General features: G+C 42.2%; 1 protein-coding gene across 3 annotated transcripts; it reads right to left on the bottom strand.

Moving 5' to 3' along the window:
* Positions 1 to 13065: 13065 nt before the first annotated feature.
* On the bottom strand, positions 13066 to 37729 carry flt3lg (fms related receptor tyrosine kinase 3 ligand). 3 transcript variants are annotated; one of them, XM_062984459.1, is made up of 9 exons: positions 37581 to 37729; positions 26132 to 26229; positions 22418 to 22528; positions 19513 to 19566; positions 18659 to 18802; positions 16624 to 16777; positions 16039 to 16205; positions 14026 to 14094; positions 13066 to 13357 (listed from the first exon to the last, which is right to left on the bottom strand). In XM_062984459.1, the coding sequence occupies exons 2-8, from the start codon at positions 26165 to 26167 to the stop codon at positions 14041 to 14043; spliced, it is 720 nt and encodes a 239-aa protein (XP_062840529.1). In that variant the 5' UTR covers positions 26168 to 26229; positions 37581 to 37729; the 3' UTR covers positions 13066 to 13357; positions 14026 to 14040. The 3 variants fall into 3 exon arrangements, with proteins under 3 accessions (XP_062840529.1, XP_062840530.1, XP_062840531.1); XM_062984460.1 differs by having other exon boundaries at positions 16039 to 16187; XM_062984461.1 differs by lacking the exons at positions 13066 to 13357; positions 14026 to 14094 and having other exon boundaries at positions 16063 to 16228.
* Between the last annotated feature and the right edge of the window lie 22775 nt (positions 37730 to 60504).

The raw sequence follows: 60504 nt of genomic DNA, 5'->3' as shown, positions 1-60504 counted from the left end.
ATCTCTCTAGAAGCCAAGATGACTAAACTAAGACTGTCATACTTTGGCCATATCATGGAAAGGGATGACTCACTAGAACAGTAAATGGTGCTTGACAAGATTGAAGGCAGTAGGAAAAAATAAAGACTGCAATGCAAATGGATAGGCTCACTCAAGAGAGCCATGGCTTCCCTGAGTCTGCAAGACTCTGAGATTTTTCCTTGGAATCATAGACCTGGAAGAAACCACATGGGCCACCTAGTCCAACCCCTTGGCATGCAGGAAAAGCACAAATAAAGAACCCGTGACAGATAACCATCCAGCCTCTGTTTAAAAGTCTCCAAAGAAGGAGTTTCCACCACATTCCAAGACAGAGAGTTCCATGGTGAACAGCTCTCACAGTCAGGAAGTTCCTCCTAATGTTCAGATGGAATCTCCTTTCCTGTAATTTGAACCCAATCAAGGGGAAATGAGGGCATTTTCCCTTATCACTTACTTAGGAAGGCTGGGATAAGGATATAACCTACTTGCTTCAAGCCAGAAGGTGGATACAAGGCTGAATGGAGGGTGGGCTCTAGTTGTACCAAAATGCTTGGGAGTGGAAAAGGGAGCTAAGAAAACGTATAGACTCTACTGGTGAGTTTTTGAAAGTTGCATCAAGAAATCAATGGCTGAGCAGGAGATATGTACACAGCCCTTTCCACTTTGTAGGGCATGGCCCTTCCAAAGCTGGAGAATTTGCACTCTAGTCTCTTGTCTGGTCCCCCAAAACAGGTGACCAGATCAACCAACCTTATACACATCCACCCTATTGGTAGGCAAACCAACTATACTAACCATCTTCATCTGGGAATATGCTGCAATATGTTGGACCGCAGTTCCCATTATGACGGGAGTTATAGTTCAGAATGGAGAAAACGTCATTGCACAATGGAGAAGAGACACATGCTTCTCTATATGCACAATCCTTACAGGTCAGTCATCGTGTGATGATGGGAAACAATTTGGTTTATTTGTCTTTTATCACTTCCTCAAAATCTTATTCCCAGAGCAGCTATTCTTCTTCCAGATTGAATAAATCATTAAATACTAAGTTGTTGTGAAGTATGGGCTGGAGGGAAATCTGTTTTTGAAAATAATCAGGAAATTGCTGAAATTGGCCATCAATCAAAACAAAGAATTAACAATAAATATGAGGTACAGTAGGGATGCCTCTACACTGTATAATGAATGCAGATTTACATCACTTTAACTGCTATGGCTCAGTGTAATGGAATCTTGGGATTTTGTATTTTGGTAATGCACCAACATTTGTTAGCAGAAAAGGCTAAAAGCTTTGTTAAACTACAACTCCCACGTTAAAGCGGTGTCACTCCAGGACCCCAGTTCCCAATTTTGGCCCTGGCTGAGGAGCAATGTGGATGAACCTTTTTGAGGAACAAGTTAATCAGCTAAACGAAGGATAATCAAATGTAAGTACTGGATTTTTGGTGACTCTACATCTGACTCATGAAACCCTGTCCAATTAAGCTGGAGAGTGTTATCTGCCCAAATACAGATTTAAACTGATTTATGCATTTTATTGCCTGTTAGGAGTTACAAGAGTCATGCCCTCCTTTAACCCAAGCCCTGTCATTCAGATTTCTTTCCCATTAGATTTGCCAGAATATCCGGAACACAATCTCCCTTGTAAAAGGTGTGGGAATGATTTTTTTTTATCATGTCAGAAGCGACTGAAAAACACAGTGCAAGTCGCTTCTGGTGTGAGACGTTGCCCAGAGGATGCCTGGATGCGTTACCATCCTCCTAGGAAGCTTCTCTCATGTGCCCGCAAGCTAGAGCTGACAGGCCAGAGCTCACCCCGTCTCATGGATTCAAACCGGCAACATGCAGGTCAGCAACCTGCAGTTCAGCTGGCACAAAGGTTCAACCCATTGCGTCACCAAGGCTCCTGTGGGAATGATATTCAGATAAAATTGATGTGCTGAGCATGAAATGCAAAACATAACCATAACTTGATGGAGCTGGAGTGCCAGGGACCAGAGCCCCATGGTACGTCAGCTATGGGGATGAAGTTCCCTAACCTGGAAGACACAGGGTAATCATGAAATATATTCCTTCTTTGATGCACCATACAAAATATAGATTGACAGTGCATACCTTCCAAAATCTCATAGATGTAAACTGAAGTATGTGTGGTCAAGCACCAATATGGTTGAGATATCAAACTGTATTGATGTGGAAGAACTGACAGGCTAAAAGAGCCTGCAGCAGTTTGCTTTTGCCTGGTCCTACTGGGAAGAGTAAGATATCATTGCCTCCTCTCTTGACCCAGTTGAGTTAACAGAATACAAACTACTTTTGAACCTTGAGTTTGGTTTGCACCAAATTGAAGTAAATCCAGAACAAAGGCAGAGAGGAGAGAAGCTTGGAAATTTTAAACACAGCTGGGTTGCTGTGAGCTTTCCGGGCTGTAAGGCCATATTCCAGAAGCATTTTCTCCTGACATTTTGTTGGCATCTATGGGAGGCATTCTCAGAGGTTGTGAGGTCTGTTGGAAACTAGGCAAGTGGGGTTTATATGTCTGTGGAAAGTCCAGGTTGGTAGAAACAATGGATTCCCTTAGGCCATTGAAATCCACAAGCATGTGGACAATTTCAACAGAAAGGAGGAAACCATAAAAATGAACGAACAAAATTACCAGTATTTAAAAACTCTAAAACCAGGACAGTAAATAAAGAACAAAACTAAAAAAAGAGGGGAATTCCAGACAGCAAACAATCAGGGCCATCTAACACCTCCCAACAAAGGATCTCCCCCAGGCAGGAAGCAGCCAGGTTTTGAAGCTGCAAGGCCATTCAATGCTAATCAAGGAGGCCATTGCAACATTCCCACTTGCCTCAAACAGACAAGAGTTCTTTCTCCCATCCTGGACATTCCACAAATATATAAACTCCAATCGTCTAGTTTCCAACAGTCCTCACAACCTCTGAGGATGCCTACCATAGATGAAACATCAGGAGAGAATGCTTCTGGACCATGGCCACACAGCCTGGAAAACTCACAGCAACACAGTGATTCCGGCCATGGAAGCCTTCGACAACACATTAAACACAGCTGCTTTGCAGAAAGGTCCACCTTAATCTACGTTTCCTCTAGATGTGTTGGGAGTACTATTCAGTATTGGCTTTGGCCTGGGGGTGATGGAATTTGTAGTCCAACATATCTATAGGACAACCAGGTTGCAGAATGCTGAATCATATATGATAAAATAAATAGTAGTCAAACATTTGGAAAATTGCATTGTCCTGTAACACATTATCAAACCGCAAAAATATGACATAACAGGCAAAAGGGGGAAAATGCCATCTCTACTGCAGGGAATCCCCTAAATTTTGCTATACAAGTTAGAACACCACATAGTATATTGGAGGAAGTTTTTGGAGGAGAAAATCTCTGAAGGACTTCAGTCACTCCTTGACAGTAAAATTAATCATGATTCTCATCGTATTTTCGTATGCTTTGTAAATATAACCACCAATTTCCAGGGAATTCAGCAACAGCTGCCTATCGACATGGTCTGGCCGGACCTTATGCCAAAGCCTGACCTTCTGACCTTCGGCAGCCGGTCAGTCAACCCTCCAGCCTTCATTCTCATATACGACATGCTTAGAGCTGAGAGAGATGTATCAATCTTAGTAAGACATGTTTGAAGGTAACTGTGCTTCCGGTATTTCCAGACAGGTAGACCTTGTTGGGAGCTGCCTTTAAGCCTGATAAAGTTTTTGAAAGGCAATTACTTATCTTCATCCAAGACAACTCCCTACAAATGCTTTTTGAGAATGGTTTAGGGCAGGCATGGGCAAACTTCGGCCCTCCAGGTGTTTTGGACTTCAGCTCCCACAATTCCTAACAGCCTACTGGGCGTTGAAGTCCTAACACCTGGAGGGTCGAAGTTTGCCCATGCCTGGTTTAGGGTCTGTCTGGTGAGAAGGAAAAAGTAAACTATAATTTGCTATATTTTTAATTATTTTTTTGCATGTTAGAGTACATGTATGTGCCTTTAAGTTACCTGTCAGCATATGGCGACTCCATATATTTCACGGAATATTTTTAGGAAAGGAACCCTCAGAGGGTGCATCTACACTGCAGAATTAATGCAGTTTGAACTCACTTTGACTGTCATGATGTTGGGGAGTTGCAGCTTGGTGATGCACTGGCAGAGAAGGCTAAAAACCTTATAAAACTATAACTCCCAGGACTCTGTACCATTGAGCCATGGAAGTTAAAGTGGGGCCAAACTGCATCAATTATGCAGTGTAGATGCACTCAGATATAAGTTTTGTCAATTCTTTCCTCTACAACAGGGGTGTCAAGCTCATTTTCATTGAGGGCCACATCAGCTTTATGGACGCCTTCAAAGGGCTGTTGAATCCATGGACGGAGAATTCATGGATACAGAAGGCCAATTATTCTGTTTTATATAGTAGTTGGCACTCATTTTACGCAGTTTGGGTCCCCTAATGCTACTGAATGGCAACTCCCATCACTTTTGATTACCCACCATTGGGGATAATGGGAATTGCAACCCAACAGCACTCTTGGGAAGGTTAAAGAACATTTTAATGCCAGACATCATATCCACGAGCCTTGTATTTAAATCCAAACCCTATTTGACTAAACAGAACAAACTGCAGCCTTCCCGATGTTACTGTATCCCAATTCCCATCAGCTGTAGTCATGATGTCTAATCATTTGGAGGGCCACAGAAAATGACATTGTGGGCCAGATTTGACCCGCAGGCCTTGACTTGGACACATGTGTTCTACAATATAGCCCACTGCATCAACCAGGTTTCAAACTGGGACAGGCTTCTTTATTTTGAATGGCCATGTAGAAGGTGCTTTTCATGTAACCAGGTAATCTATCTACAGTATCCATCCATCCATCCACATAATAAAAGTGAAAATCTGTATGTGTAAATATGTGGCTAGGTTGTCCACACATACTGGAAGGGGTTGGGAGAGGATTAACCCACCCACATGGGAGTTGTAGTTCACTCTACGCCCAAAAAGCATTCTGATGCCCCCAGTGGTGGATCTGGAAGTCATGTGGCACACAGAACCCAGATGGCCAACAGAACATACTGGAGGAATTGGGAAGGAAATGATCCACCTGTGTGGGAGTTGTAGTTCACCCTGTATACAGAGCACTCTGAACCCCATCAATAACGGATCTGGACCCAACATGCCCAACTGTGAATATAGGTGGAGTTTGGGGGTGATTACCCTCGGAATCTGGGAGTTCACCTGCATCCAGAGAATCTGTGGCTCCCACCGACAATGGACCAGAACCAAACTTGGCACAGAGAAGCCCCATGACCAACTGAACATACTACAGGGATTTGAGGCAATTGACCTTGATTTTGGGAGTTGTCGTTCCCCTGCATCCAAAGCGCACTGAACCCAGGCGATGTCGGATCTGGACCAAACTTGGCACAAAGATCCAACATGGCCAACTGTGTATACAGGCAGGGTTTGGAGGAGATTGGTCCACAATTCTGGGAACTGTAGTTCACCCACATCATTATGTATTTTCTAATGGGAGCATTCATAAAAAACGAAAGCAAAGACACTTTTTTCTTTTAAATAGTGTTGCTAATTAACTAAATGATATTACATAACACCCCAAAACAGACAATTCCATTCTAAAATAACCCTGGCACCACTAGGTACCCAAGCTAGTAAGCAGTATCTATCAAAATTCCTCCTTCTACATAACCATTAAAGGTACAGGTGCCTTCTCCACTTTTTACTTTGGCAGCCCTGTAAGTAGTATGATGCAATGGATGTTTATTTATACATATTTCTAAGGGTGCATCGGAATTTATGAAGTTCGATACCACTTTAACTACTATAGCCCAATGCTATAGAGTCCTGGGATTTGTAGTTTTTACAGCTGTGCCTCTAAGGAGAATTAATGTGTTTTGACACCACTTTAACTGCCATTGCTTAATACTATGAAATCCTGGGATTTGTAATTTGGTGAGGCACTAGCAGAGAAGTCTAAAACTTTATAAAACTACAACTCCCATGATCCTGTAGCATAGTGCTATGACAGATAAAGTGGTATCCAACTGCATTAATTCTACAGCAGGCATGGGCAAACTTTGGTCCAGAATTCCCAATAGCCTGTTAGGAATTGTGGGAGCTGAAGTCCAAAACACCTGGAGGGCCAAAGTTTACCCATGCCTGCTCTACAGCATAGATGCACCCTAAGTCTCTTAAAAGTTAGGAGACAAAGCAGGTAAAATTACACCTTTTTTCTTGGACCAATAAGTATACAAACTTTTAAGTTCCACCAGTCCCACTGAAATTGCAAATAAAGCACGAAATCTGCATACTCTTTCACGTAACAAAGATGCCTAAAGTCAAGCTATTTTATCATACTTATCTCTGGCCCTAAATCTAGTTTTGACCAACAAGGATTAGAAGCTGAAGGAATGACATGTGTGGGAATATCACCCCTAAAAAGTGCAGAATAAGACGGCTGAAAACAAAATCGGATCACTTGCCTTTTCCTATTTTGATCCAAATCTGATTGCACTTTAAAGAAGGGGGAAATCAAGTTTTAAAAATAAATGTCTCAGCTGTCTCCTTGTCGTAAAGGAGCCTGTTACTTAATAGGGAATCAAAGACAAAGAAGGTGGGTATTTCCTCTTTTGTCCCTTTTCTATATTTATTCTAAAACCATCCCGAGTTTCCAAATCCTGCAAATTAATGTGGATTAGAAGAGGCAATGTTTGGACTGAGCAGCTGGTTGATAAGGAGGAAAACAAACAAACAGACATGAGAACTTTAGGCACAATGATAGAAATGTCTTCCCTTTTCTTGTGTGTCCATCTAGTGCAGGCATTGGCAAACTTCGGCCTTCCTCCAGGTGTTTTGGACTTCAACTCCCACATTTCCTAACAGCCTACCGGCTGTTAGGAATTGTAGGAGTTGAAGTCCAAAACATCTGGGGGAAGGCCGAAGTTTGCCCATGCCTGATCTAGTCCTTAATCTAGTGGATTGTTATCATATTATATGGGGTTCATCCAAGCTCTGTTAAATAGCCCAGGTTCTTTTTGTATATAGGGTTATATCCTAATCCCAGCCACATCTTGCAAATTTATAATTCAATTCTTAGCATTTTGAGAGCCAACATGTTGTCATAGCCAACACTTCAAAAATATACAGTGCAAATATAACAAAGGATGCATCTGCAGTTTGATATCACTCATACTGTTATTGCTCAATGTTATAGAATCATGGGAGTTGTAGTTTTAAAGGTCTTTAGCCTCAGAGGAGTGCCAGTGCCTCACCAAACTATTTACCCTAAGATTTCATAATATTAGGCAGTGCCAGTTACAGTGGTGTAAAAATGCATTAATTATCCAGTGTAAAGGGTGGTGTAGCGGGTTAAACCGCTAAACTGTGGAACTTGCTGACTGGAAGGTCAGCAGTTCGAATCTGCGGGATGGGGTGAGCTCCCATTGTTAGCCCCAGCTTCTGCCAACCTAGTAGTTCAAAAACATGCAAATGTGAGTAGATCAATAGGTACTGCTCCAACCTAGGAGGCATCTACAGACAATGCCAGCTCTTCGGCTTAGAAATGGAGATGAGCACCAAAGGAAAACCTTTACCTTTTATCCAATGTAGATGCACTCATGCACTTCTATACTACTATATAAAATCCAGATTATCCGCTTTGACCTGGATTATATGGCAGTGTAGACTCATATAATCCAGTTCAAAGCGGATAATCTGGATTTTATACGGCAGTACAGATGGAGCTTTAGAAACACAGCCAACCCTAAATAGTAAAATATTTCTTCTTTGCCTATAGAACAGGTATAATCGTTTCTCCACATTTATGGTGTTGTCTTTAATAAAATTCACAGATTTCATCAAACATGTTCTCTCTAGGAATTTCTAGGTTCGCCAATGTGATTCTTTGGTCAACTTTCTCCAGTTATCCTGGAGAACCTAGAGATTACTAGAGAGAATTCATTTCCAAGAAACTCTAGGTCCTCCAATGCAATTTTATGGTCAGCTTCAAATGGAATTTTATCATAGGGAATTTTATCATGGAATGGAATTTATCATAGGGTCGTGTTGGAGGACCTAGATTAAAAATAAAGGAAATTTCTTTATTCATGGTTTTTCACTTTCATGGGAGAGCCGTGCTTTGCTACTCTGCTGCTGAATGCACATGCCCAGTGTGGAATACATCTCACCACGTTAAAACAGTGGATGAGGCTCTTAATAAGACATGCCACATTATCACGTGAAGTCTATGCTACACCACTGGAGAAATTATATTATTTAGCCAGTATTGCACCACCTGACATCCGTCGGGAAGTAGCAGTCAATAACAAAAGGACAAAGTTATTGACATCTCCGGCCCATCCCCTGCTCAGATATCAGCCTGCATGCAACACTATAAGATCTACGGAGATACTCGCAGGAAGACCTCAGCAAGTGAGAGTCCAAAAGTGGCAGGTTAAAACCCGGAATCCCAAGCCATGGTTACCAGATGACAGACTCCTCCACAACATGCGAGTGTGGAGAAGAGCAAACTACAGACCACTTACTACAATGCAACCTGAGCCCTGCCACATGCACAATGGAAGGCCTTCTCACAGCAACACCAGAGGCAGTCCAAGTGGCCAGCTTCTGGTCAAAGGAAATTTATTATAATACCAAGTTTTAAACTTTGTTTGTGGTTTTTCTGTATTTGTTGTTGTTTATTTGTTCAGTCGCTTCCGACTTTTTGTGACCTCATGGACCAGCCCACGCCAGAGCTCCCTGTCGGCCGTCGCCACCCCCAGCTTCTTTAAGGACAAGCCGGTCACTTCAAAGATACCATCCATCCATCTTGTTCTTGTTCGGCCCCTCTTCCTTTTTCCTTCCATTTTCCCCAGCATCATGACCTTCTCCAAGCTTTCCTGTCTTCTCATTATATGGCCAAAGTACTTCATCTTTGCTTTGCATATCCTTCCCTCCAGTGAGCATTATAACTGTATTCTCAATTCGCTTTTGACACGATAAATAAATAAATAAATAAATAAATAACCAAATAACCAAATAAATAAATAAAGTAAATAAATAAACTGCATTCTTTAACATGTCTGATTAAAGTTGCAAGGAAAATCTGCATAGGATAAATTTTTAAATTAAAAAAAAACATACCAGGCAATAGTTTAAGAAGAGGCAACCGAATGAAGAGATACTACTCTAAGAAATACAAAAACATAGACACAGAACGCATCAAGAGTAAAGCATGCATGATACGTCAACTCCGTTACAAAGACAGACACAGAATGCATCAAGAGTAAAGCATGCATGATACGTCAACTCCGTTACAAAGACATAGACACAGAACGCATCAAGAGTAAAGCATGCATGATACATCAACTCCGTTACAAAGACAGACACAGAATGCATCAAGAGTAAAGCATGCATGATACGTCAACTCCGTTACAAAGACATAGACACAGAACGCATCAAGAGTAAAGCATGCATGATACGTCAACTCCGTTACAAAGACAGACACAGAATGCATCAAGAGTAAAGCATGCATGATACGACAACCCCGTTACAAAGACATAGACACAGAACGCATCAAGAGTAAAGCATGCATGATATGTCAACTCCGTTACAAAGTCATAGACACAGAACGCATCAAGAGTAAAGCATGCATGATACGTCAACTCCGTTACAAAGACAGACACAGAATGCATCAAGAGTAAAGCATGCATGATACGTCAACTCCGTTACAAAGACATAGACACAGAACGCATCAAGAGTAAAGCATGCATGATATGTCAACTCCGTTACAAAGTCATAGACACAGAACACATCAAGAGTAAAGCATGCATGATACGTCAACTCCGTTACAAAGTCATAGACACAGAACACATCAAGACTAAAGCATGCATGATACGTCAACTCCGTATCACAAGTCTCCATCCCCAGAGATCCTGAAGCAAAGCCTCCATCCCAAACCAAGAACACCCATCACCCCCTTTTCTCTCTAGGCACAGTTTTGTCCTGTAAATGAGGCGGCACCCTCTAGAGGAGAAGTGTACCCATAACCTCTCTACGCCAACCAAGACATCCTGGGTCCGCAAGGGTCAGCTCTTGAAAGGACCAGGCTGTGAGTTGGGTCAGGCAGTGTCCAAACCTGCATCCTATCTTGCATTAAGGGTATATCCCTCCCATCCATGTCTCCTTACCCCAAGTAGGGAGGGGGGCCGGTGTGTCTCGGCCGGAGGTGAAAGGGGATCTGAAGAAGGCCAGCCGCAAAGGGGGAGACTCCAGCGGCTTAGTGTCCCTGTCACTGGACGACGTCAAAGGACAAGTGTGGTTGCAAGAGGGGTGGAGGGAGAGAGAGAGAGAGAGAGAGAGAGAGAGAGGAAAACGCAGGAGGTAAAGGAAGATTATGGACCAGGAAAAGGAGCAGAAGCATGCAGCATTCAGGATAAATGAGCGTGAAGATAATGCCCCTAACTTAGGGCACAGCAGACGGCTGCGTTTAATCAGCGGGCACAGGGTGAGATATCCAAACAAGAGGAATAAAGTCATCAGAGGTGGCAGTTCAGAGCAGGCCCCATGACGAAGGAGACCTGGCCCTTCTGAGGTTTCACATGCAAGGCTGGCGGGGAAATCTTAGCGCAAAATGCCATCTGTCCAAAGAGATTTACTACCATTCAAAAAATGTCAGCATTTGTTGTTTTACCCTTCCATAAGTACAAAAACTGCAGATTTTTTAACCTCCTTCCAAGTCTGACTATACACGAGGTATGGGCAAACTTCAGCCCTCCAGGTGTTTTGCACTTCAACTCTCACAATTGTGGGAATTGAAGTCCAAAACACCTGGAGGGCCGAAGTTTGTCCATGCCTGTTATACACCAACAAAAGTTGCTACTGGCACCATCTAACACTGTCATATAATGCATCCATTATTATATGTTCAGCGCACACTTATATAAAGTAGTTCAGTGGAGTTAAACTGCATTATATGAATCTACACTTAACTATATAACCGCAATTAAAGACCTGGCTTTTCCGACAAGCCTTTGATCATGTTTAGACTCTCTTATAACAGATATGAGGACCGTTGACTCTGTTTTAGCACTTTACAATTCTGAGATCGAATACTGCTGTTTTATCTACAGCAATTGCTGTATTTTATTGTTTTTACCAGGGGGTATTGTGAATTTATGATGTTGTATTGACTGTTTATTACCTAGGTTTTGTTCTGCACTTGTTGTATTTTGTGTCACACCTTGAGTGTTTTGTGAGCCGACCCGAGTCCCTCTGGCAGATGGTGGCGGGATATAAATAAATAAATAAATAAATTATTATTATTATTATTATTATGCAGCTCCAAACTGCATTATATGGCAGTGTAAATAGGGCCCTTCATTAAAGTGGCAGAAGTTCACGTATAGGAAGAGAGGTTAAGTTGGCAAATATGACCAATACAAACATGAGTAAGCTTCAGTGTTGCACAGAACTCTGTGCTCAACAGAAAGATAACTACTTTACAGTTCAAAAGACTAAGAGGCAAAGAGGGAAAATATATAGCCCCCCATCCACACTTACCATTTAATGCAGTTCAATGCTAGCTTCAGTTGTAGCAACCAGACAACACCCACAAAGGCATGCAAAAGAAAGTTCTTAATACACATAAGTGCTCTCTGGTTTACGTTTGGGCCTCAAACTGGTTCTAGAATTTCCTATAAAATGTGCCCAAAGAACATTTTAATAAGTGCATTAAAATGTTCTTGAGGGGTGTCTACACCATGGCTAAGCTCAATGTGTGGATCCCAAAAAAATTGGCAACTGTAAAAAGGTTTCCGTATTACATAGTGAATATTTTTAGGCATTTACACAAATCTGTTGTGTAATGTTTACAGTAGAATCTGCAGAAGATCCTTCATCCATATTTCAGAAAAAAGAAAATCAGTTGCAAACCTTGCAGTTGCTGATTTGTTATCAGTAAATGTTTGATTTTTACACCTATTTCATATACCTATATCACCGGGGTCACTATGTTTATATTATTCTACGTAAAATATTTCTTGGGCCAACAGGGTCACAGGTGGAAAAGTTTAAGATCCCCTGGTCTACACCAACAAAATAATCCAGCTGCAATTCATAGTATGCTGCCCCGAACACTTAGTGCCCTGGCAACTTGTAATACAATACATTGACACTTTCTTGGTGGTCACACATTTCTCTTTCCCAGATTCAGATCAGGACTTTTTCCCATCTTCAGGGCTGCTACCTTCTTTAATGCATAAAATCACATTGTTGGAAGAGAGCCCAAGAACTATCCAGTTCAACCCTGTGCCATACAGGAAAATACAATCAAAGCCCTCCCAACAGATGGCCACCCAGCCTCTGCCTAAAAACCTCAAGAGAAGAAGACTCCACCGCATTCATAGGCAGCATATTCCACTGCCAAATAGCTCTTACACAGAACACAGAAATGCTGGACCACTCTAACAACCACCATGTCAGACCACACAGAGAAGCCACTGAAATCAATTTCAACAGAAAGGGGGAAACCATAAAAATGAACAAAATAAGTCTTTTAAAAAACTCTAAAATCAGGACAGTAAATAAAGAACAACACTCAGAAAACAGAGAAATTCTAGACAAGAAACAATCAGGGCCAGCTAATCACCTCCCAACAAAGGATTCTCCCAGGCAGGAAGCAGCCAGGCTTTGAAGATCAAGGTAGCCAATTGCAACATTCACACTTGCCTCAAACAGACAAGAGTTCTTTCTCCCACCATGGACATTCCACAGGTATATAAACCCCACTTGCCTAGTTTCCAACAGACGTCACAACCTCTGAGGATGCCTGCCATAGATGTGGGTGAAACATCAGGAGAGAATGCTTCTGGAATATGGCCATACGGCCTGGAAAACTAACAGCAACCCAGCTCTTCCACTGCATCTACATTAGGACCGACACATTTTGGCACAACTTTTAATTTCCCTTTTGTGTAATGCCACTTTCACACAATAATTACTAAAGATTTCTTTTTTATTTATACAAAATAATATATATATATTTATATATAATATGTACATTTATATATTACAAATTTCTCATAGAGATATACAATATAAAAATGGAGGCACAGTGTCTCCTAGTGGCGGGATGTAGAACAGAAATCCTTGGATCCCTAGAATATACTCTGTATTAGTCTTTCCCCCAACTCTGGTGTAGGGAGGCCTTTGTGTTCTGCAGGTTCAGACTTTGTTGCTGGTTGTGATTGTGACATTGCTGGCAGATTTTTGCCTCTGAAGATGACATTCTAAAAAAGAAAAGAAAAGAAAAACTGCTAAGACAGGATTGGTTGGTCAGGGAGAGGAAGAGAACAGAGAAGTAAGGATGTTGCACAAAATACATACAGTTAGCCTTCCACATTTCCTGGAGTTAGGGACAGAAGTCCCCTGAAAAGGTGAAGGGGAGATCACAAATAAAAAGACTATTTTTAAAATCTTGCTAGGAATCCCATGGGCAAACTTCAGCTCTCCCGGTGTTTTGGACTTCAACTCCCACAATTCCTAACAGCCTCAGGCCCCCTCCTTTCCCCCTTCAACCAATTCAACATAGTTTGTAGCAGCCACACAAACGAAGGTTCTGGAGTATAACAACAACTTTCAAAGTAAGGACTGTTGGAAATAACAACCTCCCAAGCCTTTCATTATTTGTTTGTTAATGTACTTGTTGCTAATCTGTATCCTATGTGTATGTTGATTTGCCAGTTTGACTGCACCTTTTTGGTGTGGGAGGGGTTACAGACTTGTGACTGTACTAAGCATGTGCAGACTCAGGACTCAATTTTGTATTCAGTATCTGTCTGGACTTCAATGCAGAAGTGTATGTTTGATCTTCAATGAAAGCAGATGTATGTGGTCCAGACCTCAGTGCAGGTGGATGCATAAAAGCTTAGAGATTTCAATATATGGCAAGACTTACCACAGCAGCATCAGTTCATGTTTGGAGCTCTACAAGCTCAAGTTCTCTCTCCTCATACCTCTGAGATCTCTGGGGAAAGAAATAATGGAGACAAAATTATTTTAGCTGAAACGACAGATAAAAAGCTGTTTTACTCTATATTCAGTCCAACACAATGGTTGGTATTAGGAGCACAGGACCTCAGCAAAAGTTAAGCACCACCATTAAAGGTATTTCCCTTTTTTTACTTGAGAGAACCGCAATCTAAGTCCTCCAGCATATTATAAATGTTTTCTCAATTCGCTTCTGACACGATAAATAAATAGATAGATAGATAGATAGATAGATAAGATAGAAAGATTGTATGGCTAACTGTGTTGCTGTGTGTCTTTCGGGCTGTATGGCCATGTTCCAGAAACATTCTCTCCTGACGTTTTGCCCACATCTGTGGCAGGCATCCTCAGAGGTTGTGAGGTATATTTAAGTTCCAGGGTGGGAGAAAGAGCTCTTGTCTGCTGGAGGCAAGTGTAGATGTTGTAATTAATCACCTTGATTACCATTTGATGGCCCTGTGGCCTCAAGGCCTGGCTTCTTTCTGTCTGGGAGAATCCTTCCTTTGTCAGGAAAGCTTCTGGAACATGGCTATACAGCCCAAAAGACTCACAGCAACACAGTCATTCCAGCCATGAAAGTCTTAAGACCGGGGTCCCCAAACTTTTTAAACTGGCGGCCAGTTCACGATCCCTCAGACTGTGGGAGGGGCGGACTATAGTTGTTAATAATAATATTTTTATTAACAAAAATAAAAACAATAAAAAGACGGTTGGAAGAGAATCCTTGGGCCATTTAGTCCAACCCACTTCTGCCTTTGTGCACCAAAAGCACAAGCAAAGCACTCCTGATAGATGGCCTCCCAGCCTCCATGATAATATTAATAATAATAAAAAAGAGGGTTGGACGAGGACCCTTGGGCCATTTAGTCCAACCGCCTCCTGCCTTTGTGCATCAAAAGCACAAGCAAAGCACTGCTAATAAATGGCTTCCCAGCCTCAATGTTAATAATTATAAATAATAATAATAATAAAAGAGAGTTGGAAGAGACCCCTTGGGCCATTTAGTCCAACCCCCTTCTGCCTTTGTGCCATGGGGCCGGATAAACGGCTTTGATGGGCCGCATGTGGCCCGCGGGCCGTAGTTTGGGGACCCCTGTCTTAGACAATACATTGTATGGCCAACGTTTGGCAGACGCTTACCATGGAGTTACTTAGTCATAGAAATAACATTTTAATCACATTTTGAATAATCAAATCTGCAAAAGTGAAACGCACAGATATGGAGGGCTGACTGTACACAATTTAACAGCTATGACTACATCCCATGGCTTTCTGGGATTTGCAGTTTAGGGAGGGTGCTTGGAATTCTCAGTCAGAAATCTCTAGTGCTTCACAAGACGACATTATTGAAGTGGGGTCAAAGTATTGTATTGCAGGAGTTTAGCTAAACTGATTGAGTTGGCCAGTCTTTTCCATAGATATTGGAAGCTGCTTTGCATGGTACTTGGAAAAGTTACTTTTTTATGGCAACTTTCACAATCCTCCTGTCATATTGGCTGGAGGATACTGGGACATATAGACCCAAAGACAATGTTCCCAAACTCTTGCTTAAACAGAGTCAAAACAATGGTCCCTCTGTCTAATCCAGGCATGGGCAAACTTTGGCCCTCCAGGTTTTTTAGACTTCAACTCCCACAACTCCTGGCCTCAGGCTCCTTCCTTTTCCCCCTCAGCCGCTTAAGCGGCTGAGGGGGAAAAGGAAAGAGCCTGAGGCTAGGAATTGTGGGAGTTGAAGTCCAAAACATCTGGAGGGCCAAAGTTTGCCCATGCCTAGTCTAACTCATTATTTTTACTCTGTCCTTTGTGAGAAAGGTCTTTCCCTGACCTCTGAAATTAGTTCCTTTCATTCAAGATATTTCTGCATATAGATTGCATGCTTTATGATATTTTTTTTGCTATTGTTGCTTTTTATGCTGCTTACCTGCCATGGTCTTTTATGCAGAAGCATCCAAATCACGAAAACAACAAGCATGAGAACTGCAATTACAAGCAGCACCCAATAGGATTTTCCGCGGGTGTCGTGTTGGGAGTTGCGATCCGGCGTTTGCTTTGATGCCGTGACTTGGAGGGCTGGAGGGGGAGACAGCTCTGTAGTACAGAGAAAGACTGACCTATAGGAGCAGATTGAACACTTTCTAGTAGCAAGGAGATGGGATGGAAAGCAGAGGATATTGAAAAAATGAATACACACAATGAGATGCTTTAGATAGCCGGGGTAGGGATGCAGAGCTTTGGTAGTTGCGGAAAAGGATGCATTGTATTCAAATCAGACCTCGGCCACATATTCACTAACTAAACTTAGATAAGTCACTCTTCTCTTGGTCTCTGTCCTCTTTGTGGGCCAGTGTGGTCCCTGAATCCCCCCATTGTCCACCCTTGATAGAAGACCATAGGACCACTGCCTGCTTGCTATGACGAACTCCTGCTCAAAAAACAAATTCAGGTCCTCTCTAACACATGCAAACACATTTACACACAGAACGCATCACCTGGGCATGAGAGTTACCTGGCTGGCAATGAATAACAGTACAATTGCTGAAGTTCGCAGGGACGTCATGAGCTTCAAATTCCTCCATCTTTTTTCTCAGGTCACTGAGGTAGGAGGGGATGGGCTCAAGGAACTCAGAGATGTTGGTCGTGATGAATTTAACACAACTGTCCTGGTATATCACAAACATAGGAATTATATTTATTATTTATTTACAGTATTTATATTCCGCCCTTCTCACCCCGAAGGGGACTGAGGGCGGATCACATTGCACACATATAAGGCAAACATTCAATGCCATAACATAGAACAGAGACAGAGACAGACGCAGGCATGGACAGACGCAGGCACGGACTGGGCTCGAACTCATGACCTCTTGGTCAGAGTGATTTGTTGCAGATGGCTGCTATCAAGCCTGTGCCACAGCCCGGCCTCATGAACTTATATCACAAACATAGGAATTAGAGAAGAGGATCAGACCCGAGTGATATCTAGTCCAGTTATCTTTAAGAAACCCACACACAGGACAAGAGTGAAACGGTGCCTGTTGCGGATATTGCTATGTGCCTTCAGGTCATCTTTGACTCATAGTGATCTTAAATGCCAACTTTAAAGAGTTTTTTGGGGTTTATCATTGCCCTCTTCTAAGACTGAGAGGGAGGACTTTGTCCAATGTCAGCCACTGAGTTTTTATCATCAAGGAGGGATTCGAATCCTGGTTTCTCAGAATCTCACAAACCATGCTGACTCACATTCTCTATTATTACAATCCTCCAAACCCACCTGCCAGAGCCATTTGGAGTGAGGCTGTACTACATTGGTACGGCAGAGTATCATAGAACCATACTTTGGAATCATGGGATTTGTAGTTTGGTGGGATACCTAGGTTTCTCTGCATTCATGCTCTACTGCTGTATTTTAGAGAAATGGAGTAAAAGGTGCCGAGCAGGAAATTCTGTTGGGGAATATGAGCCATTAGGTACAAAAACAATTCTCAGTTGGGGCAATTCCACCAAAATATAGTAGAGTACTAAGAATAAACTCCATAACCAGTAGAAACTTATGTGTGGTGAGCAAGAAAAGGCTTTTTTCTTTTCCTTAGGATGGCTCAGGATTGCAATCAGAACTCTGGTTCAAAATATTTATTGAAGTAAAAGGAATACTTCAATACTGTAACTGTACAGTATTGGAACTGTGTGTGCATTTGAACTGAACTGTTTTTAATTTTTGTTATGATGTTGTTTTATTATGTTTGCTATGTTCAAGTTGTTGTATGATTTTTCTGACAATTGACTGTTTTTGCAAACATGCTGGAAACCGCCCTGAGTCCTTTCGAGGAGATAGAGGTATATAAATAATAATAACAACAACAACAACAACAACAATAACCCTTTTGCCAACTGCAAAAGGCCACCCTACTGGGATCTGCACGCATCATCCGAAAATACATCACACAGTCCTAGACACTTGGGAAGTGTTCGACTTGTGATTTTGTGATACGAAATCCAGCATATCTATCTTGTTTGCTGTGTCATAATAAAATAATAATAATAATAATAATAATAATAATAATAATAATAATTCTTATATCCCACCCCATCTCCCCGAAGGGACCTGGGGCGGCTTACATGGGGACCAAGCCCAGTAATACAGCAATAAAATCTATCAACATAAAATACATTTCAATTACAATTAACCCATAAAACATGTAAGATGTCATAAAATATAACTCAGTAACAATCAATAACCGATAGTGTCTGAGCATGTCCTGAATTTAGGAAGCTGTTTTCCACAATTTCCACAGAAGGAACCTCAGTTCTTTCCTACAAAAGAGCATTTCTTGTGGGTTGAAATTTTCTGAATGTTGGCAGCTAAACTTAGTTAAATTGTTAAATTGTAGGCTATTTCAGAGGAAGGAACTGGCAAAACCACCTCTGAGCATTCCTTGCCCAAGAAAACCCTACAGAATTCATGGGGTGGATATAAATCAACATATGCACATGAACACACACACTTATATGTGAATACAACTGTATCCCCTTAAAAAACTTACATTAATGTCACACATCTCAACAAATGTTGTATGAATCATTAGCTTTCTGATGCTTTTTTCCAATTCACTCCCAGATACGTTGATCATGCGGTTGAGATTTCGGTGGATGAGATGAACATGCCATAACTCCTTGCAAAATTCGTCCTGGGGAAAATGGGGGCAAGAAAGAAGATCTACATCAATAACTGTATGAAAAAAAAAAAACCAACGAGACTTATTTTCTGTACCGGGTCCTAGAGAAGTGCAGAGCTTTTTCTATTTCTGCCCCTGCCTTATGGAATGCCTTGCCGCCCTACATGAGAGCCATGCGTGAGTTAGGGCCTTTTACCCTAGCACTCAAGACCTGGCTCTTTACTAGAGCTTTTAATCTATGTTAATTTTATCAATATTTGTATGTCTTGCAGCGTTTTAATGTTTGTATACTTTTTATCATGTTTTAATTGTTTTGTTTTATAGTATACTTGTTGCTGGCCCTCGTGGCAGAATGTAAGCCGCTCTGAGTCCCCTCGGGGAGAAGGGCGGGGTATAAATGCATGTAATAAATAAATAAATAAATAAATGTATTTTTATCCTTTACAATTTTATCTTGTAAATCGCCTAGAGCATCGTGGATGGAGGGCGATTAATAAGTAATTAAATGATGATGATGATGATGATGATGATGATGATGATGAACTGGATACTAGACATTTTGGTAAGAGTGTAAACAAAGGACACTGGACTGTACTTAAGACTCTGGAGAATCAATTGCCTTTTTAAATTATTTGTAATGCCTTGCAGGTGTGCTGGACAACAAGGGCATAATAAATCCCATTATGTTATTCATTATTAGGCTCTCCTTAAAAAGACTTTACCTGTTTCAGGTTGACTGGCACTGGTACTGGATAATCCAAGAGCAGTAATTTCTTCTGGGAAAGGAGAGGAAAAAAAACAGGCCTGGTTTTAACATGAGAAGACAAAACACGAGAAAGATATTGGTCTCAAGAATGGTTCAACTGAGGGCCCTTCCACACAGCCATATAACCCAGAATATCAAAGCAGAAAATCCCACAATATCTGCTTTGAACTGGGTTATCTGAGTCCACACTGCCATATATTTCAATTGGAAGCAGATAATGTTGGATTTTATTCAGCTGTGTGGAAGGGGCCTGAGGGACAGACATGTTGAAAGGAGATCCACTGAATTCAACAACCTCTTGCTCTGAATATGAGCACAGGCTCCTTCAGACAGAACAAATATGTCAGTACAGTAGAGTCTCACTTATCCAACATTCACTTATCCAACATTCTGGATTATCCAACACATTTTTGTAGTCAATGTTTTCAATACATCGTGATATTTTGGTGCTAAATTCGTAAATACAGTAATTACTACTTAACATTACTGCATATTGAACTACTTTTTCTGCCAAATTTGTTGTATAACATGATGTTTTGGTGCATAACTTGTAAAATCGTAACCTAATTTGATGTTTAATAGGTTTCTCCTTAATTTCTCCTTATTATCCAACATATTCGCTTATCCAATGTTCTGCCGGCCCGTTTATGTTGGATAAGCGAGACTCTACTGTACTTGCTGCTTTATATGTTCCAAATAAAAAACTCCACGTAATTTTTCAAGCAATTGTGAATGTTGCCAATTGAAGTTGCTGTGTGCCTTCAAGCAATTTCCGACTTAACCCTATTAAGTCTGTGCCAGGACACAAAGGGATCTTGTAGCTCTTTTTGAGACTTTTCAGTGAGTCTCACGCCCCTTCTACACAGATGTATAAAATCCAGATTATCTGCGTTGATCTGGATTACATGGCAGTGTAGACGAGGCCTCAAAGGCACTACAAGATCCCTTTGTTTAGCCAAATTTGACTTAAGGGGCTGGGCTTAGCTCAGCGGGCTACACATCTAAGCTACTGTCCAGAAATTCCTGTGATCAAAAGGTTGGCAGTTCAAGCCCGGGTCGGGGTGAGCCCCTGCCATCAGCCCCAGCTCCCCGCCCTCCTAGCAGATTGAAAGCAGAAATGCGAGTAGATTAATAGGTACCATTTTTAAAAAGCGGGGAAGTTATAAAAGGCACCCATAAGGCAATTCAACCCTGAGGTCATCTAAGGATGACAAAGCTCCTCGGCATGGAAGATGGAGCGACAGCACCCCTTCTCCCCAGCTGCTGAACTTGCCGACACAAAGGTTGGCTGTTCGAATGTGGGGAGTGGGGTGAGCTCCTGATGTTAGCCCCAGGTTCTGTCAACTTAGAAGTTCGAAAACATACATATGTGAGTAAATCAATAGATACTGCTCCGGCAGGAAGGTAACGGCCCTCCATGCAATCATGCCGGCCACATGACCTTGGAGGTGTCTGCAGACAACGCCGGCTTTTCAGCTTAGAAATGGAGATGAGCACCAACTCCCAGAGTCAGACATGACTAGACTTAATGTGAAGGGAAAACCTTTACCTTTACCTTAAATTTGCAAAATTAGAATGAGGGTAACATCATTGAAAAATTGCCTCTACTTAAATTCTGAGTTTGGCTAGTGTGGGTGTTAGAGTACTAAGGAGGACACTTAAAACAGCTCTATTCCTGTTTGTTTCTCTGCAGAAAGCAAACCATAGAACCACCCTGGAGAATATACTAATCTAATCCATGAATAATTCAACCTGGCAGAAGTTAAATCTACACATTTGTACTTGGCTTTAAGTACCATTTCCTCTAGCTTTTTGGATCCTTTAATATTTTGTCCAGCGAGGATGAAATAATCAAGGATTATAATCCCTAAGAAATGGTACCTAAATCTAGGTAATGCTATGGCTCAAGTGGCCGAAAATCCCAGAAATTTATCTCCCCATCCCTAGTCAATAGAGAAACCAAGCAGCAATGATAAAATATAAATATTGTTCTTTTCACTCCAAACCTACAGCCTGAGATAGCTAATTTGTTTGGCCTAATGGCAGGGCCCCTGAACTCTAGCCTATGGAGCCTATCTTGAGATAAATATGCATGTACAAATTCCAGTCTGCACCTAAATTCCAAGAGATCAAAGCTGGCAGGCAAAACAGAGCAAAGACCTAACCAAAGGGCAAACAATTAGTATCATTGTATAATAAGTGAAAAAGTATTTCTTACAAGGCGCAGTATTTTTTTTTAAAAATACTTGCTATGGCTAAACTGTTGTAAGCGTGAAATAATGGCCTGACTTCCTGCGTTCGACGAATCATGGAGTTGGAAGGGATCCCAAAGGCCACCCAGTCCAACCTCATCATGCAAAAATACATAATCAAAGCACTCCCAACAGATGGCCATCCAGTATCTGTGTAACAAACCTCTAGGGAAGGTGACTCCACCACATTCCCAGGCAGCATATATTCCATTGCCGAACAATTCTTACCAATAGGAATTTTTTCCTAATGTTTAGATGGAATCTCTTTTCCTGCAACTTGAATCCAACTCTCTGCGTCTTAGTCTTTGGAGCAGCAGAAACAAGCTCGCCCCCTCCTCAATATGAAATCCTTTCAAATATTTAAACATGGTTAATGTGTCTCCTCTCAACCTTCTCTTTTTCACACTAAAGATACCCAGCTTCTTAAGCCGCTCCTCATAGGGCTAGGCATCGACCTTTTACCATGTTGGTTGTGCTTCTCTGGACATATTCCAGTTTGTCAATATCCTCCTTGGATTTTAGTGCCCAGAGCTATAAGGACTGACCAAAGCTGAAGGACTTTGTCTACTGTCTCTCTGTCCCCACTCTCAGCACAGAGCACATACTTACCAGATTCTTGACTATGCTTGGAAAGTCACTCGTATCGATAGGAACGCTCCCAAAGATGCAACCCTTACTTGGCTCAGATGATGTGGAAAATGATAGCAGCAAAAGGAAGACCTGGGAGGATAAGGAGAAAAGAAAAGCAAGTCAAAACTCAGAAACGCCCCAGCCATCGATTTCTGGAAGTTCATACCTAGCACACAATTGAAGCACAAAGTGTTCCTGATGTATCGGTCCCATTTGATGGGACAAAAATGTTAGTGAGGAAAGTAATTCTGTGAGTTGCACCCAAACAACTATACTATTCAAAAGTCTACATGAGATTTGGTACAGGCACACTTTAGCTATGGGGCCTAATGTGCTTCTGCTGGGAAGGAACCAGGGTCTGAATCTTTATTTATCTTATTGATTAAACATTTATGGTTGTTGTGTGCCTCCAAATAATATCCTAGATATGACAGCCCTAAGGTCACAGAGTTTCCTCGGCTAGATTTGTCCAGAATAGGTTTGCCTTTGTCTCTCTTTGAGGCCGAGAGAGTGTGACTTGCCCAAGGTCATCAGTGGGTTTTCATGACAAGCAGGGATTCAGACTCTGGTCTCTGAAGTTGTAGTCCAATGTGTTGGAATCTAACCCCACACTGCCCAAGTCTGCAGTCCTCAATGAGGAGTAGTTAGCTTAGAATAGGATGAGGGAAATCTCCCCCCCCCCCCCGTCTCCTGAATGACAGACTGTATCTATTTTTTCATCTCCTCTCTGTTTCTGTTCTCATTCTGATTGGTTATATAGAATGGATACTTTGCAGGTGCATGTCTTTTGTCTTTGACTTCTACTTTTGCATCTTGAGTATGTAGTGTGTGCTGTGTGTATTAAGATCTCTCTCTGCTTGTATGTAAGAAGAGATATAATGTTTGCAGATTTTTCCCTCTCTTTTGAACCTTAAAAGAGATGGGGTTAGAGTAGCTCAGACCCCGTTCTTTACTATCTAGAAATGTAGATATTATTTCTGCAAATAAACCTTTGTATTTTTAAAGACAGAACTCTGGATCTTTGCCTTCTGAGCTCTAAATTCTTTACAGCCATGTGGCCTTTCACACTCTGATTGCTGTGAGCTGAATGCTCAACTATAAGTATCATGGCTTTTGCATATTTCTTGATGAGCTGCTGCTTTTGGGTAGTTTCTCCTAATACCCAGAAAATCCTAACACAATGTTCAGACCACAGCATCATGTTGGCAGCATATGATAGGCCTTCATTTTCCTCTATGTTTGGGGATGCAGAAACCCCATAAAATTAGAAAAAATGAAATTTAAAATTTATTTTTTCCCCCTAAGAGAACACTCCTTTAGGAATGTCTAGGTTTTCTACTGCAATTCTATTGTCAACCTCTGCCAGCAGGTGACCATAGCATTGCACTGGAGATTTCAAGAGATGATAGACTTGCAGTGGAAGACATAGATATTGCTAGATAGAACACCTCTCTATGACTTTCGGAGAAATCATATTAATCTATATCTGAATAGTCAAATCTGCAAAAGTTAAACTCACAAATGTGGATGGTCGATAGACAGGAAAACAAATCGTGTTTTACAGTACCTTTTTATTTTCAACATGTTATACACTGCCTCAAACTGTGAGAAGTGGATAATAATTTTATTATTATTATATGAAAAAATCATAACATCAGAAAATCATACTAGCTGCAGGACTGAAATAGCAGAAAAAATAAAGTGACAAAGGGACTATAAAAAGAGTAGGAAAAAGGGGAGGAAAATAAACCCATCAATAGTCAATAACATTTTTTCCTAAGAGACAAGAGTGAACAAAATCCTAAGGAAGAACACCTCCAAGTAACTCATGCTCACAGCATATAATAGAAATGTGCCATTAGTGGTTTCTAGATGTTGTTGGACTCCAGCTCCTATAATTCCAGAATAATAGCTCTACTGATGGGAACTAGAGTCAAGGATTACCCAGAGCAAAACACCATAAAGAAATTTTTATTCAAGAAAAATTGGTGTTTGCTCCCTATTTAACGTCTAAACTTACAGCTGAGTTCAATGCAAACAGATACTAAGTTAACACATCCTTAAACTATTTATACTCTTGTAACTTTAGCAAACTAGATGAGGATTCTGAGAAACAGGAAGTAGAGGTGGGGAGAACTAATCATTTTCTCATTAAAAACAGCTTGCCAGTCAATGAGTCATGTTCTTGCTTTCTCTAGGAAACTTCAGACTATAAACTTCTAACACTCTGTTTGCCCAAGTAAAGGCAAACATTCCATAATTTTGGCCAAGTTTCATCAAGAGCCGTGTTTTTCTCTGGGCTGTCCACACATGCCTTGTGCGCTGGTGTGTTCCTTATAAGTACTGTCTGGAAAGAATTAATTTTAGTAATTTCTACTGTCTCTAAGAAATTATTTCTGCGGGCAAAGGATGGGAGCAACATCACATGTCCGATGGAGATCTAGCTTTGTTTCCAGGTTTTAAAAATGCATCAGCGCTAGCCCTGTCCTGATGAGCATGTCGCATTTCTCTTGGCGGTTCTACAGAGAAACTACGATCCAGTTTGACTCCAGCTGGAGAATGAGATCCACAAAATGTACACCCCCAGTATACATTGTAGCATGAATCAAGACAGAAACAGTGAATTTAAAAAATTACCGTGCATTAAAAAAAATCTAGAACAAGCCAGATGATGTGCTGCAGCCAATTAGATTATATCTCATGCAGGACTTGAAACTGATCCCAAACAGACATAGATATGTGCATCAATGCACCTTAGTGGACTAGTTAATAACTTCCCTTCCACAATTTCCAGGGCCTGTCTAAGTACGCAGTTCCTGCAATTAATTCTGATCAGCAACGAGTAGCTATTGTGGCCACCGTTCCAGCCTTGAACCAGTGATTGTGTAAGCAGCAGAACCGGGTTGGTTTTAATTAATTTCCTAACTTAATTTTTGAGGCTGGATCTGCACATTATATGGTCAACATTGACCATATAATTCAGTTTATCAAATAATAATAATAATAATAATAATAATAATAATAATAATAATAACTTTATTTTTATACTCCGCCCCATCTCCCCGAAGGGACTCGGAGCAGCTTACATGGGCCTTGCCCGATACAACAATATAATAACAACAACAAAACAATAAAACAATTATCCCAGCAATAAAAACATCAGCATCAAAAAAACAGTCATTAAAATCAACATGCATCAAATTGCATTATTTGGCCATGTAGATCCAGCTAGTGTCTGTATAGAATTGCCCTCTGTTTTGAGTCATGCTCTTTGTGGGATATACAGTGATCTACTTCAGCAGATTCTGTCAAAATTTCTGATGAGTCTTTTTCACATGTTGTTTCTGGCTAGATGTGCACTTCAGTACACTTTGAGTGTGTCTGTTTTGTGGACACACCGCCCTTGACATGTTTGGAACTAAATTTAATGCCAGTGCAGAATCACCCTAAGAAGAAACCTAAACAACCTGTATTCTTACACAAATGTTGAACTGAGGATCCATCTACACTGTCATTCAATAGTTTCACAGTGCAGTTTAATTGCATTGAACTGAATTATATGGCGGTGTAGACTCATATGACGCAGGACAATGCTGTTAAACTGCATTATGAAACTGTACTGTATGGCACAGTGCAGATGGGACCTGGAATCAAAGTGGATCCTTGATTCAGGCTATTTGTTTTTGTACTCACCAGACATGAATTTGGGATTCCATGATGCCAATTCATTTCCACATGGCTTGGTGGATGGCCAGCATGCTGAAGATTAGCCCTATAGAAAGAGAGGGGACCTGGAGGGGGGAGAGGGTTAAAAGAAAGCACAATTGTGGGATTGCGGAACAAAAGCAAACATTACCAAGATAACCAATATGGCGTTGGACTATGGCTCTTGAGACCAAGGTTCGAATTCCTGCTCGGTCAAGGAAACACCTCTGAATGACTTTGGGCAAGTCACCCGCCTTTGCGGAGGGCAAAGGAAAAGCCCCTCTGAACAATTCTTGCCAATAAAACCCTGTGACAGGTTTATTGTACAGACACCGGAAGTCAGAAACACCTTGATGGCACACAACAGCAATGGCATTTAAAGCTTTCTAGTCACTGGAAGGTAGAGAATGTCATTTTGCTGCCGTTGAAAAGTAAGTGTGGCATGACGGGCCATTTAAAGAAGCAGGAGATTATTTTTTTTTCAATGCAAGCTTCCTGGCTTTTGCCCAACATGGGTAGGAAATGTGAAAAAGTGTTTGAAGAAAGCAATTCCTTTTTGCATTGCTGTTTTCAATAGCATGCCACTGAATTTTGATCATACAATGTGTTGCTGTAACTGTAGAATTGTGGTAGTCGAGGGATCCTTTAGAAGTCCCTATAGAGTCCACCTGTCACCTATACCTTAGTTTAGTGTGATGTGTGATTCTGAAAAAAAAACCATTGCTTTTGGCTGGTTTCTTTCTCAAAAAGCTGTAATAAAGCAAGAATAAACCAAGATTCCTTTTCTGGTTTGTTGGGAGAAAGAAAAGAAACAAAGCATTGGCTGAGTCTGGATGAGCACATTATGTAGTGTGAAAGAGTTGTGAGATCTTTTGATCTGATTCAACAATCGACTCCTTAAAATCTTGTCACTATATCACCACACCCACAAGTTTTCCATTTTTGGGTTGCTGAGAATTTTCCGGCCTGTATGGCCATGTCCCAGAAATATTATTTTTTATTATTTATTTTATTTTATTTTATTATTTATTTTAACTACTCCCAGTTTGGCTCAGAGTGGTTATCTCATGACGTTTCGCCCACATCTATGGCGGGCATCCTGAGAGGTTGCATGTCTATTGCTATATGCCCACAAAGTCTGCCCATAAAGGCCTGTCCCATGCTCATGCATCTGAGGAAGTAGACTGAAGCCTATGAAAGTTTATACTACCAATTACTACTTCTCAGTTACTCTCCAATGTGCTACAAGATCCCTTTGTATACTGATAGTCCAGACTAGCATGGCTACGTCTTTGACTTCAGCCCCAATGAGTTGAGTCAACTCATTTATTATCCCAGCAATAAAAACATCAGCATCAATAAAACAGTCATTAAAATCAACATGCATCAAATTGCATTATTTGGCCATGTAGATCCAGCTAGTGTCTGTATAGAATTGCCCTCTGTTTTGAGTCATGCTCTTCGTGGGATATACAGTGATCTACTTCAGCAGATTCTGTCAAAATTTCTGATGAGTCTTTTTCACATGTTGATTCTGGCTAGATGTGCACTTCAGTACACTTTGGGTGTGTCTGTTTTGGCCCATTCAAGGGCCAAAGAGACAACTCTTGGCTCAAGTCTAGTATAATCAAGGCTGTAAGAAATCATCTTAAGTCTCCAGTTGGTGACACATGAGGGGGGAACAGAGTCAGAAGTAGGAATGGTCTTGTTTTATTGCAAAATCACAGAATTAGAAGTTAAAGGGGCCCCATAGGTCATTAAAGTCCAGCCTTCCCAGTCAGTACTAGTGCATCCCCAATAGGTAGCTGTCAAAGCATTTTTTAAGACGTTCAGAGAAGGAGACCCCCATCACAAACAATGGGTTCCATTGCCAAAGTGCTCCTACTGTCAACAATTTCCTTCCAGTATTCAATCATAATCTGCCTTCCTGTAATTTAAAAACATTACACCTGGTAGTATGTTTTGCAACATCAAAGAACAAGCCTACACCTTCCTCTCTGTTACAGTCCTTTAGCTATTTTAAAAGTGTAAGCATGTGTCCCTACTTCCCTTGATTTGAAGACAATGCTTGTAATAATGCAGGCTAAAAGTATTAATTGACACCTTTCCTGCATCATCACACTGCTGGGTTATTTATTTATTTGTTTAAAACATTTATATTCCACCCTTTTCACCCCAAAGGGGACTCAGGGAGGAGCACAACATATATACGGCAAGCATTCCATGCCAGGACATAAAATAATTATAAATATACACAAACATTACAACACTAAAATCAATCTAAAAGGCAAACCTTGGTTTTTATCTTGTTACATAAGGGACTTGGGCATCCATGCACTATGGTATCCACAGGGGGTTCAGTCCAATTTTTTCATTAATCTGGGCTCTTTTGAACTGTGTTCAAGTCTTCCAATGTGTTGGCTAATGGCTACCCCTCCAAGTTTTGTATTAACTGCAAACTTGATAAGGATTCCCTTCGCTTCCCAGCCTGCAGCCAATTATACCTGTTAGCTTCAGTAAAGGACATTTCTCAGGTAGGGCAATCTCCCCTGTTCTGATCCCATCTATCTGCTGCTTCCTATTTGGGGCGTTGGCACTTCCTACTTAAGTACATACAGAGTGCAAAGAGATCTGCACTTTAACACCGAAAGCATGTTTCCCTTTCCATCTAGGTCACATTTTGCTGGCTGTGAAAGACAGAGGGATTTTTCTTGCAATAAAAAGCGAGTGAGAAAAAGAAGATGAGGGGAAATCCCTTGCACTCAAGTCTCAGAAAACTCCACCACAATACTGAGAGGTTGTACTTCTCTAAAAAGCTTCAGCATCTCTAGAAGATGTTTTGCACACTGTGGTGGGAGGGAATAACCCTTGCCGTGCCCATTTCTCCTCAAGACATCTTGTCTAACTGCTCTTTTGCACACACAGTTCCTCTCCCTCCTGTTGTCTTACGGAAGAGAAGCATTGGATATTAATGACAGGGAAACAGAACATCAACCACAGTGCAGCATCTTTGGGTGCATCTACGCCTGAGTGATATGGTAGTTATATGTGTTGTCGAAGGCTATCATGACCGGAATCACTGAGTTGCTGTGAGTTTTCCAGGCTGTATGGCCATGTTCCTAGAACATGGCCATACAGCCCGAAAAACTCACAGCAACCCCATGGTAGGTATAGTATTACAAGGTCTTTAGCTTTCTCTGCCAAAGAGTGCTGGGTCACCATCAAACAACAGCTCCCGAAATCCCATAGCATTTAGCCACAGCGGTTAAAGTGGTGTCAAACATGTACTCTTCATTTTCATGCCAATAGTAGACGCCTATGCGTTCTGAATGTGGGAAACTTATCCACTTATCATTATGGATAAAGGTTTCTGAGAATAGTAAGCCAATTTTTAAAAAAGGAACATTCCTAAATTCTGAAGCAGAATAAGGAAACAGGGCATGAAGCCCAAAATCTGAGCTTGAAGGCAACTACACCAAAACTGTCTCATCCCAGATGTTAAGCAAGATCAAACTGGGACACTTGGAAGACACATCAATGTCTAGGCTGTATCCAGAGGAAGCAACACCCAATCTGCTCTGAAATCCCCTTTGAATAAATCTTGACAAGAAAACTCTGTCATAGGGTTGCCTTAGGGTCGCTCTAAGTTTGAAATGACTCAGAGCGACCTAAATGACAATCCTAACTAATCAATAAGTATACCTTACTTGGAAAGTGAGGTGCTCAGAACCTATTTGCAGCCCAAAGAGACTTAGTTTATCTAATGTTAGCCCCTTACTATGACATGTTGTGTAGGCTTGATCTAGATGCACACAGAATTAACTGGAAGGCACATAACAATACAAATAGTGGGTTGCTGTGAGTTTTCCGGGCTGTATGGCCATGTTCCAGAAGTATTCTTTCTTGACGTTTCGCCTGCATCTATGGCAGTCATCCTCAGATGTTGTTCTGCAGCAACTAGTATTCAGACAGAAACTACTTTCTGATCATACTGTACAGATCTGAGGGTGACAGGGAATGGAATCCCTTTTGAATCCCTCCGCTTGCCACCAATATGTACAGAGGTGAGATGTCTGACAGGAATGTGTGACAGAGATGGAATCCCTCTGATCCTACACACACACACAGATACCACCAATTAAGAAAGATGTTTTATAAGAGATGATGTTAATTTAGTATTTGTTTGACTATCTTCTTCGCTGCCACCAATGGAGGAGACGTCAGGCAGATGGCACTGGTTCTTTTAAGCTGTCTCTATTTGTTTTACTTCAGATGTTGTTGTTGCTTAACTTAATATAAGAGTATGACAGAGGCTTGGTTAGAATAAAATCAAAACAAGTTTATTGCAGGTACAGAGCTTGATGGTTTCATATAACTTGTTAAAGGCACTTCGCTTAATGGTTACAAACGGATATGAGGTGGTCAAACTTTCAAAATATTTCTTTCTCTAGATTACACTAAACCCTGATCCTCCTGGATCCCCTGGGATTAATTTTTCCCTAATCCACAGGCTCTATAAATGACCCTAAACAAGTCACCTAACTTGCCTAGTCTGGTCCAACCTAAATCTGACTCAAATCCTTCTATTTAAGCCAGCCTGATTCTCCTCAGAAGAATCACTTCCTCCACTGTGATTAGAAAATCACAGACTGCCTTGGGTTTTTAAATATTCCCCCTTTTCCTTTCCAAGCGGCGGTTGGCTCCGCCCCTGTTGCTAGGGTAACCTGTCTTAGCATTCTAAGATGGCTACCTTCCCCCACACATCATCAATTCAAATACTCACCATTTTAAACTTAGCCAAACCTGACTGTTCAAACAAAATCAAATACACATGTCATCTATAAACAAAATATAATTATACACTTCTTCACACAGCATCTATGGCAGTCATCCTCAGATGTTGTTCTGCAGCAACTAGTATTCAGACAGAAACTACTTTATGATCATACAAATTCCATTTTGCTATATCTTTCCCTGCAATTTTGATATCCATAGCCAAAACAGTACAATCTATGTACAAGCAAGATTTGGGGGAACTCTGAAAGGTACCAAAGTGCAAACCAACACCAAGATAGAAAATCCTTATGAACAGCATCCTGATGGTGGAATTTCCTTCTTAGCAAAGGCACATATTGACTTTGTTACAGATAAAGCCAGGCTCCCCCACTGTTCATCTTATGAATCATAGGCAAACAGCAAAGAATATCAACAGTTTCTTTCTGGAAACCAGGCTCGTGCACATCAAACTGGATCATGTCCAAAGAAGGCTGACCAAAATGGTAAAAGATCTGCAAGCCATGCCTTAGGTAGCTGAGTATGCTCAGTCTGGAGAAGAGAAAGTTAAGAGGGGACATAATCACCATGTTTAAAGATCTGAAAAGAGATCAAATTGAACATGGAACAAGTATGTTTTCTGCTGCTCCAGAGCTTAGGACACGGAAAAATGGATTCAAACCGCAGGAAACGATTCTATTTAAACACGAAGAAAACTTCCTGAGGGTAAGAGATGTTCAACAGTGGAATAAATTGCTCTGATATTTGACAGTTTCCTTCTTTGGAAGATTTTAAACAGAGCCTGGATGACCATCTGCGAGGAGTGTTTTGATTGTGCATTCCTACATGGTAGGGGGTTGGGCTGGATGACCCTTAGGTCTCATCCAACTTTATGATTCTATGATCTAAATTAGGGGTGAGCATCTATACAATTTGACAATCTACAGATGGAAAACCTAGGGTTCAGGCGTCCAAACAACATTATTCTTAGGCTGCATTTACACTGTAGAATTAGTGCATTTTGATACCACTTTTACTGCCGTGGATCAATGCTATGGAATCGTGGTTGCAATTTTATAAGGTCTTTAGCTTTCTCTTTAGCCAGAGTACAAATCTTAGGATTCCATACCATTGAGCCATGGCAATTAAAGTGGTGTCCAGCCGCAGAATCAACAATGATCCATTTACTAATAACAGCAAATCCCTATTTGCTAGACCATCAAACAAAATGGAAGGGGAAAGTATAAATCATCATCACAGCAGCAGAGAAAGACTCTGTTGTACTTATAGACCACAGAAACCATGCAATAGCTTTCCTGCCTGCTGGGTTCCGCTCTGTACTGTGCATAAATGACAAAGCTGAGCCGTGTTGTATGCAAGGGATTTAAAGATTAAATGCTGATAAGAGATAACAGCAGAAGAAGTTTACAAGGCACTCAGGTCCTGAGGTCTCTCCTTACTAATTTAAAACAGTGCATAGTTGTTGCCAAAATGTCCTGAGCTGCATCTTGTTGTCACAGAAACCCCAGTTTTATAAAACAAATTCAAACAGGAATATCATCAGCAGGATGGTAAAGGTTTTTGCAATGCAAGTTGGTGTATATTCATGGTTGGCTATGTGCCTGCAAGACACCGGTTGGCTTTTGCAGACTCCATGGATTTTTCAGGGTTTTCTGAGGCATGAAATAGTGAGAGGTGATTTTTGTCCATTACTTAGTCTGAAGCAGAGCCTACAGCACCTGATATTTCCTGACGGACTCCCATCCAAACACTAAACAGGGCCAACCCTGCTTAGCTTCCAAGATGAAGTGGGATTTAGTACCTTTGGCCCTCCATATCCAAAGATTCTGCATACCCCGCTCTCAATCCAAAAAGCAAACACTTATTGCACCACTGTATATAATGGGACTCGAACATCCATGGATTTTGGTATCCAAGGGCCTACTGTAATTTGGTCGATTTTCAGGGCAACACTAGTCTCTAATTAAAAGTTCCTATTTGAAGAAGCACTGTGGGATATTGTATAAGAGGCCTCCTTTTTCAAATTTGAAGGCACGGCCCTGAAGGTCAGTGCTCTTGGAAGAGACTGCTGCATTCTAACCATTCTTCATTCTTCTTCAACATATGTTAATAGTCTAGTTCTATTTTAATGTTAACTTTCTGCATTTTTTAACTCTAATGCAATTATTTGACTGTGTAAATCAGCTTGGGTCCTTATTTTGGGGGAAAGGAAGCCATAATAATGTCATAATTATCAATGGTAGAATGCGCATAACCTTGTTTATTCAATTCAGCAATATGAACCAATATATTTTAAATTTGCCTCCTTTTATTTACAAGCATACCTCAAGTTAACAAAGCATCTGACAAAAAGCTTCTTTTGACAAAGGGAACATCTACACTCTAGAATCAATACAGTTTAACACCACTTTAACAGCCATGGCTCAATGCTATGGAATCCTGGGATATGCAGTATGGTGAGGCACTAAAATTATTTGTTCAAAAAAGGCTAAAACATTGTAAAACTATAACAGCCTGTCTCCATTGTATTGAGCAATGGCAGTACTGCATTAATTCTACAATGTAGATGCATCTAAATTCTCTTAATTCTTGATCATTCCCCCTCCCACCTTTTCTTTCTTGTCCTGCATCTAGATGGAAGATTTTGAAACTATTGGGAGAATGGGCAAAAGAAGGCAGAAGAAATCCAGAATATTGGTGCTAATTTCTAGCAAGAAGCTTGTAAAAAAATGCAGAAAAGCTTCAACTGGGAAGGATCATATTTTAGCTGATCTGCCTATAGTTGGGTGTGCCTGTCTACAGCAGGAAATGTAAGCAGCAGCTGCCCTCAAAATCAGAACAGTAAATAAAAAACAGTAGAATTCTAGACATAAAACAATCAGGGCCGGCTAACACTTCCCAACAAAGGATTCCCCCAAGCAGGAAGCAGCTAGGCCTTGTAACTGCAAGGCCGTTGAATGCTAATCAAAGTGATTAATTACAACATTCACACTTGCTTCCAACAGACATAATTCTTTCTCCCACCCTGGAGCTTCCACAAATATATAAACCTCCCTTGCTTAGTTTCCAATATACCTCACAACCTCTGAGGATGCCTGCCATAGATGTGGGCTAAAGGTCAGGAGAAAATGCTTCTGGAACGTGGCCATACAGCCCGGAAAACTCACAACAACCCAAAGCTTGTAAAACTACAACTCCCATGATTTCATAGCACTGAGCCAGGGCAATTAAAGTGGTGCCAAGTCACATTAATTCTCCAGCATAGATGCATCCACAGCTATAATAGTTGCATTCTTTCCTGCAGACATGCTGCTACAACCCAGCTCCAAAAATCAATGTTTCTCTATCCCTCCAGTGCTGGTGCTGATATAAAAATCCACCGAAAAGGAGCGTATGTTAAGTGAGGAATGCTATTTTGCTGGTGCCACCACTATCGTCTTCACTGTTGAAATCTGACAATTGGCACATTTGGTGCCAAAATTCTGCAGCAGCCAGAATGTCTCTCTATGGTGTGGGAGAGGGTCAAATGTCCCCTTGCACCATAGAGCCCTTTAGGGCTGTGGGCTAGTGGGTCTCAGACCCCTAGTACTACAGAAATGACTTGCACTTGGATCTGGGTGACTTAATCTGGATCTGACTTGCACTTGGATCTGGGTGAGCAATACTGCAATAGCTGGAGACAAATGTGTATACATTAAAGGCCACAACGATGAAATGCTGAATGGGAAGATAGTTATTAATGATGTGGAAGCAGTGATTCTTTTCTCGCCTTTCCAACAAACAGTAGGAGAACTTGGAAGCCACTCAGCTTTCCCCAAAATAAACTATTCTAGACTCAATCAGTCAGAAAAAGCTTATAGCTAGAGCAGGCAACTTGAGGCCCTCTATGTACCCTATATATCAGGCATGGGCAAACTTCGGCTCTCCTGGTGTTTTGGACTTCAGCTCCCAGAATTCATATAAAAAAAGGAACTACCCCTTTCTTCAAGTAGAGTCGTAAAATGCCCTCGACTTATACATGAGGTTGACTTATACAGGAATATACAGTGTTCTCTCACTACTTCGTGGTTCACTTTTCATGGATTCACTGTTTTGCGGTTTTTCAATAAACTCTAAAAGATGATTATAAATCATAAAAAATTACAATTTACAGCCTAAGGAAGGAGAAGCCGAAGGGAGAGAAAAGAAGCCCAAGCGGCAATGGGAGGAGAAAGAGGCGATTTATCAACACACGATTGGTTGATAGACTTAAAATAGTGTATAACTACTAAAATAATGTATAAATATTAAAATAAATATAGTGTCCCTACTTCGCGGATTTTCACTTATTGCAGGTGGTCCTGGAACCTAACCCCAGCAATAAGTGAGGGAACACTATACACAGTAATTAAAACATATTTTTAAAATCCTCTGTAAGAACAGCTGGTCCTCCACATTTGCAGATTTGATTATTCACGGATTTGATTAATATGCGCTCTTTAGGTGGTTCTCAACTTGTGGGTCCCCAGGTGTTTTGGCCTACAACTCCCAGAAATCCCAGCCAGTTTACCAGCTGTTACGATTTCTGGGAGTTGAAGGCTAAAACATCTGGGAGCTGCAGGTTGAGAACGACTGCTCTAGGTCTTTCCAGCCAAACTCTATGGACAACTTATGTTGGAAGTTGATCATGAAGAACCTAGAAGTCCCTGGAGAGATCACTTCTCTAGGTATGTGTAGATCCTTCAGTGGGATTCTATAGACCGTAGACATTTCTACATAGGTACATTTTCAGATTTTTTAAAAAGATTTTTATGGGTGCAATTCATGGAGGTCCGGCACCCATAACCTGTGCAAAAAATAGAGGGCCAAATCTAATCAGCTCAGACCTCTGCAAAGTATGGTTTATGTTGGTTCGGCAGTTGGCAAAATGAGGGCACAGCTCTTCCAAAGAAGAATCCTGTTTGCCCAAATTTCCTCCAGTTCTAACTTGTGGTAACCTAAAACTTCAGAGTCAAGACATCTGAAGAAAAGCAGCAGGCAGTTGGAAATGAACTAGGAATGCAACTACAACAAAGGTTACCAAGGCAGGCCAAACATAGCAGATAGGTGTTTAGGTGTGAATGAACTTCAGAGGCTTACTATATGAAGTGCTAGCTATTTGGAGACTGAAAGCAAATTTAATTTGGTGGATCGGAATGCTTTTTGGGGATTTACATACAGTGTTATCTAAAGGAGTAGGAAAACAAGGAGTAGAAATCAACCAAAATAAGTGTGAGGTTCATATGATAGTTCCAATAGTTGTGTGCCTAATGTGTGTTTATTAGTGTGGGTATGTTGGGTGACTGCCTTAGATCTAGTTGTGTTAGATGTAGTAGTTCTATATATTATGAAAAGTTTCTTTTTATATCATTTTTGTTTTATTTTTCCCTTTATTTTCAAATACAAACTAATCAAATGAGTGTTTTGTGGGGAGCGATGTCCTCATTTTGCTCCCACAGCAGGAGGAGACATCTTCCAAATATGTTTATTTCGGATGCTATTCATTGTTAGAATATAGACCTCAAGAAAAGATCCCCATGGGAATACTCAGAATACAAATATATTGCTTTTTCTGGACTGCTAATCAGAGAATCCTCTACAGAGTAGAATTAATGCTGTTTGATACCACTTTGCTATGGCTCAGTGATATGAAATCATAGGATTAGTAGCTTGGCAAGGCATCAGCACTATTTGGCACCCAATGATTCCATAGGATGGCGCCAAAGCAATTAAAGTGGTGTCAATCTGGATTAATTCTATAGTACAGATGCACCCAAGGACATTGCCCATGCCTATTGAGTGATTCTGTGAATTACAGTGCAAAAAAAGTAACTTTTCAGGCTCTGGGGACATGACACTTGGCAGAAAAATGTTCACCAGATGTAGTTCACTGGAGTAAGATTCTCACAATATTTGTGTTGCCTTTTCCCATTTCTCATCCTAATTTAACACAAACACTCTGGGGGATATTCAGGATAAGAAAAATGCAAAAAGAATGCAATTTGAATTAATGTTGTGTCAACTTGTCAGAGCTGACCTGCCAAGCGATGGCTTGACGTCCACCATCTGTCACAACTTACTATTACCAAGAAAATGCATTGAATTCAGGATAGTACAGTTCAGAGAAGATATTATTTTTATCAGGTGGCAAGCTGATTATAACTTGGGCCCTCCAGGTGTTTGGACTTCAACTCCTACCGGCTGTTAGGAATTGTGGGAGTTGAAGTCCAAACACCTGGAGGGCCCAAGTTTGCCCATGCCTGGTGCAGAACCAATGCAGTTTGACCCCACTTTCACTGCCATGCCTCCCAAGCTATGGCACCAGCACCCTTTGGCAAAGAAGGCTAAAGGCATTATAAAACTACAAATCTCAGGTGTTCATAGCATTGAGCCATGGGACCATTAAAGTGGGACCAAACTGCATTCATTCTACAGTGCAGCTGCACCCACAGTTGGTGCCTTGTCCTCAGCATTATAACCACAACCTATTAAGGCAGGATAGACCTTATACAAGAGGGTGAGATCTAGAGTTGGGATTGCATCTCCCCAAATCCACATCCCAAGCCACCTTGGTTAGATGAGCGTTGGTTAGATGAAGAAGAGGGTGTTGCCCTTTCAGTCTTACCTGTGCTGCTCAGGTGGCTGCTGAGCCTTTCAGGAAGAAGGTGAAGGAAGTTGTGGCGAAGTCACAGGAGAAACTGAGGCAGATTAAGCACAGGCGCTTTCTCTGAGCCGCAAAAGGCACAAGGACCCAGCGTGGTTTTGTCTTCTTGTGGAGGCTGAAAGTGAAACTACTTGCCCTGGGCGGAGAAATGAAGGAGGGGCGAAGGGCCCGGAGTTGATAAGGAGTGACATTTCCCAGTCACTTTTTTCATTATTCTGCAGTGTTGATGCAATTTATAAGGGGGGGGGGGGGGGGAAGCAGGCGGCAAGAGTACCTCTGAGAATGTGCAGAGAGCTATCTTAGGGAGAGTTGTTGAGTTGCTCCCCCTCCACAAAGCCCTATATCCCAGGATCTGATACCAGATTATCTGAACTGGATTATCTGGCAGTGTAGACCAGGCATGGGCAAACCTCGGCCCTCCAGGTGTTTTAGACTCCAACTCCCACAATCAGGCTGTTAGGAATTGTGGGATTTGGAGTCCAAAACACCTGGAGGGCCGAAGTTTGCCCATGCCTGGTCTACACTGCCAGATAATCCAGTTCATATAATCTGGGATCAGATCCTGGGATATAGGACAGTGTAGATCCAGCCTGGGATGTGCTTTCCCAAACTCTGGTCTGTTTCCCATTGGGTGAAAATCCCAATGAAGCCTAGACTCATACGGCTTCTAGAAAGACACCCTTCCCATGCCCCAAATCCCAAGAAGCCCACGCCAGGCTCCTCTAGACATCATATCCCAAGGAACTCATTGCTCCTTGCTTTTGTCAGCTACCCAAATATAGCACTCTTTGGGACCTGAACTCAATCTATGTTCTCATCTATGTTCTGTTCCAGAGAGGGATGGATAACACGTGTGTCAACTCTGGTTGGAGCCCATTAATCAAACTGTTCTGAATGGGACAGAAGAAAATACGGACCACTCTAACGATTACCATGTCAGACTACACAGGTAAGCCATTGAAATCCACAGGCATGTGAACAATTTCAACAGAAAGGAGGAAACCATGAAAATGAACAAAATCTGGCTACCAGTATTTTAAAAAACTCTAAAATCAGGACAGTAAATAATGAACAACACTCAGAAAACAGGAATTCTAGACAGGAAACAATCATGGCCAGCTAACACCTCCCAACAAAGGATTCCCCCAGGCAGGACAAGGTTGTTCAATACTAATCAAGGTGGCCAACTGCAACATTCAGACTTGCCTCCAACAGACAAGAGTTCTTTCTCCCACCCTGGACATTATTCCAGAGATATATAAACCCCATTTGTGTAGTTTCCAACAGACCTCACAACCTCTGAGGATGTCCACCATAGATGTGGGTGAAATGTAATAATAATAATGCTTTTGCAGGAGATAATGCTTTTGGAACATGGCCATACAGCCTGGAAAACTCACAGCAACCATTAAGAAAGCAAAGGTGTCACTGCTCTGGGCAAGCCGTTATGACCCTTCAGCGGCTGGTCATGGTTGGGGGGGGGGGGTAGCTGCATCCAAGGGAGTGGGAGATCCTGCCATCTCTCCTCCTTTGGAGCTTGCTTCTTCCCCGGAAATGTCTGTGAAGTGGTTTCCTCCCTCCATGTTGGTATAGGCATAAGCTAGAGAGAGTAAGGGGATTCCAAACAAATTGTAAGGCTTGTCAGCTCCAACTGTGTTGGTGTGGGTTAGTCTTCTATGAAAGAATACACCAAGACACACAAGGGCTGAAGATATCATACATCTTTATTGTTCGGAATACAAGAGTCTGCTCTACTGCCCGTGTATATAGGCCTAGCTAAGTGTTATAAATCACTCCTGGCGCCTGGAGGTTGCCCATTCCCACATTCCAGAGTCCAATTCCCCCCACCTCAGGGCAATTGAGTTTTATGGCTGGTTCATATGTCCTGTCCTTCCTTTTGGCCCATGGCCATGTGCTCTGTGTCAGGAGAAGCCATGAAATGGGGATCATGACACACTGACTCAGTCACCCAGATGGATAATTTTGGATGTTGGAGTATTTCAGAATTCTGGATAAGGAATGTTTAGCCAATAATGGTGTGAACCAACTTACGGTATCCATAAATATGATATGATATTATTTCTAATATCATCTAACTGTATTATTTGTAAGGTGGTGGTAGGTAGATCATTAATAATTTTGTATGGTCCTTACAAAAAAAATGTACAAGACTAGAGATCTTGTAAAGCTATTATTCCAATTTTTTTCATGTCAGGAGCGACTTGAGAAACTGCAAGTCGCTTCTGATGTGAGAGAATTGGCTGTCTGCAAGGATGTTGCCCAGGGGACTCCTGGAAGTTTGATGTTTTACCATCCTGTGGGAGGCTTCTCTCATGTCCCCGCATGGGAAGCTGGAGCTGACAGATGGGAGCTCACTTCGCTCCCTGGATTCGGACTGCCCACCTTTCGGTCAGCAGTCATGCCAGCACAAAGGTTTAACCCATTGCGCCACTGGGGGCTTTATAATTCCCATGATTCCATAATACTGAGCCATGGCAATTAAAGTGGTGTTAAGCTGTATTAATTCTACAGTATGGATAGTCACTTGGTAGTCCTAACCCTTGGTGACTGATAATTTCCAGCCTAGTGTTTTATTTATTTTTATTTACAGTATTTATATTCCACCCTTCTCGCCCCAAAGGGGACTCAGGGCGGATCACATTACACATATAAGGCAAACATTCAATGCCTTAACATAGACAGAGACAAACGCAGCTCCGAGCTGACCTCGAACTCATGACCTCTTGGTCAGAGTGATTTGTTGCAGCTGGCTGCAGCTGACTGCTCACCAGCCTGCGCCACAGCCCGGGCTGTGTTGGGAGAATTCTCTACATCCATATCCCCTCTTCTTCCCACACCCATGAATTAAATCACAAGGAACTCCTCAGGATCAAGGACTCTGTTTTACAACATCTAGAAGAATTTCTCCTTTCCTTCTCCAAGATCTCGTTGCTGATCTGCTCCTCAGCATCCCGCATGTTCCGCTCTGTCTCCAACCTTCTCTCAAGAGAGGAAGAAGCAACCAACTCCAAGACATATTTTTAACTCCCAAAGCATCCTTTGGGTATGTTGCAAATTTGCCCGCTGCCCTTTCTCTGCTTTTCTGGTCTCACCGCAAGGCCCTCGGAGGAGTCTCGGTTTGAGAAAGGCATTCAGAGCGTCTGGAGAAAGACGAGGCCAAACTGTTCATATGTGGAGATATTGACAAAAGAGGAGGAAAGCAGCAGAAGGTTTGCAGGAACTACAGCAAAGCCCAGCCAGTATTGACTATATTGTTTTAGTTTATTACGTGCATTTATTCCAAGGTGTGAAAACCATTCAAAAAGGGAATTCACCACCATCACCACCCAAAACATACACGCACCTTTAGCTTGGATGGCTGTGATTCAACCTCAAAAGTGAAGTGACTGCCTCAGGCAGCAAATGTTTGGGGGTCAGCAGTGACAGCCCATTATTCTTCTGAAGTGCTCTGACCATTTATTCCCTTGGAGAATGTGTGCCCTAGTGGTATGGATATACAGCATTGGAAAATATATAATCAGACATATATTGTATGTAATTGCACACTGAAATATAGAAAAGCAGACCCTCTTTGTATTAGTACCAGACAGTACAAGGGAGGCCAAAAGGAATGCTCAGGAGCATCTGTGTTTAAATGGGCAAAAAAGTGGGATGAACTGTTTTCTGTAAACATTCCAGAGTCAGCCACAAGTTGGTATGAGTTAATGGACAGCCTAATGGAAGAGTGGGCCTCTCTTGATAAGTTAAGGGGGGTCCTCTTGATGGAATGTTTATCTTGCAAGGTCAAGAGAAGACGAAAAGATGAAGAAACATGCCTAAGTGTTTACATCATAGAGGGGTCAGGAAAGGTAGACCTAGAGCAGGCATGGGCAAACTTCGGCCCTCCAGGTGTTTTGGACTTCAACTCCCACAATTCCTAACAGTCTCAAGCCCTTTCCTTTTTCCCCTCAGCCGGAGTTGAAGTCCAAAATACCTGGAGGACTAAAGTTTGCCCATGCCTGACAAAGTTTGCCCTTAGTATGAGTGACCTGAAGGGAGGACACTTCAGGTCACTCATACTATCTGACCATATTACTACCATGAGACATTCTTCATTGCTAAGCATTGTTGTCTTTGCCTCGATTCCTCCTCCAGATGGGCAGGAACTGGATCTTGACTCCAAGTTTATTGGCCTAGTCATCCCATTCCAACTGCACAGATGCAGCAATTTCAAAGAGTGTAGAATGAGCTCTGGCAATCTGTTGTGTGCTGGCAAACAACAGAAACAGAAATGTGGACCGCAGCACGCCTTTGCTGTCAATACAGAAAGCTTTTCAATTACACAGTGTACCCAAAGCACAAAGTAGTTTGAACATTTCAATGGGCTCCTCCTATTTGCCAACAATCCAAAACATTATGTCGTCCCGGGCCTTCTCACTCCTTTTCTTCTAGCAAGGAACACCTTTGGCAGGTTGCAGCTTGGTTTTCCTTCCCCAGGCATCTGCTCATTGTCCCAAGCTGCAAATGAAAAACAATCCCTCTTCTCAGGGTCATTGGATGTGTAGCACGTTCCATCATCCTGCATAACAGTGCACAAGCCCATAGCCAAGGGGGTGGTTTAGGGGTTCAAACCACCCCCAAAATTTCTCAGGTTAAAAACAACAACTGATTAACCAAATTTCCCTGCCATATATATGAGAAGTATAGAAAAACATATGAGGTTTTCATATATATCTATTATGGTGAGCTGGTTACAGTTGTGATTATAGTAGAGTCTGACTTATCCAACACTCTCTTATCCAACGTTCTGGATTATCCAATGCATTTTTGTAGTCAATGTTTTCAATGCATGTGATATTTTGGTGCTAAATTCGTAAATACAGTAATTACTAAATAGCATTACTGCGTAATGAACTACTTTTTCTGTCAAATTTGTTGTATAACATGATGTTTGGGTGCTTAATTTGTAAAATCATAACCTATTTTGATGTTTAATAGGCTTTTTCTTAATCTCTCCTTATTATCCAACATATTCACTTATCCAACGTTCTGCCGGCCTGTTTATGTTGGATAAGTGAGACTCTACTGTATGATGTGCTTATGTTTATGTTTAGAGTACAAGTAGCACTGACATGCATTGAATTGGAGCAGAGCCAATCATACAAGTAACACTCAGAGACAGTGTTATATTTGAAACAACATACTACATTTGAAGAACAAGAAGAACTATACACTATTGTTAAAAAAAAAGACCATATGCAAAGAGACCTATCTATACCACAATGAAAAGAAAACAACCTGAAGAAGGATTTTCCAAAACAAGGACAATTTACCCGGGATTACCTGTTGTTGTACATACAGTATATGGACATCTTTCCTTTTGACATCAATGTATGCAGTGCTTTATGTGTTTAACAAATGGATGAGTGAGTACCTGGTTGGGTCATTAAGAGAGAGGTTCTCATTTTGGTTAAAACAGCTTAGAAACATATATGTTAAATTTATATACTTTATGGTGAATAAAATGATAAAATGGCATTATTATTTCTTCATAGACCACTAGAACTAACTCAAACATGGTAGTGGGAATTCTAAAATTTTGAAATTTAAGTTCTACATTATACAATTTACCTTGGAAGTATATGAGAAGCAAAAAATCAGAGTTCCTCCAAAACTGCCAGCACTATCTCAACCATTTTTTTTTAAACACGGTATTATAAAATGCCTCCCTATATTGAGAACAAACAGAAGTTTTGCAGACTGGAATAAAGATCTAAGCAAGTTCATCTGGCAGGGGAAAAACCCCCGAATAAAAATGAAAAATTTGACTGAAGATAAGGGAAGAGGGGTTTTTGGTATGCCAGACCTGAAATCATACTATGAGGTGAGTAACTTAATTTGGATAAAGGATTGGATATTTATATATATATATATATATATATATATATATATATATATATATATATAAAAATTTGGAAGGATGGGATCTATGTATCGGCTGGCACTCATACTTATGGTATGAGAAAATTAAAAAAGAGAAAAATTTCAACAAACATATCCTCAGATCAGCACTTATAAAAACTTGGAATAAGTACAAAATAAGAATGTATAACAAAACACCTAGATGGCTTTCTCCCACTGAAGCACTCCAGAGAAGACTAATAGGCTGGTCAGAATGGCCAAGATATGAAGAGATAATAAAGAAAGAAGGACAAGATTACGTACTGCTACCGCAACAGGAGATAAAGAATAAATACAGAAAAATTACATGGTTGCAATATTGGCAAATAAAAGAGTACTTTAAAATGGATAAAAGACAGGGTTTTATGGAAAAAGGGAACATCTGGGACACAATTTTGACTTCGGAAGACAAAACTATCTCTAAGATCTACAGGATTTTAAATGAATGGAATACAGAAACAGAAATAGTAAAAAAATAACATGATCAAATGGGCCAAAAATATTGGAAGAAATATATTAATGGAAGAGTGGGAGGCCTGTTGGAACAGAAGAATCAAATTCACATATTCTTATAATTTGAAAGAAAACTGGCTCAAGATGTTTTACCGGTGGCATTTTACACCTAAAAAATTAGGATCGATAAACAAAACCAACTGTACAAAATGCTGGAAATGTGGGGAGGCGGAAGGAACGTTACACCATATGTGGTGGACATGCAAATTTGCGAGGAAATATTGGAACATGATTCACGAATATACTCAAAAAATATTAGGCAACAACCTACCCAAACTACCAGAAATATTTTTATTAAATATATCCAAAATACAACCAGGATCTAGTGATGAAAAGATACTAACATATTTGTCCACAGCAGCCAGAATAGTGTACGCTAGATACTGGAAACAGAATAAATCTCCCGAGATTGAAGAGTGGCTTACTAAAGTGGCAGAGATCAAGAATATGGACAGATTGACATTTTTGATGGCAAAACAACAGGGAAAACCAAGAACAGAAATAGACTGGAACAAAGTTGAGAGATTCCTAAATCTGAAATTAAAGAAAAATATGTAGTATAGGAAGAAGAATCAACTGAGAAGAACAAATCTGACTGGAAGCAATGAAGAATCAATTGAAGAATATACGCAAGAGGAAGAAAGCGAGAGAGGAAAAAAACCTCTCAACCCCCCCCCCCCCCCCCCGAGCAACCTAGGAAGTTCTACCACTCCACAATATCCCCTATATACCCCTTAACCCCAGCTACCCCCCCTTTCCTTTTTTCAGTTTTCTTTTTTCTCTTTTCTCTTTTTTTTCTTTCTCTCTACCTCCCCATTTTTCCCCCACACCCCCTTGAGACCCCCAGTTTTTATTTGTACAAATTTTTTTTGCAAATAAAAATTATTTTATAATACCAAATTTTGATTAGTCACACTATCGTTATCTTCCTTTCTACCAATTTACATTGCAATAGCAGCAATAGCTGACAAAGTGGAAGCTGCCAAAATGTGGTACCTGGCAGACAAATCCTAAAGCGCGTGGGGGAGGGGGGAATTTGATTTGGATTGCAGGTGAAAACTAAGGAAACTGTAGAAACTGAGGTGTCCACCGCTTGTTCGACTAATCCAAGCCTTGCCAAAAGAATCATAGAACAGGAGCAAAGACAAGAAGCTGTGTCACTGTTAGACCTTGGACTTTATATGAACAAGACTGCTTCTGATGACCAAGTGAAAGCTCAATTAGTGCAAAATCCATAGACTCCATTGTCAGGATACGTATTTCCTGTGGAAAAGAAGAGACACCTAAGATTTCAACTCAAATGGTTCAACAGATTTTCTTGGCTAACCTACTCATTTCATCTACAAGGTGCACTCTGTAAGTATGATGTGGTGTTTGGAGGAGAAGTTGGGGGTGAAGGTGGTCATCAGAAGCTTGGTACATTCATTGCTAAACCATTTGTGTGATGGAAAAATGCAACAGACACCAGAAAAACAGAGTACAATCAGAACAACTTGTGCCTGGCTGAAAATTCCTTGCTAATTCACAGTGGAAAACCGTCTTGATGTAACCCTTCCTCATAATAAAGGAAATAAGAAGAAAGCAGAAGAAAACAGAAAGAAATGTCTGCCAATTGTGGAAACAATTGTCCTTTGTGTAAAGAACTGACTTAAAGAGGAAGCAATGATTCAGGACCTATTGTCTGTGAAGAACCTTTGCACAATGATGGCCACAATAAAACTTTATTTGTATTCCACCCTATCTCCCCAAGGGGACTCAGGGCCATTTCAGGACCTTGTTGAGATCTTGTGCCAAATCAGGAGACACTGACCTGAAAAATCATCGGGGGGGGGGGGATGTGTGGAATTTCAACCCCTCCCAATTAATTAATTTATTTTTGCCTATGGGCCTGACAATGCATATGCAAAAGCATGAGAAATCAACATGACAGGAGCTATGATGCTGACACAGGTGACATACTACAAAAAGTTCCTTTCTGCTTATTTCCAGCACACGTGAGATTATCTTCTCTACATCTTTGACAATGTCTCTGGTGTCATACACGAAGACATTTATGCAATGATCTTAACCATAGACATATTGTTAAGATCATTGCATAAAGTTTTGAACCTGTTCACCATATTTCCCCCCAAAATCCTACTTGTATATTGTGAACAACTGTCTACAATCCTTCTCTTGTTCATCCTCCATTTCAAATCTTGGTAACAACATGCATTTTACCAGATTTCCTCATCCTTTGTATTCAATCGGGTTTCAAATTCAGTTTTAGATAATTTAATGTCAGAATTCTTTTAATCTACAGTAAATTTTTCAATCAACTCTAAATAAGAAAACCATTGAAATTTACACTCTTCTTTCACTAATTGTTATTTCATTTTCAGACACACTCTAACATACCTTGGCATCTGAACTACTGTTTCTTTTCTATTAAAAACTGACTGTGTTGAAAGCCATAATGACATTTTCTGATATAACTTAGAATCGAAACTCCTCCATATTGTCAATGATACACACCTCACATGATTACTAAAATATACATTCATTTTAATCTTATCACGCCATAAATATCTGTGCCATCCAAACTTTAGGTCATGATTTTCTATCTCTAAAAGGATTTTGTTTCTCAACAATATTTTTTCCTCAATAATATTCATTGACCCAGTGGTTCCCAATCTTTTTTTTGACCAGGGGCCAGTTGACCATGGACCACTTTGACCAGGGACCACTCCCCAACATTAGTACCAAAAATATTACAAATCGGTTTTTGCTCAACTTTAGATTCGGTTTGGTTATTTGGGATGCTGATTCAGAAAATTGCATTGGATAGACCACATCAGCTCTAGTTTCTGATACAGAACATTGCCATCCAGTAGTCACCATCTGCTCCCCCACAGAAAACCATATTTAATAATCTAGAGCTGATGTGGTCTATCCAATGCAATGGTCAGCTCTATGGAATGGAGCGGAAATAAAATTAATAAAATTAAATAAATAAAGAGGAAGGAGGTTTGTAGACCGGATTTTTGTTCTTGCTGCGGCCCACAGGTTGAGAACCGCTACTTTAATCATATGAAGCAACATCTCATATTTGGTAACCAAAGCATTTGTCATTGTTTTCAACCTCACAGTATTTTATCGTCGTTCCTCGGTTTCTCTCTTTGCCAAATACTTCTTGTCATGTCATATATAGATGATTGTTAGCATATAATGTATGTTAATGTACTTGCATCTCTATGTTTACTCCCTGTTTTCCCCCTTAATATGAATGTCAGGATTGTACGTAGCTAAAAATCTTCTACTCACAAAACTTTTGAATAAGAACATGAGCACTCAATAAGAATACCTTCAATAATGTCTGGAGAACTCATGAGCTTTCACAGGGTACCAAAGCAACCAGCGCATCCTGGCCAAAACTGATAACTTCCATTTTTTAAAAAATGTCAAAGGAGACGAGGAGAGATTTTTAAAAGGCACCTTGGACTTTATCCAAGTATCTAAAATTATGTGAAAGGCTAAGCTTCCAGACTTTACTCCCGAATGTTAGAATTCTCTTACAGAAAACTACTAAAGTTAAACATTCTCCGGGAGGAGGGAAATTTTGGAACTGAAGTCTAAACCATTAAAATTTATTTCTTCATCCTTTTACAAGCATACTTTGAAAGTTCTTTCCAGATAGCATCTAACGTTCGTTGTAAATAAATTATTTCTCATTTTAAATGGATTAATGTTGCATAGATTTTTTTTGCCACTTACATGTTAATTTTGTCCATGTGTGGAAAGCTGATACTTTCCATATTCAGCCTGTAATTAAGCTAATTTCTGCCATAAACATTAGTGCAGATGTTCAACATAGGATGTCCTTATCTCAATGGACTCTGCCCATTCGGTATAGGATGCCTTTTTCTCAATGGGTTCTATGCCCAGTCAGTACAGGATGCCCTTTTCTCATCTATGCCTACTCAGCCTAGTGCTCCTTAATCCACATCGCCCACTGCTTGCTCACTCATCTAGAGTTGATAAGTGGATAAATCAGCAATAGAACCAGGAAACCCATAGCAGCGATGCCTTATTGGCAAGATATGAGTCTTAGTAGATGCCTAGTTATATCATCCTTTTGAGTATGCCAGTCCTGTGATCCAATAAACAATGTTTGGAACTGTGGTGAAGTCAGTGAGTAGGATTTCAGATGGACAGTCATGGGAGTCAGGGACAAGGAGAGGAAATAGATTGATGGGTTTGGGAGTGACCTTGTAGGTTAGAGAGTTATATCAGTTAAGCCTAGTTAACAATTGAATATAGCTTCTATCCCCTTCATGGTTATGTAGAAGGAAGAGGATGCTTGTCATGCAACCAGAGAACAAGTAGTATCTACTGATATTCCTGCATCTATACAACCATTGAGTGCCAGTGAGTGCTGGGCTATGACTCTGGAGAGTACAGTTCAATTCTACTGCATGGCCCTGGGCAAGTCCCCTTGGGGAGATAGGGTGGAATACAAATAAAGTTTTATTGTTATTATATAAGTCGTACACTCTCAGCCGCAGAAAATCCCATGATAAGGTCATCTTGGCATAGCCATAAGTAAGAAACAACTTGAAGGCACACAACAACAAACATGGCCATTAAAATACAAGAGTTGTATCTGGTTTTCAGTCTTGCAGCCATAGAGGATAAGGTGTTAAAGGATGTGGAAATTTACCCAAATGGAGCCATCTCTGTTGTGACACCCCAACTCTGTAATACTTTCCCCATTAAGGCCCAACCGGCACTAACACTGATTATATGTAGGCGCTAAGCCAAAACATGTCTCTTTACCAAAGCTGTTGCAGATCTACGAATCTTGTCTTCATTATGTGATGGAATTTTGCATATCTTTATGAATTTTGAGTCATTTTCACATTGGGCAACACGTGTTTTAAATTGCTCAATATAGTTTTGAATCACTTTGAGCTGTTTTGAAAACAATTCTTTAGAATTGTTTCATGTTCAATGTGTTGTCGAAGGCTTCCATGGCTGGAAACACTGGGTTGCTGTGACTTTTCCAGGCTGTATAGCCATGTTTCAGAAGCATTCTCTCCTGACGTTTCACCCACAACTATGGCAGGCATCTTCGGAGGTTGTGAGGTCTGTTGGAAACTAGGCAAGTGAGGTCCAATGATATATAAACTCCACTTGCCTAGTTTTCAACAGACCTCACAACCTCTGACGATGTCTGTCATAGGTGTGGGTGAAAGGCCAGGAGAGAATGCTTCTGGAGCATGGCCATACAGCCCGGAAAACTCAAAGTAACCCATTGTTTCATGTTGTTTTCCTGGTTATAACCCCCCCCCCCCCCCGTGACATCTGGTGTTAGAGGTTGGAATGTCAATATTTCAATAATTAATAAATATAAATTTTCAAGGAAAATGTTTGCTGTCTGTGGGTGGAAGGGGAATTTTTCCTTTTCTAGGGAGTCCCCCTAGTGACTTCTCTGTCACCACTTGCATAAATACAAAGTTAGCCATTGTGTTTACGTGATAAGCTCAGTGAGAAGCTTTTTATTCCAATCACTGTTTATACATGTAGCGATGAAGGTGTTCCTTGTTGGGTACACACATGGTTAGAATGCTATTCAGTTCTCAGAGTAAAGATTACATATGAGGCTGAACAGGATTACTTATTCAACATGCCTAGTCCTGCATTCAAATTACTACATCAAATGGGTGCTGTCCAGGAACTCGCATAAATATAGCTGTCCCAATTGTGAGAGTGGCTTTTCGCACTTCCCCCCAAACTATGTTCACAAATAGCTTTTCAGTATGTGGGTTGCTGGAATATGGCCATACAGCCTGGAAAACTCACAGCAACCCAGTGATTCTAGCCATGAAAGCCTTCAACAATCTCTCTACTCTTTCTGTCAATATGCCATTTTTGGCTTTTTTAAATGGGTCAGAAAATAACAGAGGTGACTGGCCCCTGGTTGGTGCTGTCCCTTCAATGTAGAATGGCCCTCAATTTCATAATTTGCCCCCTTAAACCTGGTATCTATTTAATAAATATGTTTGATTTATCAATGGGTATATACGGCAACTCCCCAGTTCTTACACCAAACATTGATGCCAAAAGATTCATACTTCACACAAAACCACTGACAACTATCACATTTTACCAGTTTTCATTATGCTGATCTAAGAGCTGAAATTTCTCATAGATACCCTTTGGTGTGTACCTTATTTTTCTCACATCTCTAGAAAAAGAGGAAATCCCAAGACAAGAAAGATGAATGTGCAAAATTACTTCTGCTGCGGATTCTTGTTGCAGTACCAGCAACAAGAAAGCAAGAATGCAAAGCGGTTTATGAGAAAAAAGGGGCAGAAACTGTCTTATGACTTCATTCCCATAGAAATGTTAGAGGGATTCCCCTTGTTTCCACCTAGAAGAATTTAGTTATTTACTTTATTTATTTCATTTATATTCCACCCTTCTCACCCTGAAGGGGACTCAGGACGGCTCAAACAAGGCAGAATTTGATGCCAAACATACAAATATAGAATTCTTTCTCCCACCCAGGGCCGGCCGGACATATTTTTTTATATAAAGCGGGGAGGGGAAATTGCGCCCCCCCCGCCTCCTGCGCCCCGCCGGCGGGCCCCGCCTCCCGCGCCCTGGCCCCGCCTCTCACGCAGCGTGAGAGGCGGGGCCAGGGCGTGGGGGGCGGGGCCAGGGTTGGCCCCGCCTCCCGCGCAGCTCATCCTGGCCCCGCCTCTCACGCTGCGTGAGAGGCGGGGCCAGGGCGCTCAGGCCGGGAGGCGAGGCTCCGCCCAGACGGGGCCTTGCCTCCCTTCCAGCGCGCTCTGGCCTTTTCCAGGGGGCCAGACTGCAGCAAAGGTCCTTGCAGGCCGCAATTGCGGCCTGCAAGGGCCTTTGCTGCAGTCTGGCCCCCTGGAAAAGGCCAGGCCGGCGAGGCTGAGCTGCGAGGAAGGCGGGGCCAACCCTGGCCGCGCCTCCCTCGCAGCTCATCCTGGCCCCGCCTCTCACGCAACGTGAGAGGCGGGGCCAGGGCGCGCAGGCCGGGAGGCGAGGCTCCGCCCAGACGGGGCCTTGCCTCCCTTCCAGCGCGCTCTGGCCTTTTCCAGGGGGCCAGACTGCAGCAAAGGTCCTTGCTGGCCGCGATTGCGGCCTGCAAGGGCCTTTGCTGCAGTCTGGCCCCCTGGAAAAGGCCAGGCCGGCGAGGCTGAGCTGCGCGGGAGCCTCCCGTGCAGCTCACCCTGACCCCGCCTCTCACGCAGCGTGGGAGGCGGGGCCAGGGCGCCTGACGGCGCCCCCCCGGGCCTGCGCCCGAGGCGGCAGCCTCACGTGGCCTCCGTGTTGGGCCGGCCCTGCTCCCACCCTGGACATCCCACACATATTTAAACCCCACTTACCTAGTTTCGAGCAAACCTCACAACCTCAGAAGATGCCCGCCATAGGTGTGGGTAAAACATCAAGAGACATGGCCATACAGCCCGGAAACATGGCCATACAGCCCGGAAAACTCACAGCAATCCAGTGATTCTGTCCATGAAAGCCTTTGCCAACACAAATAATACTATTGCCTCCTAATATATTTGCTCCATGTGTGAAAGCCTTTACTTTATTTTGTTCCCACACTTCTTCATCTTTCTCCAGTTCAAGATCATTTTTTAACAGTGATTGTTTGCAATGCCTAATGGGGGATGTAAATCCAGTTCTCCTTAGTCCTAAACCACAACTCTGAAAATACTTACTGCTTGAAGGTAGTGTGTTTGTTGAGAATCCGATTTGCCTCATTGACAAAGTGACTCATTTATTGGTTAACCAAAACAGGTTTTAAGTTTTGACCTTTCACAATCACAGACAACTAAAAAGCCACTTCAAGCAAAAAGTACATAGTATAACATGACCTGGCCATCCAGCCAAATCTTCATTAATTCTACACCACAGAAGTAATAATTCAGCCATTCTTAAATGTGAGAGTTCGACTGTACTCCCACAGAAAATAAAAATCCCCCTATCTCCACTTGTGTAATAATTTTCTGAGCAATTTCCTCTTTGGTAAAAAAAAAATGAATGGGAATGCACATATAGTGGATTTGTCGTCGAGCACGAATTTGGGAGGCCCTGGCAAAGCAGAGACCGGCCAGACCCAAAAGGAGGATCCGGGAACCCTGGTGAGACAGCAAGCACCCAATGCAGTTTTCCCTAATTTTTCCAAATAAAAAACCTCACCAAGTTGAAGGAAAGCCACTGAGGTGTTTAATGTCATTCCAGCTGGAACGGATGACAATCACAATCATTTGCCCAGGAGCCGACATAACTCAATGGGCGAAGAAACACAATATATGCGCCTGAGTGTATATTTATATGTATAACTATGCAGGTTTTTTAATGTAAGCTCTCAATTTTAATGTAATTTTTAATCTAATTGGATTTTTAAATGTGATATAAATTGTTTTAATGTACATGTTCATGTTGTAAGCCGCCCTAAGTCCCCTGATGGGTGAGATGGGTGGGGTAGAAATGATGTAATAAATAAATGTAATAAATGCATATTTATAGGAAAATGCAGAGCTGTCAAATTCAAATTCTCCCTCCCCGGGCCCTCATGCTAGCTTCGTGTTGATTGGTGGAAGGCATCGGCTGGCCAGGAGGAGCGGCTGTGGATGGCAGCGCTCTGTCCAATCAGAGTGCTTGCCCTGCTTCGGCTTCTCAGCCAATAGGAAGGAAGAAGGTGGGCTAGGCGGGAAACAATGAAGGAATGTGAAGATGATAGCATTAAGGTGACCTGAGCCTGAATATATTGCATAAGATTTCCCTTTATGGTTCCCGTCCCCTTGATCTGGTCATGTAAGTGTGATTTATTGTTATAATTGTATTATTTTACTTTGTTTAATAATGTGTATTATGTTGTTATGTAATGTTTGTGTTGCTTTTATGACTGTAAACCACCCTGAGTCCCATCCGGAAGATAGGGCGGTATATAAATAAAGTTTTTATTATTATTATTATTATTATTATTATTATTATTATTATTATTATTACCAGTGTTTGCCTAGCGATAGCTTAGGCTTTCAAGCTGAATCTGAGTTATTGTCTTAGTCTTTTGAATCAGCATCTTTGTCTAGCCCCAAGAGTTTGGTCCTTTTGTTTTGTCTTGCTGCAATATGGAGTTCATTGTTGGAGTAGAAGCTTGCTTTCAGATCAGGATGTGACACATCGGGGAGGCGGTGGCAAAGTCCCTGGTTCCTCGCAGATAGAGAATTGCCCTTTGTGTTGAGTGATCCAAAATGTCCATAGACATCATTCCAGATGGCCTGACTTTCAGCCCTCGGAGGTCTGGTCTGATAAGAGCCATTTACTTATTGTCCATGCAAATGGGCTTGGTGAAATCCTTTGTTAGGGGATTATTGGCTCAGGAAGTTTGGAAACTCCAAGAGCCATGAGTTGCTGGTTTTCCTTCATATTTTTCATATAGGCATATATACACATAGGGAATGAGGAATGGGGCAGGGGAACAGACACAGAATTCACAGGAATAGGGGGAATCATGCAGGGTCTAAGGGGAAGTCATGTCAGCTCCCCCCCCCCCCAAAGTCCGTAAAAGTTCATAAAGTTTGGCACGAGTTTATAAAAATTCCTATAAAGTTCATGAAAGTTCATGGAAAGTCCATAAGAGTTCGTAAGAGTTCATGGGGGTGCATAGAAGGCCCTAGGAGCACTGAGTAGCCGGAGCCCATTCATGAATCAGGAGTTTCATTCATAAAAAAGGAATTCAATTAATAAATAATAGCCAAATTGGTCAGATGCTAGTTTGGGTTACAGGGGCGTTGCCATGTGGGGCCATGGAAAAAGCTTAGGTTCCCACATGGGGAGAGATAGGGGATTATGGGATCATTCCAGCCTGGTGTCCTTGGCAAAACTGAGTTCTCTGATTTTGAACTATCTTTTACAGAGTTCTGGGGGGGGGGGGGGGTCACAATATTACTGGAGTAAAGCAAGCCAGAAATTGAACTGGCCATAGTTTCATGCGAATATCCCACAGGAGGGGAAAAGACCTTTCGGTTCAAATATTTTTTCACTGCTGTAATGCTATTTAATAAATGGAAATGACAAAAGCAAACAGAAGCTACTATGGATACATGTTATATAACTCAGTGAGTCTGGCATCCTGTTAGATATGTTGGCATAAGTCAGTCTAAAACCTTTGTATTTCTCTTTTTGGACAAAACAAATTGCATTGTCTTCTGTTGGAGAACTGGGTGCAATGTCAGGCCTCTCCAAAGGTTCATTCATTGCCCAACACTGACTTCTGCTACTGCTGTGAGATAAGCTTATTGGTGATAAAATAATGCAGATGATGGTGTACTGAAGATAAGTCCAACACCCCATCAGAGCCAATAGTATTGATATGGATGTATTGGAAATTATTAGGCTTGAGCGATCCATGAAAAAATTGATTCTAAACTCGTTTCAAAAGCAGGGGGCGCTAGCGTTTCGTTTTTGATGTCATTTCCGAATTTCGCCCCCCAAAAAATTCAAAATTAACGAAAATTCGTTATTTTCGAAATTAATTCGTTAATGGCGGACACGCATGCGCAGTGGCCCAAAAGGGGGGGGCTTTTATGGGGCTCTCCTGCACTCATTTTTTCAGCTATACTGATCAAATTTGGTACAGTGGGAGAACACAATCCACCCTGCTTGCTCGCTAAATTGCAGAGCGTTTGCCCTTTCCTAAGATTTATTGCGCAATTTCATAGTTCATATAAAAGAACTTAATTTAACAATTGCAGAAATCTGTTCCTGCTTTTGAATTGTTATTTCCTGTTCAATAGGGGTTCCTTCACTGTGAAAGTCCTTCTTCTACTTGTGTAACATTGTTTCAGTGCACGTAAATCTGTCAAAATGTTAGGACATTGGTGGCCATTGGCCAAGAGACACATTGTGCTGCCATCCGCAATGACTTTCCCCAGGCATCCAGATAGGAGGCCATTATACCACAGTGGTCAAGCCCCTCCCCCTCCCAAAAAATGTTAGATTTGTGCGACGTTGGTTTGATTTATCACCTGATGGCAAAATGGGGTCCCAAGCTCCGCTCACCAGGGGGGCCGGCCACCGTTGGCCGGCCCCACGCCACCACCCCTCCACCCAAGGGGAAGGGCGTGGCGCCTTTGAGGCAGCTAGTGAAAAGGGGTCCCAAGCCCCACTCACCAGGGGGGCCGGCCACCGTTGGCCGGCCCCACGTCACCACCCCTCCACCCAAGGGGAAGGGCGTGGCGCCTTTGAGGCAGCTAGTGAAAAGGGGTCCCAAGCCCCACTCACCAGGGGGGCCGGCCACCGTTGGCCGGCCCCACGCCAACACCCCACCACCCAATGGGAAGGGCATGGCGCCTTTGAGGCAGCTAGTGAAAAGGGGTCCCAAGCTCCACTCACCAGGGGGGCCGGCCACCGTTGGCCGGCCCCACGCCAACACCTGTGATGACCCATGGGCCTTGTAGTCCTGCTCAGGACATTGTAATCCCTGATGAAGAAGAAAACTTGGGTTTTTTACCTTCCCAGTCAGAACTGGAATCTTCTCAGACAGATCTTTCCCAGGCAGATCTGGGAACCTTGCACCTGCAAGAAAGTTGTGTCCCAGAAGTATGTCAAACAAACCCAGAGCCCACATCTCCCGTGTTCTTGCGCCGTGAGTTTTGTAAACAACAGAGGGGTTTGGAAGCAGCTTCGCGCAGGAGTGCTAGAATTGCAGCTAAGAATGTAGCCAATTAAGACTGCTTTCCGTGAGAATCTTTAGGGAGTCAAACATCTGGTCCCAGAGTTTAGCTTTCGTTTCTGGTTCCCAGAGAACTGCTTCGGCGGGAAAGTTAGACTCTATATAGGTGTTTTACCCGCGTAGTAACTTCGCGGAGTCAATTCGTCAGCCTCCGGAGCGAGTTGTGTCTGGACAGCGCGCTCCGTTTCAAGCCTCGTTCCTGCTCAAGCCTTGCCCTGCTTTCCAGCCTTCGCTCCAGTTTCCAGCCTTTGTTTACCTACGGACCTTGCTTGTTTCCCGGGACTATACCTTGCCTTGTATCACGGATTTTACCAAGTTATTCCACGGACCTTGTTCTTGTTCCTTGTTACCTTGTTCCACGTTTTAAGCCTTGCTTCAAGTATCAAGTTATTTCCTAGCCTTGCTCAAGTTTATGGACTAAAGGACCTTGTCATCTCCCCTCACTTTGCCTGGCAAAGTGAGTGTTTCGGTTATTGGATTACAACTTTGGATCATAATATTTCATATTGGACATTGCTTTTTTGGACTAATTTTGACCTTTCCTGAAAGGTCTGCTTCTGAACTAACTTTTACATTTATTTTTATTAATCTTATATATTTCCTTAATAAAGATATTAGATTGAATCTGGCCTCTGCGTATGGTTATTGGTGCTCTGTAGCCTGGGTCCTGACAACACCCCACCACCCAAGGGGAAGGGCGTGGCGCCTTTGAGGCAGCTAGTGAAATGTGGGCCCAAGCCCCACTGACCAGGGGGGCCGGCCACCGTTGGCCGGCCCCACGCCAACACCCCTCCACCCAAGGGGAAGGGCGTGGTGCCCTTGAGGCAGCTAGTGAAAAGGGGTCCCAAGCTCCACTCACCAGGGGGGCCGGCCACCGTTGGCCGGCCCCACGCCACCACCCCACCACACAAGGGGAAGGGCGTGGCGCCTTTGAGGCAGCTAGTGAAAAGGGGTCCCAAGCTACACTCACCAGGGGGGCCGGCCACCGTTGGCCGGCCCCACGCCAACACCCCTCCACCCAAGGGGAAGGGCATGGCGCCCTTGAGGCAGCTAGTGAAAAGGGGTCCCAAGCTCCACTCACCAGGGGGGCCGGCCACCGTTGGCCGGCCCCACGCCAACACCCCACCACCCAAGCGGAAGGGCGTGGCGCCTTTGAGGCAGCTAGTGAAATGGGGTCCCAAGCTCCACTCACCAGGGGGGCCAGCCACCGTTGGCCGGCCCCACGCCACCACCCCACCACCCAAGGGGAAGGGCGTGGCGCCTTTGAGGCAGCTAGTGAAAAGGGGTCCCAAGCTCCACTCACCAGGGGGACCGGCCACCATTGGCCGGCCCCACGCCACCACCCCACCACCCATGACATCTCACCCAGCACTGCCCATTTCTGCCAAGCAGCAGGAATTTCCTTCTTGATTGTCTCTCTCATACCACGGTGTTTGTTGCATCACCCTGGCCAATCGCAAACAAGATCGAAGCCTTCCGTTTGTCTGGGCACCACACTTGCATCAAACGTTGAAAAACTTGTTGAGATCCCCCGGGTGGGCTCCATTCCACCATGTTTCCTAACCAGACTTCTGTGTCAACCAGACCAGAGCCCCAAAGTCTCTAGCCGCCAAAAAGGCACACTCCCTGACAGCAAACCGTCTGCGGCCCTGGCCGCAGCCCTACTGGATGGACACAAGCAAGCTGTCAGTCCGCAGGGTAGTCGTGGCCACCATCACATCAGCAATTATAATAATAATAATAACAACAGTAAGATCTTCATGTGTATTCCCCCCCCCCCCCATCTTCCCGGAGGGACTCAGAGCGGCTTCCATGGGGCATGGCCGTCAACAATATCATGGCAGCAATTAAAAAAAAATGTTGCATCAATAACATATTACATAAAAAAGCTGTCACAGTCAGCATACAGCATTACCCGATTAAAAAACAGTGGTGTAAAAACACGGCTCTGGGCCGAGGGATGAATACTTCAACAGAGATGAGGTAGTTTGACAGTTAAAAATCAATACAGTGCGAAATACTCTTGGCCTGCCAACCAATCCTTCAACTGGCAGCGATCCACCCCACAGTCCTCGAAGGCTTTTTGGAAGTGGAAGGTTTTAAGGGTCTGATGTTAGGTTCATGTTTCTATGGTGTTGCACAAGAGGGAAGACTTGTGTGTGTCTGGTGTTATTAAAGATCTCTAGCAGCTGAGCTGGAAAGAGGGATATGACTTCTGTTGGTATATAGTTTCAGTAAAGTTGTGGATTTAAAAAAATGAAAGATACTGTCGTATGGAGTAGAAATGAATCCAAAGAACTAAAAAATAGCACAAATGTTGAGACAAAGGAAACCATGAAGACATAACTCATTGTTTTTAATAGCAATACAGAGTTTCTGAGTGCTTTGTTTCTCTACTTATGGGTCTGCGGAGGATTAGCATCACATACTTCCCCTCTGTGTCTTATCCTCTCAGACAAACGCATAGAGAAAAAACTTGTCGCAGACAATGGCTGGGATCCATTTTAAAAAGGTTTATCCCAGTCAATGTAGGATTTCAGTTATCCCATATTGTAAAAGTATTGTAAGGGGTTGGAGATAAATAAAATGTTTCCGTTATCCTAAACGACAAGAGGCTTTAGGCAGGGTGTCCCACATATAACGATGGCTGGTTAAACTAATTTGGCTTGTAAGCCACCTTTCGTCTCATCCGTCAAAACGCAGTCCTCATTATCAAATACTAAACGCTAAGAATTGTCCTGTTCTTTTTCAGCAAAAGTGTTGGAAAAGTGCACCTGATACGTTTGCACAGCAGACATTTCTGCAAGTACCATAATATTTTAAGATGTCAAGACATAAAATTATTTTATTTCTTTCATTAAAAAAAAAAATCTTTTTTTAAAAAAAAATTTCTCCCCATGTTGCTTGGGCCGCTGCCCCAAGTAATCCGGACCGAGTCCACGCAGGGAGATGTTGTCGGGAAATAGTAATTTTTTTAATCATTTAACATTGATTGTTTTTATAACTCTCACATAGTCCTCCTCGCTTCAAAGGGATTTCTGATAGTCCAGGACCGGAAGTTTGGTCTCGAGGAAGCATATTCTCTGATTGGTCAATGAGCAAGCTGCTGCAAGGGGTCACACCATCGTTGGCCGTGTTGAATACTCTCTTCAAAGCCTTGAACTGCTTGGAGGGTAATTAGTGGAATGAGCTGGGTTACTTGGGAATTCCAAGTCACCTTGTCTGTCCCACGAAAAGTGTTTGTTGACATGCTGGGAACAGAAAACGGATCAACCACCATTTTAATGATTGGGAACGGGTTGCCGCAGGGCCGCATAAGTTAAGCCTCTGGAATCATCTACTTGTTTGTGTGGAACATTACATGCGACATGCGTGCCTAGAGGACCTGTAGGCAGGATTTGAAATTTATGGAAGGCACATTTACATCCTATGGCATGAGATTACAGGCTGCTGGCTGAAAGAGATTAGGGGCAGAGGAGCCTTCTCTCAAAGGTGAAAGAAGAAAGGACCTAAGCTTGGTTGTAAGAGAAGGAAGCCAAAGAGAACCACACACACAGATTTATAACTGTCAACAACATGGATTGGATGTCGACGGCTTTACAGACGTTTTATTTATTCTTGCGACATATTACTGTAGGTGCGGACTGTGGCCTGGAAGTTAGTTGAGGTTTTGCAGAGCTATGTCCACACTAGACAAAATAAGAGCAGAGACTTCACCCAAACATAGGAGGACCGCATACTCGCATTGTCATCGCAATGCCATAGCCCAGAAACCTGAGGATGTGAGAGCTTGACCGTAAGGAAGGCAGAGCGTGGGAAGAATGGCACTTTTGAAAGTAATTGCTTTTTGAAAAATAAGACAGTGCCTGGGAGTGTTAGAAGTTCCAACTGGTCCATCCTCCATGTTTTAATGCCCGTCCGCTTCAAGGAGGGCATAGCATCAGGATGGCATGGACTTGAAGGAAATGTCGCCGTTGTTGTCCCACAGGGAATTCTTTGGTGAATCCGTCCAAGAGTTCTCCATAGATCGGAGAAGACTACAAGTCTTAGCTCAGAGTGTAAGACTTTCTGCGGTGTGATTCCACCCTCTTCTATCGTCCTACCAACAAACAGAACCTGCGCCCACAGGTCACTAGCAGCCGCAAAGGCACACGCCCTGACGGGCAAACTGCACCGTCCTCGGGCGCGGACAGAGGGCGAGGGGACCCTAAGGCGGCCGTCCCTTGGCAACAGCGTCGACAACCGCCTCTCAAGGCGATGGGACAGTGGAAGAAGAACATTTTGAAAAGTGGTGGACAAGGCCGAGGTGTCCAGCTTTCTGCGGTGCGGTGATTCTACCCTCTTCTATCGTCGCTGCCAACAAGCCAGCAAGAAGCACTTCCGAAGCCAGAGAACCTGCGCCCAGAGGTCACTAGCAGCCGCAAAGGCACACGCCCTGACGGGCAAACGGCTGTCCGGAAACCTAAGGCGGCCGTCCCGCGGCCACTGCGTCGACCACACCCGCTCAAGGCGATGGGACAGTGAAAGAAAACGAATTAGAGGAATGTTGTCCAAGGCTGAGGAGTCCAGCTTTCTGCGTTGCGGTGATTCCACCCTCTTCTATCGTCCCTGCCAACAAGCCAGCAAACTGAAGTCCCCACACCA

Source organism: Anolis carolinensis, chromosome 6 (assembly GCF_035594765.1).
Source record: "Anolis carolinensis isolate JA03-04 chromosome 6, rAnoCar3.1.pri, whole genome shotgun sequence".
Taxonomy (NCBI): Eukaryota; Metazoa; Chordata; class Lepidosauria; order Squamata; family Dactyloidae; genus Anolis; species Anolis carolinensis.
Note: the sequence above shows the minus strand (reverse complement) of the source record. Positions and strands in the feature narration are given on the sequence as shown.

Bases quoted from the DNA above. Each gene is read 5' to 3' on its own strand.
- flt3lg (XM_062984459.1), bottom strand. From the start codon at position 26,167: ATGAATTGGCATCATGGAATCCCAAATTCATGTCTG. The intron at 22,529-26,131 runs GTGAGTACAAAA...TTATCCTCCCAG, and splicing joins GAATCCCAAATTCATGTCTG to GTCTTCCTTTTGCTGCTATC. The intron at 14,095-16,038 runs GTAAGCAGCATA...TTCTTTCCCCAG, and splicing joins TGCATAAAAGACCATGGCAG to AGATCTCAGAGGTATGAGGA.